The 72,089-nt window shown below is 47.4% G+C and overlaps 1 protein-coding gene across 1 annotated transcript; it reads right to left on the bottom strand.

Annotated features, from left to right (window-relative positions):
• Positions 1 to 27,351: 27,351 nt before the first annotated feature.
• LOC142931033 (uncharacterized) lies at positions 27,352 to 49,056 on the bottom strand. The gene is made up of 2 exons (XM_076074283.1): positions 47,288 to 49,056; positions 27,352 to 29,347 (listed from the first exon to the last, which is right to left on the bottom strand). The coding sequence occupies exon 1, from the start codon at positions 48,609 to 48,611 to the stop codon at positions 47,322 to 47,324; it is 1,290 nt and encodes a 429-aa protein (XP_075930398.1). The 5' UTR covers positions 48,612 to 49,056; the 3' UTR covers positions 27,352 to 29,347; positions 47,288 to 47,321.
• Between the last annotated feature and the right edge of the window lie 23,033 nt (positions 49,057 to 72,089).

Genomic DNA, 72,089 nt, shown 5'->3' with positions numbered 1-72,089 from the left:
ACGCCAGAAACATTCCGTCTTTGTCTCGGAGGAAATCAGATTGCTGTCACTAATGGCTTCGGGAACATTTAATTTTCCCTTGAGAAACGCCACCCTTAGCCAGCACAGTGGAGCAGCAGCAGCGGCAGCAGCAGCAGTTCGAGAACCACGGAGAGAAGCCGGGAGGAGTGTGTGAGGGGAAGACTGCTCAGAGGGCCTGTGGTGCTCACCTCCACAACAAGCATCAAATTACATAGCACAACATAAACAGCAGCGTCCTTGGGGAGAATACAAGTGGCAACACGATACAGGAGCGGGCAATCCACCTGCTTTCCATATATGTCCCTCTAAGTATAACAAACAAAAAGTGTGTTGTACATATCTCATCAGCCTGGGGGGGTATGATTTCAGCTACTTTGGGTTAATACAAGCAATATATCTGGGACCGGTTTCGAATATTTATTGTGTAATCAGCAGGAGCCGCGCTCGCTTAAACCAATGTCTGGTAAACTGCGAGCTGTTAATAAAACTAGAATATATATTTTACAAGGTAAGGCCCACTGAGCTACAGTGAGCGAAAAAAGTATTTGATCCCCTGATTATTTTGTACGTTTGCCCACTGACAAAGAAATTATCAGTCTATAATTTTAATGGTAGGTTTATTTGAACAGTGAGAGACAGAATAACAACATAAAATCCAGAAAGACGCATGTCAAAAATGTTATAAATTGATTTGCATTTTAATGAGGGAAATAAGTATTTGACGCCCTCTCATTCAGAAAGATTTCTGGCTCCCAGGTGTCTTTTAAGCAGGTAATGAGCTGAGATTATGAGCATACTCTCAAAGGGAGTGCTCCTAATCTCAGCTTGTTACCTGTATAAAAGACACCTGTCCACAGAAGCAATCAATCAATCAGATTCCAAACTCTCCACCATGCCCAAGACCAAAGAGCTCTCCAAGGATGTTAGGGACAAGAGTGTAGACCTACACAAGGCTGGAATAGGCTACAAGACGATTGCCAAGCAGCTTGATGAGAAGGTGACAACAGTTGGTGCGATTATTCGCAAATGGAACAAACACAAAAGAACTGTCAATCTCCCTCGGCCTGGGGCTCCATGCAAGATCTCACCTCGTGGAGTTGCAATGATCATGAGAACGGTGAAGAATCAGCCCAGAACTACACGGGAGGATCTTGTCAATAATCTCAAGGCAGTTGGGACCATAGTCACCAATAAAACAATTGGTAACACACTACGCCATGAAGGAATGAAATCCTGCAGCGCCCGCAAGGTCCCCCTGCTCAAGAAAGCACATATACATGCCCGTCTGAAGTTTGCCAATGAACAACTGAATGATTCAGAGGACAACTGGGTGAAAGTGTTGTGGTCAGATGACGTTTTTTTTAAGAAATAAATAAATACACCGTTTAAAAATAAATAAATGTATGCAAACCGACACACCTGATGACGACCGTTTGTGTTATGGTCGAAACGTTGTGAGAATTTTTATTGTTTTATATATGTTTTATTATTTTATTGTTTCCCTTCAACGTGACTTTACCGAAAGAGCTAAGAATATGAATTACTGCAGTCACGAAAGCTTTAAATAAAAAAATGGAGCTCTTTGGCATCAACTCAACTCACCGTGTTTGGAGGAGGAGGAATGCTGCCTATGACCCCAAGAACACCATCCCCACCGTCAAACATGGAGGTGGAAACATTATGCTTTGGGGGTGTTTTTCTGCTAAGGGGACAGGATAACTTCACCGCATCAAAGGGACTATGGACGGGGCCATGTACCGTCAAATCTTGGGTGAGAACCTCCTTCCCTCAGCCAGGGCATTGAAAATGGGTCGTGGATGGGTATTCCAGCATGACAATGACCCAAACACACGGCCAAGGCAACAAAGGAGTGGCTCAAGAAGAAGCACATTAAGCTCCTGGAGTGGCCTATCCAGTCTCCAGACCTTAATCCCATAGAAAATCTATGGAGGGAGCTGAAGGTTCGAGTTGCCAAACGTCAGCCTCGAAACGTTTATGACTTGGAGAAGATCTGCAAAGAGGAGTGGGACAAAATCCCTCCTGAGATGTGTGCAAACCTGTGGCCAACTACAAGAAACGTCTGACCTCTGTGATTGCCAACACGGGTTTTGCCACCAAGTACTAAGTCATGATCCGACCCCCCCCCCCCCCCCCAAGATCGCGACTCGAGCCTCGCGTTATTGCAATGTCACTAATGTCGCGTCACTTGTCCGGGCGCGCGCGTGTGTGCCTGTGTGTGTCACAACGTCGTGGGGAGCGGTGGTGTCGCAGTTATCCATACACTGCGCTACGTACACTGGCGACCCAAGACCGATTCCCGATGATGGGCAACACCCTTGAAAATTATCTGAACCGGTCCTAGGGCTCCCCTAGGTAGACTCAGCCTCAAATGAGTACCTGGTGCCGTGTGTACAAACATCGCCACTGGTAAAACAAATGCGGTCGGGCTTGGTTCTGGCCACCCACCCCATTGTGTGCTGTTCCGGCTTTCATAGATAATCGCTAACAGCACTAACAGTTTGTTATGAGGCTATACGGGGGATCTTTGTCTTTGTCACACACAGTGGATTATAACACATCAGTGTGCGTGGGGAGCAGTGGTGCAACGGTTAGCGCGCTGTCAACACCGTTGATGATTATGTGAACCAGTCCTAAGCCTTCCCTAGGACAGCTCGGCCCTAAATGAATGCCTAATAGCACTTGCCACAAGAGTGTGTTAAAAGCTATACGAGGGATTCTAGATTTAAAGCTTTCGTGACTGCAAGGATCCATACTCTTTGGTTCTATTCGGTAAAGTCACGTAGGTAAAAAAATAAAACAACAAAAATCACGACGTTTGGGCCACAACACAAGTAGCCTTCATCAGGTGAAGGGACCAGACTGTCTAGAGGACAGTGCTGGAGTGAACACAGCCAAGCTCAAAAATGAACGCTCTGAACTCGCGAATTAAAAAAACAGAGGTAATATAGTCATCCTCTCAGCCGATAAAGGCAACGCTACTGTAATTATGGATAAAGATTCATACAACAACAAAATCCAGAATCTGCTCAACGGTGGAAGTTACTCAAAAATCAAAAATGACCCTACTAATAGCCTAGCGATAAAAACCAACAAGATCATCACAAGTTCGACCTCCCTAATCGACCCAACTAAACGTCCCTCCCTAAAACCTTCTGCTGCAAGACCCCCTAGATTCTATGGTCTTCCAAAGATTAATAAAGAAGGCACGCCACTATGACCCATCGTATCCACAATCAACTCCCCTACCTATAGACTAGCCCGTTTTCTGTCAGATACCTTGCTGCCTTTCACTGGCAAGACCGCCTCAGCAGTACTTAACTCAGCCCAATTGGTCTCTATGGTCAAAGACGTTGTACTGTCCCCTGATGATATCCTTGTCAGCTTCGATGTGGTCTCATTTGTTTACCAAGGTCCCAGTACCTGATACCATTGAAATAATTGAAAATTTGTTCCAACATGGACTAGACCCCGATACACCTGCACTGGTTAGGCACTGCCTCAACAATACCTACTTTACTTGGAATGGTTCCTTCTACAAACAAAATGAGGGTACCCCCATGGGATCCTCCTTGTCACCAGTGATAGCCAATATTTTCATAGAAATTTGAATCAGACGCCATCCAGACTTCCACCCTCAGATCTTCCATGTGGAAGAGATATGTAGACGACACTTTCGTCTTTTGGCCACATGGCCTCCCGGCTTTGAACCTTTTCCTAGACCACATTAATTACAGACACCCCGCCATCAAATTCACCATGGAAGTGGAGAAAGAAGGCAAGCTGCCATTCTTGGATGTTCTGTTTGAGAGGAGACCTGATAGCTCATTGGGACATTCTGTCTACAGGAAACCCACCCACACAGATTCCTACTTGAAACCTGATTCTCACCACCCGATGCAAAATAATTATCTCATCAAAACGTTATACCACAGGGCTCATTGCTTTTCGGACCAACACCACCTGACCAGTGAATTAAAACATGTACATCTGGCCTTAAAAAGGAATGGATACTCTGACCGTACCATCCGCCCAGCTGTTTCTCCCTCAATACAGAAACAACCACTTGATACTCCGATCAAAACCATCACACTACCATATATAGCAGGCGTTACTAAAAAGATCTCCAAAATTCTAAACAAACACAAGATCCTGGTCCGGTTCAATACAGTACACAAAATCCGTGACCTGATCCCTTCCGTGAAGGATGTCATTCCTGACTTACAGTACCCCGGGAGTTTACAAATTGATCTTCACCTGTGGTGACTGCTATATCAGGGAGACGAAACGACATGTCTCTGACCGAATTCGCGAGCACAAATCACATTTGAAACACGGCAGAACAAATTCTTCTGCCGTAGCTGATCACTGTTACAACACTGTGGGTGATCACGATATAATTTTCTCCGATACCAATGTTCTTTGCAAACCCACGGGTTTTTATCAGAGATTTGTTCACGTGGCAATTCAGATTTACAAACACAGACACAATTTCAACCGAGAGGATGGTTTCAAATTAAGCAACCATTGGAAAGATGTTCTGAATCAAACCAAACATTAAACTAATTTTCAATGGTACAGTATATTTTTTCAAGTAGTGGTATCCCAAACTTTCGCAGCTGCTTAAATTCCCTTTTCACACCATCAATATGTAAACTCCCCCCTCCCCCCTTGCCGACCTGCACATGTTCACCCCCTCTACACCGTTCATCATGCTAAGTCCGCCAATTAAATGCTAATTGTTTATGCTAATTCCTTTGTCAAGCTGCTCTGTTTCCTCTCACACAGATTAAAGGTCGCAGTCTGAGCTTGGCTGTGTTCACTCCAGCGCTGTCCTCTAGACAGTCTGGTCCCTTCACTTGATGAAGGCCACTTCTGTTGTGGCCGAAACGTCGTGATTTGTTGTTTTATTTTTTTACCTACGTGACTTTACCGAATAGAACCAAAGAGTATACGAGGGATCTTTGTTGTTCTATTTGTGTGAGCGTGTGTGTCTGTGTGAAGAGCCGGTTATGCATTTGTTAGGACCCTGCACTACGACCGTTAAATTCCCACTCACAACCAACATAGGTGACGAATATGTGAATTGGACCCGGGCATCCCCTAGGTCGACTCAGCCTTAAATAAGTACCTGGCGAGATGTGTAAATAGCATTGGGGAGACAAAGGCGGCCGGGCATGGTGTTGACCACCCACCCCCTGGTGTGTGGTGCCGGCCTTCATAGGTGCTCACTAACAGCACTTCCTCCAACAATCTAGTAAGTATTTACGGGGAATCTTTGTCTTTTGAGTGTTTATTTGTTTGTATGTATGTACGTTTCTATCTGTGTACCTGTGTATGTTTGTATCCCTGTATATATCTTTGTGTTTGCGTGTGTATCTGTGTCCCTCTGTATATATGTGTAAGCGCATCTGTGAAAGGTGTGTGTGTATCTGTGTATTCGTGTTATGTTTACTTAAATTAGACAAATCCCGACTCAGAGGACTAAACAATTAGGTGGTATTGAGACTTGACAAATACTTACGACAAGACACTATACACGTGCGCCCTATTGTGCATATATGCTATGGTGGGGGTTTCAGAAATAGTGAGTAGGTGCAAGAGTGAGTGGGTGAGCAAGCGAATGGTTGAGTGAGTGGGTGGGTGAGCGATTGTGGGTGAGTGGGTGTGCGAGCGTGGGTTAGCGAGAGGTGAGCGAATGAGCGCCAGGGTGAGTGAGTGGGTGAGCGAGCGAGTGGGTGAGAGAGTTTCATGGAACCAACCAATTGTGGCATCATTCTGTGGGGCTATTCTCTGACACGGAAGTGCACCACGCTCTGTTGCGTGGTTTCTGCATGGGAGCTACAGTCCATTCTCCTATAACGCCGCGTGTTGTTTTCATAACGGCTCGCCAGATTCGTAACTACACTACAATGCGTTACACTTCCACATACGCGGGTCACATGACAGATTTGACGTCACAGCTCACTTGCCGTGCAAAAAGATATATGCATTATTGAGCTCCCGCCCCCCCCCCCCCCCCATGGTGTATAGTATAGAAAGTACTCACATGGCAAAGTTCAAGTTTGTTGCATGTCGGGAAGTACGCTAAACATTTTGAACAGACACATATTCACAACTTTGCCTTTTATATATATGGAGATATAGCGCGAACGTGTTGTTCTTCAGGAACACAGCTACCGCATTATATAGAGAACAGACTGTAGTCTCATGACCATCCGATCGGAGCAGCACATGCCCAAATAGAACGCGAGGAGAGTTATTTTTTTTGTATAAAATCCATGCATGATTTCACTTTGTAACAAAAATGTTTTTGTTCCTGGGTAATACTTTTCATTTCCTCATTGCTTATGCCTCAAAAGTACAGGAAATGGCTATTATTTCCCACAAACCTTGCTTTTGTGATCAAGAAATTTATATTTTGAAATTTACCTATTTTCCAGAACATTCCAGATAGATTCAATGCTGAGTAAACTTGGAGTAACTTCTAGAACATTCTAGAACTTTCCAGTAATACAAATAGTCGTATTAACACAGGGGCCTTAAGCCCACCAGTTCAGTTTCGTTCCAGCTGCCTAAGTATATACATATAAGCATTTTTCTGAGATGGCTTCAGAGGCTGCAAGCATTCGCAGATGCATTTTGCGATGTCTGCGGCCAATTTATCAAGACAAGAGCGAAAAAGTACTCTGTGGAAGCATCTACTAAGATGTGTGCGGCATACAAGGCAAATTTCGGCATACCTGCTGGGGATTAAGACAAACCCTGGGCACCTCATTTCACCTGCGATCAATGCAAAAAAAAACTCTGGAAGGTAAGATGTACAATTGTTGCTCGGAATTTTTTTCTAAAATTAGTTAAAAATTGTAAAAGTTTTTTTTTTCAATATAATATAATTGAAAAAAAAAGATGTCATCCATGAAAAATGTTGCGAGAATCTCTTAGTCATGGGTGAAATAAATGTATTTTTGTAGGATGGTACAGAGGGGAAAAGAGAGCCATGAAGTTCGCTATCCTAATAATTTGGCGGGAACCCACTGACCACTCAAGCAACTGGTACTTCTGCATGGTGGACCCTTCCAAACGTCGGGCTGGCAAGAATGCGCCTGGTAAAATTTCATCGCCCAGGTGCCGCACTGCCATGAGCTCCCCGTAACCACTCCTCTGGAGAGAGAGCAGCCGTCTTTAGAAGAGAGCAGCAAGTCAGAGAGCGAGGAAGACGTTGTAGATCCAAATGACAATGTTAGAGGTGGAACTGAGGAGAAAAATCCATACTACCCCAACCAAAAAGACCTTAACGACTTGATCAGAGATCTTGGTCTCACCAAGTCCAATGCCGAGCTTTTTTAAGTCTAGGCTCAAGCAGTGGAACTTGTTGGATGAAAGTGTGCAAGTCGCAGATCAGAGGAAGCGTCACCAATCTTTTTACAGCTTCTTCACCCGTCAAGATGGGCTCTGCTTCTGCCACAATGTGACCAGTCTGTTCGAGCCAATCGGAATCGTCTGTAACCAGAATTAGTGGCGCCTCTTCATTGTCAGCTCATCCAGGAGCCTCAAAGCCGTGCTGCTCACTCGGTGCACCTCAAAAAGGATTACAACAGCATCAAGACCTTGCTGGACGCTTTGAAGTATGATGAGTACGGCTGGGAGGTCATCGGACACTTCAAAATGGTGGCATTCCTGATGTGTCTCCTAGGCGGTTTTACCAAGTTTACCTGCTATATTTGCCTTTGAGACAGCAGGGATACCAAATCGCACTACCACAGGCGGGACTGGCCACAGCGGACCGAGTTCTGTGTGGGGAGGAACAACGTCAAGTGGGAGCCACTGGTGAACCGCCGGAAGGTGCTGATGCCACCACTACACATCAAATTGGGCCTTACGAAACAATGTGTCAGAGCTGTAGATAAGGAGTCGGCAGCCTTCAAGTACCTTCAATACTTCTTCCCTAAGCTGTCTGAGTCAAAGGTCAAAGCCGGTGTCTTCATCGGACCACAGATAAAGAAGATCCTGTAGTGCAATGAATTCCCCAAGAAGCTCACTAGTTAGGAGAACACAGCTTGGAACAGCTTTGTCGCAGTGGTTCGTGGCTTCCTGGGCAATCAAAAAGTCGAAAACTACGTGGAGCTGGTTGAGACTCTGGTGAAGCACTACGGCACAATGGGCTGTAGGATGTCCTTCAAAGTCGATATCCTTGATGCTCATCTTGATAAATTCAAGAAGAACATGGGAGCGTACTCGGAGGAGCAAGGCGAGCGCTTACTCCAGGATATACTGGACTTTGAACGCCGCTACCAAGGACAGTATAACGAGAACATGATGGGAGACTACATTTGGGGGCTGATTCGTGAAAGTGATCTACAGTATAATCGTATATCTCTAAAAACTACTCACTTCTAAATCTTTTGTAGTCATGTTTGTATTACTTTAGTAAAAAATACATGTTAATTTTGATTCATGTTTTTTTTCTGACTTTACGTGAACTAAAAGACACAAATTCGCCCGTTTTCTCATTGAAAATAGGTAAATGTCAAAATATCACTGTCCTGGTCACAAAAGCAAAGTTTGTGGGGAATAATAGCCATTTTCTGTACTTTCTAGGCATAAGCAATTACGAAACACTTACTACACAGGAACAAAATTTGTGTTACATAGTGTTTACAAATGTAGTTGCTTATTGATTCATAATTGATTATCGAATGAGGTTACAGAAGTTAAATGTGTCTTAAAACTCTCCTCCACCCGACGCAGCCGATTTATAAAGTTTCCCGCGTGAGCAAAACGCGTCAACGTGTACTGCTTCAGCAGCATCGACGTTGTTGTTGCTATTGTTGCTGCTGCTGTTGTTGTTGTTGTAGTTACAGCCAGCATCGTAAACGTGAATTATCTGCTTGCATCACTTAACATTACGGCCTAAAAGTGTTTTATCATGAGTGGCTCTTTTCATATCATCAGGCAAAGCGTCAGCGATCTGCTGCTGATATTAAACCAGCGCAGGGTTGCCTTGCTAACAAGCAAATGCTGCTGCGAGAAAAATATAGGTCCCAAAGGCCTCAATGTGATTGTGGTTCTTAATAGATGAAGAACATGCTTGACTATTGAAAGGTCTTAATGTGCATTTGTTGAGCTGAACATTCAACGGCCATGGGAGAAGAATCAATTTCCGACGAATCAATAGATGGGAATCACAAACGCATCTGAAGTTTTATTGATTGATGAGTGAAAAAAACTATTGATTCATTCGATTGTCTTGCTTTGTGTTCAATGCTCGACGTTAATTTTGTTATTTTTTATTACAAATTTTATGGATCAAGACTTAAAAAACTGTTACAAATGAACACGTCTTCCCATTTCAACAAACAATTTTGCGATACTGCAAAATGATTTATGATTGTGTGTGCACATGTAAAAAAACCTCGCATTTGTCAAAAAAACACCCTGGCAGTAAAATGTAATAAATATAATAGGCAACATTTCAGGCAATGGCCCTTCTTCATGGGTCAGATTTGGTTTATTTTAGAATTAAGATTTTATTTATTTCAGCAGAAAGGGCCCAATAAGTCGCTCGGCTAGAAATAATTGGGAATCCCGTGACGGTACAGATTTTGCAAGAGTATAGATCTTAGTTGCAATCGTGAGCAAATAGGCCATGATGGAAACACGAGTATCGGCACGTGCTTTACGTGTTACAGGATTAGGGAACCGGTCGAAAACGTAAAAATCGAAGCATAACTAAATTACAGTCGATCATCGATGATATTATTATCCGACCGCTTCGGGGTGAGGAGGGGCGCCAGATTTTCAAAAACGCCACTAATCATCATTATTTAAAATGGATTATTTTTGCACATTTTTGCGTGAAATTATGTTTGTTGGTGTTGTTACATTTTGATGTGTGTTATAAATATATATTATTGGGGCTTTCGGTAAAGTAACATGGATAGGTTCAAAGAAAATAACAAAAAATAACAAAAAACTACGACGTTTCGATCGCAACACAAGCGGTCGTCAGCAAAAGCAGTCCTCTTCAGAAAAAGACGACCGCTTGTGTTGAATAGAAACGTCGTAGTGAATTCACTTCCATGGTGAATTTGATGGCTGGGTGGAAAAGGATGGCAAGTTACCATTCTTGGATGTATTAATCGAAAAGAAACCAGATGGCTAAATGGGACACTGTCTACAGGAAAGCCACCCATACGGATGCTTACCTATAACCTGACTACCACCACCATCCAGCCCAGAAGAATTCCCCCATCAAAACTTTACACCATAGAGCTCGTTGTATTTCCAACCATCACCACCTAGCCAGTGAGCTGGAGTACGTACACCAAGCCCTCAAGATGAAAGGATATTTGGACTACACAATCCGTAAAGCTATCACCCCAACCGTTGTGAAAGAACCATCTGAGGACCAAATCAAAACCATCGCCTTGCCATACATAGCAGGGGTCACCAAAAAGATTTTCAAAATCATGAGCAAACACAAGATCTAGGTTCGATTCACCACCATACATAGAATTCGTGATCTGTGTCTGTGTCAGCAGTTACATTGGGAAAACTAAGCGACATGTCTCGGACCATGTTCACGAACATAAGGCAGATTTGAAACACGATAGGACCAATACCTCGGCCGTGGCTGATCATTGCTTTAACGCTGTGGGCACACACTAAATTGATTTTTCCAAGACTAAGGTACTCTGCAAACCCACTGGCTATATTTTTTCACCTGATGACGATTGCTTGTTTTGAGATCGATAAGTCGTTATAGTTTTATTATTTTTAATATTTTTTCTATCTACGTGGCTTTACCGATAGACCCAAAGAATATGAATTCCTACAGTCAAAAGCTTTAAGTCAAGTATGTAATTATGTGTAATTAACAAAAAATGTGTGTTAAGTGTAATTAATAATGTGTCTTGTAAAAAATAAATGATTAATGTTTGTACATGTGTGTGATTATGTGTGTGTTATCTCGTTTTCAAGGGGTTTCGTGATAATATCAATGATTATCGCTTTAACAATTACATGTGTAATTATGTCAGCTCTCGGGATTCAGATCTAACCGCAGGATACAGTTCGTCATTATGACAATGATGCACTAATTTAGGAAAAGAGCATTCGGAAATCTGTCTTTAATCTAAGCAACTTTAAACTGAACTTACCCTAACATCCAACAACTCTTATCATCAGAATTCCAACAACAGTGCCCATGCAAATATACATACTCATCAATCCGTACTGGATGAACATAAAAGAAAAAAAAGTGAGTCAGTGTAAAGTTAATGTTTCTGCTCTCTGAAAATTACCTCAAGCCCCACAACAATGTGTAGAACGGCAGGCTTTGTCCACAGCTATAGTGCGTCTGCTGCCCTGCTGCTCACTGCTCCTTGGCACCGCTGTCTGTGCATCATGCTCGTTCCACTCTGGAGAGTGCTCGGGGCTTCCAAGTCAGCAGGCTCGTGTTCAGCTGTTAGCTGTTGGGCTGCACGTTTGCAGGTGATCCGCACGCCAGGCTCGATCTGCAGTTGGAGTGCACTGTGGCCACGCTGCTCAACAAGTTCCTTGTCAGCAGCTGCCTGCTTCGCACGGGCACCCTTGGTGCCCCCCATCCCTCGGGAGGTCTCCTGCTGTGCAGCGTCCACGCTGCTCCTGGCTCACTCTCCAAAACTCTTATCATCAAAATATCAGTCACTTGGACAACAGTACATTTCCCGCCTATACCGTGGACATCATCACACCCGTGCTGGTGTGAGGGGCGTGCTGTTCATCACCCCCGTGTTGGTGAGAGGGGCCTGCTGTTCACTCCCATGCTGGTGAGAGAGGCCTACTGTTCATCACACCCGTGTTGGTGAGAGGGGCCTGCTGTTCACCACTCCCATGCTGGTGAGAGGGGCCTACTGTTCAACACACCAGTGCTGGTGAGAGAGTCCTGCTGTTCAGCACACCCGTGCTGGTGCGAAGATGGCGCTGATGATGGTAGCCTCAGCCGGTCGGTGCGCCCTGTTTTGTCTTGTTTTGTCTGTCAATTCAGTGTTTTGCCAAGATTTTCGGAGTTCTCTAACAAGAGACGAACTTTTAAATATCAGGGAAACAACTCCTGTGGATTTAATTCCTACTTTTCTGCTTCCAGCGGCAGAATTAGTAGGCATTCTAGTCAATGCCGCGCTAGGCTTTGCTCAAGCAACGAAACGCCGCCCAAGGGGTAAACGGTCGGGGGCTCTAGTACGGCTACGCAGACGCGGGATCCGAACAGTGCTTCCGAGCTTTTTCCTCTCCAACGTACGTTCACTGTACAACAAAATGGATGAACTTCAGCTACTGATGGTAAAAAACAAAGACTTTCTTTCAGCTTCTGCATTGTGCTTCACGGAAACATGGCTGTGTGATTTGATTCCGGACACTTCGCTACAACTAGCAGGATTCCATCTTGTAAGATCGGATCGTGACATAGCACTCTCCGGCAAGACGAAAGGCGGTGGTATTTGTTTTTACATTAACAGTGGCTGGTGTGTAGATGTCACAGTGATTCTGCAACATTGTTCTCCACTCCTTGAATCAATTTTTATAACCTGTAAACCGTTTTACTCGCCTCGCGAGTTCGCGTCGCTCATTTTGGTCGGAGTTTATTTGCCGCCTTGTCCTCAGGTTAAAGAAGCCCAACGCATGCTCGCCGATCAGATTCTGAGTGTGGAGCGAGCAAATCCAGATTCGTTGGTTATCGTACTTGGCGACTTTAACAAAGGTAATCTCAGCCACGAACTCCCCAAATACATACAATTCATTAAATGCCCAACCAGAGAAGGGAACACTCTGGATCACTGCTACACTACAGTCAGTAGAGCCTACCATGCCGTCCCCCGAGCAGCACTAGGACACTCTGACCATGCCATGGTCCACCTGATTCCTGCATACAGGCAGAAACTAAAACTCTGTAAACCTGCTGTGAGGACATCTAAACAGTGGACCAGTGAGGCTGTGGAAGATTTGCGGGCGTGCTTAGACTGTACTGACTGGGATATGTTCACGACTGCTACCAATAGTCTGGATGAACTCACAGAGGCTGTGACGTCCTACATCAGCTTCTGTGAGGACTGCTGTATCCCAACACGTACCAGGGTGAACTTTAACAACAATAAGCCCTGGTTCTCAGCAAAGCTCAGAAGGTTGAGGTTGGAGAAGGAGGAAGCGTTTAGGAGTGGAGATAGAGACAGATTCAAGGAGTCGAAGAACAGGTTTAGCAAAGCGGTGAGAGAGGCTAAACGACTGTACTCAGAGAGACTAAAACACCAGTTCTCTACAAACGACGCTGCTTCTGTCTGGAGAGGGCTCCGGCAGATCACCAACTACAAACCCAGAGCCCCCCACACCACTAACGACTCCCGCCTAGCCAACGACCTGAACGAGTTCTACTGTAGATTTGAAAGACAATTGGACTGTCCTGAACCACCCCTTCCAACCCAAGAGGCCCCATCCCCCACCAATACTACAGAGACGACTATCTCCTTTCAGGAGGAAGAAGTTAATAGACTTTTCAAGAGGCAGAATCCACGCAAAGCAGCCGGGCCGGACTCTGTCTCTCCAGCCACCCTCAGGCACTGCGCTGACCAGCTGTCTCCGGTGTTCACCAACATCTTTAACACCTCCCTGGAGACATGCCATGTACCAGCCTGTCTCAAGTCCTCCACCATCATCCCTGTGCCCAAAAAGCTAAGGCCAACAGGACTAAATGATTACAGACCGGTCGCCCTTACATCTGTGGTAATGAAGTCTTTTGAGCGCCTGGTCCTGGCACACCTCAAAGCCATCACAGACCCTCTCCTGGACCCCCTTCAGTTTGCCTACAGAGCCAACAGGTCTGTGGACGATGCAGTTAACATGGCCCTCCACTTCACCCTACAGCATCTGGACGCCCCAGCATCCTACGCCAGGATCCTGTTTGTGGACTTCAGCTCTGCCTTCAACACCATCATCCCTGCCCTGCTTCAGGACAAGCTCTTCCAGCTGAACGTGCCATACACCACCTGTAAATGGATCACAGACTTCCTGTCTGACAGGAAGCAGTGCGTTAAGCTGGGAACACAAGTCTCTGGCTCCAGGTCCATCAGCACCGGAACTCCTCAGGGCTGCGTCCTTTCCCCTCTGCTCTTCTCCCTGTATACCAACAGCTGCACCTCCAATCATCTGTCCGTCAAACTATTGAAGTTTGCGGATGACACCACCCTCATTGGGCTGATCTCTGGTGGGGATGAGTCTGACTATAGGTGGGAAGCTGACAATCTGGTGACCTGGTGTAGCCAGAACAACTTAGAGCTAAATGCTCTAAAGACAGTTGAGATGGTTGTGGACTTCAGGAAGAATACAGCACCACTCACCCCCATCACCCTGTTAGACTCCCCAGTAAAAATTGTAGAGTCCTTCCGCTTCCTGGGCACTATTCTCTCCCGGGACCTCAAGTGGGAATTGAACATCAGCTCCCTCACCAAGAAAGCTCAACAGAGGATGTACTTTCTACGGCAGCTGAAGAAATTCAACCTGCCAAAGACAATGATGGTGCAATTCTATACAGCGATCATTGAATCCATCCTCACCTCCTCCATAACCGTCTGGTACGCTGCTGCCACTGCCAAGGACAAGAGCAGACTGCAGCGTATCATCCACACTGCTGAGAAGGTAATTGCCTGCAATCTACCGACCCTCGAGGACCTGCACACGACAAGGTCTATGAGGCGAGCGAGGAAGATTATGGCCGATTTCTCCCACCCTGGACACTCTCTGTTTCAGCTACTCCCCTCCGGCAGAAGGCTTCGGTCCATCAGGACCAAAACCTCACGCCATAAAAACAGTTTCTTCCCATCTGCTGCTGGCCTGTTAAACAAGGCCAAGGGCTAACACTGTTTTTAACATTTGATCTACATAACGACACGTTGCTGATATTAACTATGTTTCCCTATTTGTATTTTTAAATTATATCTTAAAGCTATTTTATATTCGATATTTATTTAATTTTATATACTTCAGCCCCTTAGTGTTAGACTTTTAACCCTTATTATAGTAAGACTTGTTTAAAACTTATTTAAGATTTTAGATTCCTATATGTTGAATGTATGCACCATCCTGCCAAAGTAAATTCCGTGTCGGTGTGAACTTACATGGCGAATAAAACCCTTTCTGATTCTGATTCTGACAACATTTCATGCACACTCATTATTGGTGGATAACCCAAATATCCACTTAACTTCTCACACGTCTTAGCTGATCACAGTATACAGTAATATGAAAATGCATTCGCATACCTCTTAGCTTCCCACAACTCTTAGCTTAGTACAGTGCAACTTATCGAAGTCCTTGACTCTGCAAGTGACTCCAAACATAAGGAAAAATTATAATAAAAAACTCAGTTTGTCAGTCAATACTACACGACACAGAGACTTTGCCTCTGCAAGACTCAACACTGTTGTCTGTGTGGTGCCACCGCAGCGGGGCAGCTCGGCCGGCACTACCCTCTCCTTGCACCCCCCCCCCCTCCCACGAACGCACGCACACCCCACTAAACACTCACATGCACCCCCGTAGGGTCTCGAGGAGGGATCACCTGGTATGATGGGTTTTTACCTGAGAACTCCACTAGCAGGGACGTTCCACGGTTTCCCGGGACCAGGACATTGGCTGAGCCCCCCAGACCTTTTTACATGGCGGCCCCCCCAAAAAGGGGGCACAGAGCTTTACAGGCCGGCCGCGATGAAGCATACACAGCACGGGGGGATGGGAACTTCAGCCTGTACCCATCATTAGAGTAAACAGTGGGGTGGGAGGGAAAAGCCCTAGGCCGATAAGAAGTTGACTTAAGTGGGAGGGGGCGAGGGGATTATTGATGAATCACCGGTGAGGAACGTAGGCACAGAGACAATGGGAAGGGGGGGGGGGATGACACGACCACCCCCCCCCCCCAACGGCCAAAGCGCTCAAAACGGCCGTTAAGAGGATTCGATTGGATGCGCAGGATGACGTCATATGACCCAGGGGTTAAGGGGCTTTGGACATATAAGGGGGGAGGAGGAAGAATTTGAGAGAGAGTCCTTCTGGAGCGGTGGAGAGAAGCCAGCCGTCCTCAGCGTGCGTGCGACACCTGCAGGGTGGAGCTGAGAGCGATCGATCAGAAAAAGCCCCCAAGGCGAGCATCTTCCTCAGATATGGAAAAGGGAGGCCAATTCAGCCAGCTCGAGCTTAGGTGATAGACGCACTCTGCGACAGGTAGGTGAGAGGAGGAAGGGTGCTGGCTGGAGGGGGGCATACATGGGGGTCCCTATTCGCTTCGGGAATAAAATCTTAGCACAGACTAACGTCGTGATGCGTGGTGCCCCTTGTGCGTGTGAAGAGCGGTGGGATAGCGATCGGCGTACGACGGTGTGTGGGTGACTTTAATCAGTATATGCCCAACGTGCGCGCACATCCAAATAAATAATTAAATCGAGGGACGCATGACCGCACCGCGCACATAGCGCGCAGAGAGTAATTAATTGATTCCGAACGCGCGCATATTAAAGTGGGGAGGGGGGGATCAGCCCCCACCTAATAGGGAGTGGGGAGATCAGCCCCCATGTAACGTGGAGTGGGGAGGGGGGCATTAGCCCCCACAAATTGGTGTCAGAGGTGGTGCAAACCCCTACATCCCCACGGGAGAGAGGCGTAGTACCCCATGCAAAAATAAGGCATGTGTTCATGGAAGGCGTTTGCCGGCAACATCATAGGGGCTAAAGATATTAATGGGTGGAGGGATGCACAGGCATTACGCCAACCTACTATGAACCGGGATGGGCGGGCGGCTGACTTTGTGGAAGCCCTACCCGCAAGCGCGCAAACCCAGTTAGAGAAGTTGATGCGCCGACTTGACCTGCGCTTCGGCGCGCATGATGAGGAGGAGGCAAAGGCAGCCTTAGAGGCGCGCCGCCGCCAACCTGGTGAGGACTTTCGTAATTATGCCGAGGATATGTGCACGCTAACAAAGATCGCACACCCGGGGTACACGACTGAGGTGATTGAGGACCTCGCCGCCGAGAAGATCCAGCGGTACTTGGCTCGCACCTTGTGGTGGCAGCCCGATGTGAGCTGTGCACTTCTTCCCTTTAACGCCCTTGTCGAGCGCGCGCGTAAATGTGAGAGAATTTCCAGCAAACGCACGCTGCTCCGGGGGCTGGGACGAGAGCGCGCCATCGCGAGCCTGCTCCCAGAGGAGGATGAGGAGGAGCTCGCCAGGACGGTAAGGGGTCGGGCAAGGGAGCCTCCGGGATGGGTAGCAGGGCTACAGACCAGCATGGGTGATATAATCGGTCAGGTGACCCAAGTAGGTGACAGGGTGACCCACGTACGCGAGGAAGCGAACCGGAACATGACCAAACTACAGTCTACAGTTGAGACCATTCAGTCCGAAATGGGAGAGCTGCGCTCCAAGGTAGGGAGGCTAACCAGACGGGTGTCCCAGTTAGAGTCCGACCTTGGGCAGCTGCGTACTGGAAGGGGGAGAGGGAGTGGGCAGGGAGCCCCCTACGGGGCCGCCGCCCTTCCCCGAGCATGTTACCTATGCGACCGTCGAGAGCATCTCATGAGAGACTGTCCTCAGATCGCTCACGCTAGGCACACGCCAGGGTTAAACTCCAACACCCCCTAGGGAGTTCACCAACTAGGGGTGCAATCAACACGGTCCCAACACAAAAAACGATACTAATAATGGCGAGCAAGTGACCTCCACACAGATTCCGGCAACAACACCCAAGGACGTGGTCAGGACGGGCGACTGGCTACGGGAGCTGGTGGCGGGAATCACAGGGGCCATGTCGCTGGTAGTAGGGCAAATGAACGGGCGGCGCACCCGAATTCTGCTGGACACGCGGGCAATGGCCTCACTCGTGAGTACCACACACTGCAGCGTGCTCGGGGTTGACGTGGGACGCGTGCAGGCCCCGGATCACGCGCTGCACACGGCGAGTGGAGCTGGGATGGGACTTCTGGGAAGGGTCACCCTGGAAGTCCGCCTCGAACGCCAGGTGCACACCCAGGAATCCTGTGTCTCGAGTGTGTTGTGCCATGAGTGTATCGCAGGTACGAACCTCCTGGAAAAACTGGGGCTCAACGTGCAGTCCCGCCAGTGATGTGCCACAATGGAGGGCAGCGGGGAGCGGATTCCGTTCCTGGGACACGAGCCGAATCGCCCCCGCTTTGCGCCTATGACCACTACGCTGGTGTCGGCCGTCACCAACGGGACGCTCGCCGAGATGCTGGTGCCAGTGGCAACCCCCTCCACTGACCCCACACACCAATCATCGGGCGAGGTAATGCTAACCCCTCACCCGGAGTTGGTGGCGCGGTACAGAGTTGTGGGGTCAGCCACGCTGGTAAACGCAAATGGGGGCCGACTGTTTATGTGGGTATTTAACCCACACAGTACCCCAGCAATGCTACGATGACACACCACGGTAGCCACCATACACCCCCTGCACGCGCGCCACTCTAACAACTCGGTGTTTGCACTCTGGGCTGAGGACCCCGGTCGCCCCGAGGACAACCAGGACCTGGCCTGGCGAGTCGGGCCGACTCCCCGAGCCGAGGTCGTCCCCTTGCGTGATGCGTTACATGTGCCTTGGGCAGATTTACCTAAGGGGGAGGACGATCAGCTGCGCAGGTTATTGCGGGAGTACGCCGACGTGTTCAGTGAACACGATTCAGATGTGGGCCAAACAGACCTTGTTAAGCACCAAATTGACACCGGTGCAGCCCGACCCATCAAACTCCCTGCATACCGAGTGGGCGCACCTTAATGGGCCCAGATCAAAGAGGCAGTCGCGGATATGCTCCATGATAACATAATCCAGCCCTCGGCGAGCCCCTGGTTCACCCCGGTTGTACTAATGACGAAAAAGGATAGATCAACCCGGTTTTGCATCGATTATCGAAAGTTAAATAGCGGTTACCCTCGGCGATGCCTTCCCCATCCCCCGCATCGATGACACCTTTGACAGCCTCGCACGGGCGCAGTATTATTCCACCCTCGATCTAGCATCCGGATACTGGCAGGTGGAGATGGCGGAGGAATATCGGCCAAAAACCGCGTTTAACACCCCAATGGAACTGTTTGAGTTCCGAGTACTCCCGTTCGGACTCACTAACGCGCCTGCGACATTCCAGCGGTTGATGGAGTTGGTGATGTGGGGCTTGCAGTGGGAACAGTCCCTAATTTACCTGGATGACGTGATAGTGTTCAGTAGATCTCTGTCTGAGCACTGGTCCAGGCTGCGAGAGGTGTTCCCGCGATTGCGAGCAGCCCATCTCAAACTCAAGCCGCATAAGTGTTACCTTGTGCAGCGCGAGGTTGGGTACCTCGGACACCGTGTCAGTGAGGCAGGGGTGCACACCGATCCGGAAAAGGTACGTGCTGTAGTGGAATGGACACGGCCAAGGAACCTGATTTGTGAAGGGATTCAGCGAGATTGCACGCCCCCTCACCCAACTTACATCCCCTAAAAACCCCTATCAGTGGACGGGGGCCTGCCAGACAGCCTTTGCCACCCTCAAAGACCACCTCACCCACACCCCTGACCCTGGCTTTCCCCGATTTCACCACCGATTTTATTTTGGACACCGATGCCTGCAGCAGTGGGCTGGGCGCGGTGTTATCACAGGTGCAGGATGGGATGGAGCGGGTCATCGCATACGCTAGCCGGACTTTGAGCGGGGCCGAGCTGAATTACTGTGTGATCCGTCAGGAACTGTATGCCATAATTTTCGCGTGTAAGCAGTTCCAGCCGTATTTGTATGGCAGGAAATGTCGCGTGCGCACTGACCATTATGCTCTGCAGTTCCTCCTCACCTTCAAGGAACCACGGGGGCAAATGGCCCAACGGCTAGCGCAGCTGCAGGAATACAACCTGCAGATCGAGTACCGGGCCGGGCAGACGCACGCAAACGTGGACGCCTTGTAAAGGCGGCCCGCGGTGTGCGCCGAGACGAGGGCGGAGGAGGCCTGCCCGTGCTTCACGGGGGGACGTTGCCGACAGGCAATGGCCCTCCAGGAGCGCGCTGAGACTAACCCCCTTCCGGTGAGAGAAAGTGCAGTATGTGCCACAGAGACCCCTGCAGAAGGAGCCAGGGACCCAGTGGACCACCCGGTGGTCATGGGGCCCGACGAACCGCTCAATCCCGCCCGGTCGGATCCAAGAGGATGTCGGCTGTGCATTCCCAGGCCTCGATGACGAGCAGCTAAGACAGACCCAGCAGCAGGATCTGGACCTGGCGGCGGTGGAGGTGGCCCTGCGGGAGAAAAAGTTCGCCCTACCGGCACCCTGGAGTGGTTTGCATGCTCAGTAGTGTTTAGAGAATGGAGTGGTGCGGGAACTAACCGAAGCTGGGCAGCCGGGGTGCATCTGTGTTCCCACCCAGGTACGGCCCCAGCTGCTACGGCTGGTGCACGACCACCCACTCGGGGGCCATGATGGGGAACGGCACACTCGGGAGACTCTGCGTCGCCAGTATCTCTGGCCCAAATTGGCGCAAGATGTGGCCGCCTAGGTACAGGGCTGCCGGGCCTGTCAGCAGTGTGGGCAGAAACCGGCGCGGTACCAGGTACCCCTGAGACCATTCCGCGTAAGTCGGACGAACCAGCTGGTTGGGATCGACTTACAGGGACCATTCCCACGATCCCGAGGCAACCAGTACATCCTCGTGGCGGTGGAGTATTTCACGCGCTACCCCATGGCGGTGGCCATCCCAGATAAAACGGCCCTTGTGGTCGCCCGGATATTTGCGGAACATTACGTGCTTAAACATGGGATCACCGAATGAGTCATTACTGACCAGGGTAGTGAGTTCGAGGCGGAGCTATTTCAGGTGCTGTGTCGGGAGTTCAGAATCCAGAAGGACCAAACTACAGCGTATCACCCCCAGGCAAATAGGTGAAGCGTATAAACCAGACCCTAGCTGGGAAGCTCAAACGTATGGCGGCCGCCAATCAACAGGATTGGGACGAACACCTCCTCTATGCCCTGTTCGCCTATGCCACCATGGTACACACATCTACGGGATAGACCCCGTTCCTAATGATGTTTGGTCGTGAGTCTCGTCTCCCAGCAGATCTGTTGTTCGGCATTCCCCCGCCATAGCCAGAGGAAGGGAGCCAGCCCGTAGAGCACCTGATGGGAACCCTGCGAGGGGCCCGCGGCCGGGCTTACCAACAGGGGGAGGCCGCACATCAGCGGCAAGAGCAGGGCACCTGGCCCCGCATGGAATCCCCCTCTACTCGGTGGGCTCTAAGGTGTGGCTGCACACCCCATGCGTAGGGGCTGGACAGGTGGGGAAACTGACCACCTACTGGCGTGGACCCTGGACTGTGGTGCGGTAGATCTCCCCCTGGACAGTTCTGATCCAGGGCGGGGAGAGGGGACGAGAGAGACGGTGGTCAATGTCCGCCGATTAAAACCATGGAGGGCAGCCCCGGCGGGAGAGACCCCCGCCAGTCGAGTATCCCAAAACCCCGGGATCCCCGCACCCCCCATACTCGGGGGTTTCGCCCCGTACATGGGCCCCGAGGGATCCCAACCCCCGGGCGGCCCCGGCCCGGCCAGGAGGCGGCAGGGACAGCGGCCCCAGCCCGCAGATGCCGAGGGACAGAAGGAGCCTCTGGAGTGGAGAAGGAGACCGCCGCGAGAGCCCCAAGGAATGGAGCCACCATCCCCGAGACCGGCAACCAGGGCTGGGCGAGTCCTGCAGACTCCGCGGCGCTACCTCGTGGGGCGGCCCAAGCGAGGTGCTCCAGTCAACCCCAGTTCTATTTTCCCTCAAACAATACAGTGCTGTTATCTGCTGGTTAAGACTCCCTCGTTAGGTCCACTCAGCCTGAATATGAATACCTGGTCTGGCATGTAAAAGATTGCCACTGGGTCGGGTGTGGCTTTGATTGTACCCCTTGCGTTGTGATTAAATTTTACCTGCTTAATCCCAGACTGTACGGCATAATAGTAAGTTTTAATAAAAAAAATGCGAAATAGTAATATTAAACCTTTTGACCTGGGCTGCATTATCATATAACAGTATATTCTATCATCAAATTAACGTTTAATACCTTGTTTTAAAGTATTCCTATGAGGTGGTGGTCAATCCAAACTTTACAACTTTTCCAAGCCAAGGCTTGTGAATAATTAACCTCCAGATGCCAGTCTCCTTTGTCTGATGGACACTGCCGAAGCAGCAGCGGGTGCTCCGTTGGACTTTGTTGTCTCAAGGGAGGAGTTCACAGGCCTCCGTTACTGCGTTTTTTTTAGAACGCGCTAAATCCAGGAATATGAAAAAAAGGGAACTATTACGTAAAAAAATAGGCAATATCACTCTTAATATATATTTTGGGAAATGGCATATATACAAGTTGCTCTTGCCATATTTAGATGTAGCATAGAGGGTATGCAGTTTTTTTTCTCTCTATTTAAGAAGCCAATTTTAATCCTAATCTTCATTGCAATGTAGCCAATGTGGAAGCAAAACTTCAATTTAAAGACGATGATGAAGCCCGAGAACAATCCATTCTCCTATAGCATGTAAGTTGCGTTCCTGAAGAACGCCGCGTTATAGAAAAATCGCATTATAATAAATAATATAGGGTAAAGCGCAATCCCCAATAACGCGTGAGGTGCATACACAGGCTGAACAGAGACTGAAGCATGTGGGTAGCATCTATAAGCATCCAGCAGCACCCCAATGCCTTGTGCGATGCTACGCCAAAGCAGCTGTACAACCACTCATTCCTTCCCGTGCGCCATAGTTCCGTTCGCTCAATCGCATTATATCCAATTCGCATCTGCCTTATAAAAAAAGTGTTTCCTAATACATTCATCATCGCGTTGTGAGAATAACGCGCGCCATTGTCGCGGAATGGACTGCAATTTGTACTGCTCTGCTTGTTCGATTCGTTGATCATCTCTAAGGACATAATCTGGGGTTGGAAACTTGGCAGAGTTCCTCTGTGTAGAGAAAAACATCAGTGGTTTCATATGTAATTCGGTAAATATTCTGAATGCAAATAAAATAAGCTGATCCTGGATGAGGTCAAAATGCACGTTGTAATTTTAAGCTTCACCTCTTCTGGTAAACTTGCAGCTACCATAAGTGCAGTATTCGTCAGTCAAAGATGTTGATATCGGAGTATTTAAGTTGGCTTTGTAGGTCATTGGCACGGAGGGAAATACGATGTTCGCGTTTGCTGTGCCTCTGATTAGCACGGTTGGCTGTGTATGGTGCGAACAAAGTTCAACAAAGTATGAAAAATAAGAATAGGTTTTACCCTTTCTAGAAATAAAATAGGAGGTATTAAGATGTTAAAACACCAAATATATACCTTTTGCAAGGAATCAAGTCTACATCAACCACATGTCCTTGTGTTGAACACGCAAACAAACTTGATTTCTGGTCTGACACTGGTGATACTAGGCCATGAAGAAGACTGTCCCTGGTGTAGGCTAATCAGTTCCAAAGACAATGCATTTATTATATCATAACATATCAAGACTGAACATATTCGTTTGCATGTTCATCACAAGTACGTGTGGTTAATTCAGACATGCTTCCTTGCAAAAGGTATCTATTTGGTGTTTGAACGTCTAAACAGCTATATTATTGCCAGACAGGGTAAAACCTATTCTTACTCTTTGGTTCTATTCGGTAAAGTCACGTAGGTAAAAAATAAAACAACAAAAATCACGACGTTTCGGCCACAACACAGCGGCTTTCATCAGGTGAAGGGACCAGGCTGTCTCGAGGACAGCGCTGGAGTGAAACACAGCCACGCTCAGACCGTGACCTTGAAGCTGTGTACGAGGAAACAAGGTGCCTTGACAAAGGAATTAGCATAAAAATTTGCATTTGATTGGCTGGCTTAGCATGATGAACGGTGTAGAGGTGGTGTACATGTGGGTGCACATGCCGGTTGGCGCGGGGGGGGGGGAGGGGGATTTTACCTATTTATGGTGTGAAAAGGGAATTTTTAAGAGCTGCGAAAGTTTGGGGTACTACTACTTGAAAAATATAATGTAGCATTGAAAATTAGTTTAATGTTTGGTTCGATTTAGAACATCTTTCCAATGGTTGCTTAATTTGAAACCACCTCGGTTGAAATTGTGTCTGTAGATCTGAATTGCCTCGTGAACAAATCTCTGATAAAAACCCGTGGGTTTGCAAAAAACCTTGGTATCGGAGAAAATTATATCGTGATCACCCACAGCGCTGTAACAGTGATCAGCTACGGCAGAAGAATTCGTTCTGCCGTGTTTCAAATCTGATTTGTGCTCGCGAATTCGGTCAGAGACATGTCGCTTTGTCTCCCCGATATAGCAATCACCGCAGGTACAACTCAATTTGTAAACCCCGGGGTACTGTAAGTCAGGAATAACATCCTTCACGGATGGGATCAGATCACGAATTTTGTGTACTGTATTGAACCGGACCTGGATCTTGTGTTTGTTTAGAATTTTGGAAATCTTTTTAGAAACGCCTGCTATATATGGAAGTGTGATGGTTTTGACCAGAGTATCAAGTAATTGTTTCTGTATGGAGGGAGAAACAGCTTGGCAGATGGTACGGTCAGAGTATCCATTCCTTTTGAGGGCCAGGTGTACATGTTTTAATTCACTGGTCAGGTGGTGTTGGTCCGAAATGCAATGAGCCCTATGGTATAAAGTTTTGATGAGAGAATTCTTTTGGGCTGGGTGGTGGTGGGAATCAGGTTTCAAGTAGGAATCTGTGTGGGTGGGTTTCCTGTAGACAGAATGCCAAATGAGCCATCAGATCTCCTCACAAACAGAACATCTAAGAATGGTAGCTTGCCATCTTTCTCCACTTCCATGGTGAATTTGATGGCGGGATGTCTGGAATTGATGTGGTGTAGGAAAAGGTTCAGATCTGGGAGGCCATGTGGCCAAATGACGAAAGTGTCATCCACATATCTCTTTCACAGGGAAGGTCTGAGGGTGGAAGTCTGGATGGCGTCCGATTCAAATTTCTCCATGAAAATATTGGCTATCACTGGTGACAAGGGGGATCACATGGGGGTAACCTTATTTTGTTTGTAGAAGGAGCCATTCCAAGTAAAGTAGGTATTGTTGAGGCAGTGCCTAACCAGTGCAGGTGTATCGGGGTCTAGTCCATGTTGGACCAAATTTTCAATTATTTCAATGGTATCAGGTACTGGAACCTTGCCATATATAGCAGGCATTTATTAAAAGTTTTCAAAATTCTATACAAACACGAGATCCAGGTCCGGTTCAATACAATACACAAAATTCTTGATCTGATCCCATCCGTGAAGGATGTCATTCCTGACTTACAGTACCCTGGGGTTTACAAATTGAGTTGTACCTGCGGTGATTGCTATATTGTGGAGACAAAGCGACATGTCTCTGACCGAATTCGCGAGCACAAATCAGATTTGATACACGGCAGAACGAATTCTTCTGCCGTAGCTGATCACTGTTACAACGCTGTGGGTGATCACAATATAATTTTCTCCGATACCAAGGTTCTTTGCAAACCCACGGATTTTCATCAGAGATTTGTTCACGAGGCAATTCAGATCTTCAAACACAGACACAATTTCAACCGAGAAGATGGTTTCAAATTAAGCAACCATTGGAAAAATGTTCTAAATCGAACCAAACATTAAACTAATTTTCAATGGTACAGTATATTTTTCAGGTAGTGGTACCCCAAACTTTCGCAGCTCTTAAAAATTCCCTTTTCACACCATCAATAGGTAAACTCCCCCCCCCCCCCCGCGCCAACCGGCATGTGCACCCGCATGTACACCACCTCTACACCGTTCATCATGCTAAGTCGGCCAATCAAATGCTAATTTTTATGCTAATTCCTTTGTCAAGGCACCTTGTTTCCTCGCACACAGCTTAAAGGGCGCGGTCTGAGCGTGGCTGTGTTTCACTCCAGCGCTGTCCTCGAGACAGCCTGGTCCCTTCACCTGATGAAGGCCGCTTGTGTTGTGGCCGAAACGTCGTGATTTTTGTTGTTTTATTTTTTACCTACGTGACTTTACCGAATAGAACCAAAAAGTATGGATCCTTGCAGTCACGAAAGCTTTAAATCTAGAATTAAAACCTATTCTTATTGTTCCAATGTGGTATCCTGCATTGTGGTGGATAAGAGTGTGAGCTGGTGAGTGTGCTTTTATAACGTGCAGTGTGGTGAGTGAGTGTGTTGCTGTGACCTGCAGTCTGGTGAGTAACTGTGTGAACTGGTGAGTTTGCTGTTATAACCTGCAGTGTGGTGAATGTGTTGTTGTGACCTGCAGTGTGGTGGGTGACTGAGTGTGTTGCTGTGACCTGCAGTGTGGTAAGTGAGTGAGCTGGTCCGTGTTATGTTATGACCTGCAGTGTGGTGAGTAAGCTAGTTAGTGGGTGAGTAAGTGTGATGTTGTGCCCTGCAGTGTGCTTTATTGACCTCATCAAGGCCAGGGGTCCGGACGATTATTCGTACTTTCAGAGTCCCTAACCGTCTGCTCACAATCGTGAAGGACCATCATGATGGTGGGCAGATCCGGATGAAGCTGCATAGCCGAGAGTTGGAGCCATTTTCTGTTTACCTCAGGGTGCGACAGGAATATTCTTTGGCCCGTCCACTATTGAACATCTTCTTTAACCACGCAGTTTGATAAGTTTTCCATTAGTGTACCTGCGTGGTCAAAAGATAGATTTCCACTGGTCAACCGTGTTATGGATGCAGATGATCCAGTAATTTCTGCTCACCCTGAAGAGTTGGAGACTTATACTGCTGAACCTCAAGCGTGCCACGAAGAGATGGAGCCTTACTATCAGCCCTACAAAAAAATGCCCATTTATCTGGGTATTTTGTGGAATCTGTCCCATCACTCCTCATGAGCGATGGGGCAACTGTGGAGAGAGTGGAGAAGTGTGTTTATGACCTGCTTCGGTTTGACAGCAGAGGTCTCTCTCTGAATCAGTCAATCAGCATTATGTTTTCATCAGCTGCGTAACGCTATGTGGAAGCAACCTGGTTTATTGCTCTATACAAAGCTCCGTGCCTTCTCGACCAAATATGCGACCTCCCTTCTCTATGTGTGTGAAACCTGGACCCCTTTAAAGAACATATGCGCTGATGTGAAACATGTAGGCTGGCCTGTCAATGTTCCATCATGGGCTTAACCAGACTGGATTATGTGAGGAGCTCAGGTCCTTCAAAGAGGCCCTCGCCTGGGATATGTAACCCGCATGCCCAGCCACTAAATGCCCTAGCAGCTTCTGTTTGTCCGGATAGAGGGGGATAAAGGGGCGCACGGCACGGGTTGGAGAAGAGATGCTACGAAAGGGGGGGGGGGGGGGGTGACCTGCAAAGGACTGGTAACCCCTCGACCTTCAAATAAATTACCACTAAACGACGAAAAATATATCAAATGAAGCTTGTGCCAGAGGCACCGGGGGGACAGGTGTCTATGATGTCTCCTGGCCAAACCCCATTTGGCGTAGCCAGGAGATTAAATCCTTACCCTCGGGGTTCCTCCAGAAACAGCAAAAAGCCACTGCGGGTGGTCACGTGGAATGTTCGAATGCTTACTTTGGAAGAGAGGCTGCATCTCCTCTCTCAGAAGCGGGCCCGGTACCGCCTGGATCTCTGTGGTATTCAGGAGGTCTGGTGGACCGGCTTTGACTCCTGCCACCATGAGGGGTGGACAGTCATTTCCTCGGGGCAGGAGACTGCCAAACAACAGGGAGTGGCTCTTCTCCTGAACAAAATAATGAAGGTGGCATGGTAGCATGGCAGTGAGGTGTGGGAAGCTGTAAGCCCCAGGCTACTTTGGGCTCGCCTTCCCATCAAACAGAGAAGAGGAATGGCTACTTATGCCCCCACCAGTGGAGGGATGCAGGCAAGGCCGATCAGTCAGATTCCTTATATGACCTCCTGTCACAGGTGCTAGCTAAAGTGGCCCCTCAGGGTGGAGTCATCCTGGTGGGAAGCTCTAATGCCCGAGTTGATCATGATGCGGGCACCTGGTCTGGAGTGATTGGAAGGCATGGGCCAGATCAACTCAATAGCAACGGTAGGAGGCTGCTCAACTTATGTGCACCCCATGGGCTTGTAATTACTAGCATGCTGTTCTGGCATCGGCACATTCACACAACATCATGGATGCATTCCGGGTCCAAGCAATAACATCTGCTAGACTATATAGTGGTGGTGGAAGAGCGGATCTGGGCCCATGTCCTTGATACCACCCACTGACCATCGACGTCATCTGTAAGATGCACCTGCAATTCTTCCACTCCGTTGGCGAGTGTACACCCAGGACCCCATTAAAACCCATAGTGGCTTGGTCTCAGCTAGCTTATGAAAATTGCAAACGAGAATTTCATTATCAGGACTAGGACTAAAAATCGGCCCAGGCATTTGTAAACACACCGGCCCAAATTCAGGTTATGGGCATTTATTTATATTTTTAACGTATAGTGCGACAAATGGTGTATTACTCGTAGCTAGATTTGCGATTTAATGTATTACCATGATTCTGCCACCCGATCTCATTCATACCATCTGTGATGGGTCCAAAAACCACAAATGGGGGACTGGTGAGGAACCATATTTGGGTGCTGCCGAATATAGTAACTTAATGCTAACTGAGAGCATAAATAAGCAATGAAGCACACATATTAGAGGAAATGGGTGGAAAATGGTAGCCTTCTTACGGCCCACTTGTTAAGTGCCTCATCGCATGACTAATACCATCACTTCGGGCTTTTTTGAAAATGTGTATTTTAGATTTCAAATGTGTAGTGTGTCCAACTGAGTCGCAGACGTTCTTCTTCAGAGGCAACACATTTATTACACAACACGTATATACAAAAGGGGTAGCTGCCCCTTTATCAGATACAGCCTAGGGTGGTGACCACCCCACTAACTACACTACCATACAGGAGTTATGGCTACAACGGACCGAACTCGTACTCGAGTCTTAGGCCACGTGGTGGTGCCTCTTCAGATGTAGAAGGTGGAGCTTCCAGCTTGCAGAACGAAGCAGCCCCAGTCCCTCCCAGGGACCCACCTTATATCCTCGCAGGTCGGGGCCGACTCCATGATGCCGGGCCCCCAGGAGAGGTGGGCCCGCTCACCCTGGAGGTCCCGGGGGGAATGTGCAAATGTTCCATCAAACCCGGCTCCTTACGAAGAGGAGTAGGCCGGGTCGACGGGTCCACTGCGCCCGAAGCCTGCGAAGCCTTAATGGACAGCTGTTCTGGAGACGTCAGTCACACTGCACCTGGGGGCAGAACAGAATCGCTCCACTGAGAGCCAAGCTCAGCGGGCACACACTCCGGCTCATCAGACACATTCGACACTCGGCCCCTGCGATATGGAGATGAAGCGAAAGCGTGCGGCGTGATAAACGGTTTCAGTGAGAGGGATGCACGAACCAACTCCGCCGACCTAAGCGGATCTAGACACTCTGTGGCCGAACAACCCGAACAACATCGACCGGCCCTCTCCAGGGCTGGAGCAACTTAGGAAATGTACCCACCGGCACCTGTGGACAGTGCAACCAGGCCTTGTCCCCAGGTGCCCATTCATACAGAGAAGCACAAACTCCCTTAAGCTATTCGTTGGTCGATTGTCGCAACTCGGAATTAACCCTGGAAGCTTCCCGTGCCTCGGAAAGCTTTTGAAGAGTGAAGCAAAAGGAGTCTTAAACCTTGGATTTAGACATGTTGGGCATGGCTTCGATCGGGGATCGTATTCCAGTGAATGCGTGTGGGGCCATGCTGTAAGCGGCGAGGACTCTAGGGATGTGCAAGTCCCAATCGAGTTGTGACTTAATGACCTGGTGGCTTAACATGGAGGTCAGAGTCCTATGTAGCCGTTCGACCATGCCATCCGTCTGCGGGTGGTACGGTGACGTGCGCACATTCTTTTCCCTCAACAAATCATAGACTTCATGCAACAATTTAGAAGAAAAATACTTGCCCTGATCTGTCAAAAAGACGTTCAGGAGCACTCTTTTGCATAACATAGCCATTGAGAAATGCCTCAGTCATAGTCACAGCCGATTGATTGGGGAGCGGCCAGGCCAGAGGCCAGCGTGAAAAATACTCGACCCCCACAAGCAAATATTTGTTCCCTCGAGTGGTAGTGAGGAACGGACCAAGGATGTCCAGAGCAACAAGTTCATTGATGCGTGACACCTGAATCTATTGTAGTGGGGGGTGGCAAGGCTTCACTGGCGGCTTCCGCTGAGCACACTGCACACACCCTTTGAGTAGATTATCGACATCCGCAGCCATGGCAAACCAATAGAAGTCCAGTTTGAGTGTGGCCAGCGTCTTCTGCACGCCCAGGTACAAGAGACACCCATGCACAGCCCAAACAACCTCACCTCGCAGGGCCGTGGGAACGACAATGGTATCAATGGTATAACGGCACAGCCCTCCATCCCAATGCATGAGTAAGCCACGCCGTAAAACGACCAAGGCGACTCCACGTCGATCCGCGCCCGTCAGCTTCTCTAACATGTCGCCGGAACTTGAGCAGGGAAACATCCTCCGCCTAAAGGCGTCCCCATTCCTCATAATTCAACCCAATGACCACATCCCGTGCGACCGAACCGCTGCCTGCCCCGCCCGTCGCAGCCTCAGCAGACGCAGCGAGAGGAAGGAGCGAAGTCACATCGGATGGTTTACAGTGCCCGGAACCCGAAGAGCACGCACACCCTCCATTAGTTGGCAATCACGACAGGGCGTCGGAGTTTGTATGGCGAGAACCCTTGTGATATGTAACATGGAACGAGCAGTCCTGCAGGATCTCCAGCCAGCAAGATAGTTGGCCTAACGGCTGGTCTACCCGCAGTGCGTATTGAAGCGCTGCATGATCAGAGCGCACCTCAAAACGTCTACCATACAAGTAGGGACGATATTGCTGCACAAAAACCACAATGGCCAGCAATTCACGGCACGTAACACAGTAGCACTGTTAGGCCGGAGACAGCACCTTACTGCCATACGCAACAACGCTCTCCACCCTGCTGACAACCTGCGACAAGACGGCTCCAATTCCGGTATTTCTAGCAACCATATCAAGGATTAATGGCAATGAAAAATCAGGATAATGCAGGGGAGGGGCGTTCACCAATCCATCACGGATGGCACAAAATGCAGCCTCCTCCTCCCCCCCAATGAAACTTATGACCCTTAGCTGTCAATGCCTGGAGAGGTTTTGCAATGGACGTGAACCCGGCGACAAAACGGCAATAGTAGGATGCAAAGCTGATGAAACTGCGTACCTCACTCACCGAGGTGGGAGTCGGCCAAGTTCAGACTCATGCAGTTTTCTCCGGGTCGGTCGCAATACGCGATTCGTTAACTATGTGGCCAAGATACCGCACCGATTTCTGGAGAAGGTGACATTTCTGTGGCATAAATTTCAGGTTTGCTGCATGCATTTTGAGGAAGACAGCACGCAGTCAGTCCAAATAACCATCAAAAGTGTGGGTGAAGACAATCACAACGTCGAGATATATTATACACGAGTCCCACTAGAGACCAGCTAGGACCAGTTCCATCAATCGTTGGAACGTGGCTGGCATGGAATGGAGCCCCATAGGAAGCCAATTAAATTCTAACAATCCCTCCGGCGTACGAAAGGCCATCTTAGGTTTCGAAGCATCGTCAAGCGGCAACTGCCAGAACCGGATAGGAGATCGAGGATAGAAAAGAACCACACCCCCGCCAATGTGTCAAGCGAGTCATCCATGCGAGGAAAGGGGTGTGCATCCACAACAGAAACCTTATTAAGCTTACGAAAATCAACGCAAAATCATAAGCTACCATCATGTGTCTTTAGAACCGCCGTGTCCAACCCAGCATTAAGAACCTGAATAAAAGGTTCCTGGTCATTGACTACTAACGTCTGAGCCGCTACCAAAGTCAATCCACGACTGACCTCATTAGAATGTCCCAAAACAATTCCATCCTTCGTAACCCCCAAATCAAGTGGCTTCTGTAATTGTAGGGGAAATAACATTTGCGCGTCAGGAGGGATTCTTACCATTCGGCGTGCCTGCGCTTGCACTGTAGCGTTGGCCATGCACAAACGCGTGGGGGATGGCAAAAATGCCATACGACGGCCGGATGGCAATTCCAAACAGCCACGATCAATACGGATTTTTAAGGGCATCCTTCCCTGGCAATCGGTTCCAAGTAAACAGGGAACAGCCAGGGACGTAGAAACAAGAATATGTCCCAGCAATTTAACATCAGCGATGCACACCTCAGCCGTTATCTGACCAATAATACCCAACGAGCTACCATTGGCGGCGAAACACAGTGCATCAATGGGGTCCAGGGCCCGACACTTAGGGGGCAAAATATTGTAGATTAATTCCGAGATGATGGTCACCGATGTACCAGTGACGACAAGCATCCTTATTTTTAGCCCCTAGATAAACCCAAGCACGGCAGACGAACCCAAGGTCGCAGCCACCACTCGATGGGCCAGCTCTGACGACTGATCCAGTTGGAGCAGACAAACATCACAATCACGTATAGGACCCCCCCCCCCATACCGACGCGCGACCGGGAAGTGAACCAAACCTCCTAGATTGGTGAGGTGAAGTCAGGGGTCGAGTGTTGAGTGCATCACGACTTGCCTTAGGGTGTAGGGAAGTGTACGATGGCACTGGTGCTGGGAGGTGCCGTCGTGGTACACGGCAGCCCAATGAGATGTACCCCGGCGGGCCGCAATTGAAGCAAATGACACGACCGCCTCCGGAACGAGACAACGACTTTGGTGGCTGCTGCTCGTCCGCTCGTCGCACCACACCGTCACGTCGGTCACCTCCACCCTGAGTAAACGTGCATGCCGGAACGTGCTCCACTTCATTAAGTGCCACCAACACCGCACAGGATGTGGCACACGCCACCTACGTCCTGTCCCATTGTAAAAGTTGCTGAGCCTGGATGCACTTAGCAAATGTCATTGTCTTCGGCTGAAAGAATGGTGTGGAGGACTTTCGTCAAGGCCAGCAGTCTCTCGAAGACCATTGGGTCGATACCATTTTGGTCCATTTTCGGGAAGGCGGCTTTTGCCAGCCCCAAAAGCTCACAACAGAAGGCGAGGGCTGACTCGGTTTCACCATTCCGTCGTGTGGTGAACTTGTGGCGCGTTTTCGACGGAGGCTCGTAGATTGCCGCCATCTGGTCGAAAGCCTGAGTAAGGGTGAACCTCTCGAGCGGCGGGATGGTGAGAAATGCCGCAAGGGCATCATCGTCGAGGGTGGCAGACAACGCCCGCAGCACCTCTGCCTCCGTCCATCCAGCTAAGTCGGCGTTCATGAGGAACCGCCACTTGAAAGCCACCCAGTCGCCACTGGTAGCCGCAAATTCTTTGATCAAAGTAAGCCGACGCCGGAGAGCCGGGATGTCCATTGGCGCTGATGGCGCATCTTCAATTTTGGCAGGCTGCGCACTCCATACCACCAATAAAATGGCGGCCGAGGACGTGAGCTGTGCCACCGAAGTTCCCGCCCGCTGCGAAATGGTGGTGGAGTCGTCGTTCTCGAGTGGCACCCTCCCTCCTTCACCCGCGAGACCATGGGACGGAGCTCCGTGAGGATCAAAGCTGCAGCGTATAGAAGCTCCGTGAGGTGACCGTGTGCCTCCCAGAGGGTCGCCTCCGCCAACGGCGAGGCGTCGCTTGCCCGGACGGCGCTGTGCTCCGCTGGCAGCGTCTCCCCTCTATCCTCCAGAGCTGTATGCAGTACGAGTTCCTCTTCCTCGCTGTCTGACGTTCTGGTACGTGGTCTGCGATACATAGACATAGTCTATATAGACTAGCATGTTGGCCACTTACGACACCATTTGTAGTGAGTCCAACTGAGTCACAGTCGTTCTTCTTCATAGGCAACACATTAATTACACAACACGTATATACAAATGGGGTAGCTGCCCCTTTACCAGATACAGCCTAGGTTGGTGATTAACCCGCGAACTATACTACCATACAGGAGTTATGGCTATGATGGACCGGACCCATACTCGGGTCCTGGGCCACGTCTTGGTGTCTCTTCAAATGTAGAACGTGGAGCTTCCAGCTTTCAGAACGAAGCTACCCCGGTCCCTCCCAGGGACCCACCTTATATCCTCCCGAGTCGGGGCTGGCTCAGCCCTCGGCCCCGCCCACCTTTGAGAAAGTTCCAGCTCACTCTCAATCTCTCTTGAGAGCTCTCCTCAGACATGTGATCACCCCCTAGCCCCCCCCTCCACCCCCCCCCCCCCCCCCCCGGAGGCCTCCCTATGGACATTCCGGATCACGTGCCTACGGGGTCAACCAGAGTGCCATGGCCCGGGGCAACCCTGTTCCTGTGTTTACACTCTCCCGTTCGCTCTTGTGGGAGCCTGCACTGCACGCTATGCGTGGTGCCCTCGCTATCCCAGTGCTCACCCAACCCCGCTATGGCTGGTACTATACCCACCTATGGGGTGTACGCGATGACAGTGCATCGCACGCCGTGCTCTGATAGAACCGGCCTCACTCTGCAACACACACGATGCTGTCCATAATGTAAGTACATTGCACGCCATGGCCCTCTCGGGCCAGCACCATACAGTGACATCCCCATATGTGTAAATCGCGTCCCAATAACGGTCCTTTTAAGGGCCAAATTATCAGCCAAAAAGAGTGGGACCTGCATTATGAGTGTACCAACTCAACGTGGAAGGCCTCTCATGAGCAAAGTGTAAGGTGCTCGCCAATTGTTTACATCAAGAACACATTGACGTTGTGGCACTCCAGGAAACCCACGCCGAAGGTAACTGACTCGTGAACTATAAAATCAACGGATATGACAGATTTTCCGCTATTAACCATCTGAAATACAGCCTCGCCACTTACATCAAGCAAGACCTTACAGACTAAAATTTATCCATGAAAATGTTAGCTATAACTGGAGAAAGGGGGGAGCCCATTGGGGTGCCCTCAGTTTGTTTGTAGAAAGTTCCATTCCAAGTGAAGTATGTATTGGTTAAACAGTGTCTCACCAGGGGGGGTACCTCAGTGTTTAGTCCTTGATGAACCAAGTCTTCAATGATTGCAATTTGAGACTGACGCCATCCAGACTGCCACTCTGCGCCCAACCTTATGGAAGAGGTAAGTGGATGACACTTTTGTCATCTGGCCACATGGCCGGCCTGCTCTAGACCAATTCTTCGACCACATCAATTCCATACACCCAGCCATCAGATTTACCATGGAAGTCGAAATAGATGGCAAGATACCTTTTTTGGATGTCCTAATTAAAAAGAGACCTGATGGTTCAATGAGCCACTCTGTCTACAGGAAAGCTACCCATACGGATGCTTATCTGAAACCGGATTCCCACCACCATCCATCACAGAAGAATTCTCTCATCAAGACTCTGTATCATAGAGCCCAATGCATATCCGACCAGGAACACATAAGCAGTGAACTCAAGCACGTACACCAAGCTCTTAGGGCTAATGGTTACTCCGACTATACAATCCGCAAAGCTATCACTCAAACCATGAAGAAGAACCCTCTTGAGGAGCCTTTCAAAACCATCACTTTACCCTACATTGCTGGGATCACAAAAAAGATCTCCAAAATCTTGAATAAACACAAGATCCAGGTCCGTTTCAACACATTACATAAAATCCGTGATCTGGTTCCGTCTGTAAAAGATGTGATTCCGGACATACAATACCCTGGTGTCTACAAACTAAGTTGCCTCTGTGGTAGTAATTACATTGGAGAAACCAAACGCCATGTCTCGGACTGCATTCGTGAACACAAAGCAGACCTTAAACACGGTAGAACCAACACCTCGGCCGTGGCAGATCATTGTTCTAATTCAGTAGGCTCACATGCCATTGACTTTTCCAAGACAGAGGTTCTTTGTAAGCCATCTGGCTTCCATGAGAGATTCGTTCATGAGGCTATCCACATATACAAGCACAGAGACAATTTCAACCGAGAAGATGGATTCTATCTTAGCAATCATTGGAAAGATTTGATAAACCATTTCAGGTCTTAATTGATTGTTCACGCTTACAGTGGCTTTCAGACAGCATACATTATAAAAAAATTCGTCTCCCCCCTCCTCTTTTCAGAATATAGATGGACTAGTCCTAAATAAACTGCCAAATCATTGCGCGTGGCGCTAACGTTTTTTATAAATAAATAAATGCGCCGTTTAAAAATACATTTATGCGAACCTACACACCTGAAGACGACCGTTAGAGTTATGGTCGAAACGTCGTGAGAATTTTTTATTGTTTTATATATATTTTATTATTTTGTTATTTCCCTTCAACGTGACTTTACCGAAAAAACTAAGAATATTCACCAGTGACTTGCCAAAGACATCATCCCGCAAATTTGTCTATGCAAATGACATAAAAATGGCTACTCAGGGAACAAACCTGAAGTCCATTAGTGAAACAGTAACAGAAGACTTGTTCATATTAGAAGACTACTTCCAAAAGTGGAGACTACGACGGAATCCATCCAAAACGACTGTCTAAATTCACCATGTAAATAACCGTGACATAAACGCCCAGTTGGAAGTAACATTCTGGGGTAACCCTGTAAAAATGACCCATATCCCAAGTACTTGGGCATAACACTAGATAGAGGCCTCACATTCTAAAAGAACATCAGAAATGTGTATGAAAAAACAAAAAGCAGTGCAGCTCTGTTACGCAAACTGGCCGGTACATGGGGAGCCGCTACCAAAACTCTTCGCACGACCACCCTCGCGCTCATGTACTCCAGTGCTGAGTACTGCGCACCAGTCTAGGCATGAAGCACCGACACAAAGAAATTGTACGTCAAGATCGACAGCATCCTTCGAACAATAACGGGAACACTGAAATGCACTCCCACGGAGTGATTTTTGCCAACATTACGCCAGCAAATCTCCGCAAGGATGCAGTGGCAGCAAACCTATTTGAAAAATTCCGAGGCAATGTACATCTACCATTAGAACAAGACCTGCTTGACCTTCAACGAACTCGTTTGAAATGCCGGAAACCAATCTGCGATCGTGCGAGATAATTGGATGAGCTGGGTCGCTGTGGAGTTCTGTGAACATTACAAATGAAAGCCTCATCGACAACCCCACGATTGCTATGCATGGTGTTGATCTGCCAAGAAAGCTATGGTGCTCCATCAGCCGTTTCAGAGCAGCAACAGGTTGCTGCGCACACCTCCTCCACAAGTGGATAATTAAAGACAACCCACAGTATTCATATTCTTTGGGTCTTTTGGTAAAGCCACGTAGATAGAAAAAAAATATCAAAATAATAACAATATCACGACGTTTCCATTGCAACACAAGCAATCGTATTCAGGTGAAAAAGAGGTGGAAATCTGCCGAGGTAGGCTGTTTATGAAGGTTTAGAGATGGGTGGGGCAGCTAATGTTAATGTAGGAGAGGTCTCCGTAACTTGCAGCAGATCTACACCAATCAAAGAGCTGTTTATAAATGGGCGGGACAGCTAATGTTAATGTGAGGGAGATACTACGGAGCTGTGGGGGGTGGCCATTGTATTGTGTTAGATTAGCATGTCAATGTACGAAAGTTGAAGCTCGGTGAGAGCTCAGAGAGCGCAATGGCCACATGGAGGTAGAAAATGATGGCAAGCTTCCATTTACTAACACAGCTAATGGTGGCTGTGTTAGTGAATGTGGCTGTGGGAGGTGGCCATTGTAGTGTGAGAGATTAGCATATCAATGTAAGACAGCGCAGTAGCCACATGGAGATGGAAAAGAATTGCAAGCCGCCATTTACTAACACAGCTAACGGTGGCTATGTTAGTGAATGTAACTCAGAGAGTCGAAAATGACTGATAGGTAGGATAGAAACATCACAGCCATTTATTACCTAAACTGGTCAATAACGTCCTTCCAATGATTGTTCAGTTTGTACCCATTTTCTCAGTTGAAATTGTCTCTGTGTTTATATATCTGGACGGCTTCATGAACGAATCTTTGTTGATAGCCAGTGGGTTTGCAGAGTACCTTCGTCTTGGCAAAATACATTCCGTGTGTGCCCACAGCGTTAAAATAATGATCAGTCACGGCTGAAGTATTGGTCCTAACGTGTTTCAGATCTGCCTTATGTTCACGGACCTGGTCCAAGACATGTCGCTTAGTTTCCCCAATGCAACTGCTGCCGCAGACACAGCTTAGTTTGTAGACACCGGGGTATTGAATATCGAGGATCGAATCCTTCACAGAAGGGATCAAATCACGAATTTGTACTGTGTTGAATCGTACCTGGATCTTGTGTTTGCTCATGATTTTGGAAATCTTTTGGTGACACCTGCTATGTATGGCAAAGTGATGGTTTTGATTGGGTCCTCAGATGGTTATGACCCCACGGTTGGGTTGTGTTGTCCGAATATCCATTCCTCTTGAGGCTGTGTGTTTGTGCTCCAGTTCACCGGCAAGGTGGTGATGGTCGGAAATACAATGAGCTCTGTGGTATAGAGTTTTGATGAGGGAATTATTATGGGATGGATGGTGGTGGGAGTCAGGTTTTATGTAAGCATCCGTATGGGTGTCTTTCCTGTAGACAGAGTGTCCCATTGAGCCATCAGGTCTCTTTTCGATAAAACATCCGATAATGGTAACTTCTCATCCTTTTCCACCTACATGGTGAATTTGATAGCTGGGTGTATGAAATTGGTTGAAGAATTGGTCCAGAGCTGTTAGGCCATGTGGCCAGATGACGAACGTATCATCAACGTATCTCTTCCACAAGGAAAGACGTAGGACAGATGCCTGTATAGCTTCTGTCTCAAATTTCTCCATGAAACATTGGCTACAAGTCGAGATAAGGGAGAACCCTTCGGGCTACTTTCAAATTGTTTATATAATGTTCCATTCCAGGTGAAGTAAGTGTTGGTGAGGCAGTGTCTGACCAGGGTTGGTACATCAGCATTTAATCCTTGTTGGACCAAATCTTAAATGATTGCAATGGTGTCAGGCACAGGAACTTTGGTAAACAAAGATACCACATCGAACCTGATAAGCAAATCACCTGGAGATAATGAGATGTCCTTAATGGAAGATATCAAGTGAGCTGAGTTAAGTATAGCTGAGGTCGAGGTGGAGAAGATAGGGCAGAGTGGTGCGCCTTCTTTATGGATTTTTGGTAGGCCATAAAATCTGGGTGGTCTAGCAGCAGAGGGTTTTAGAGAGAGCCGCTTGGTTGGTTCAATTAAAGATGTCGAATCGGTGTTCATCTTGTTGGTTTTCATATCCAGGCGGTTAGTAGGATCTCTATTGATTTTGGTATAGCTGCCATCATTAGTATGATTGCGGCCACCCGTGCCACACATTGAACCTTATTGCGAACAACTGCATCCTATGCCCGCTCTCCGGAGGACTGAGCAGTATTAGTCATGCTACTCCTGAAGCTATCACGTGACTTACAGACTTAAACTTGGACGTGTGATTTGCACATACTTAAACATACGCTAGAGAGAGATTAGGGGTAATACATTTTTTTAATTTATTTACCATATTCGCAATTTCCCCACACTAACCGGCCCACCTGCCCATGGAAAGGGCCAGTCCGGGCCTGCGTGGAGAGGTGAATGAGCTCATGTGCCTGTGCCATGTGCTCACGTCCAGCTCCAGTTTTCACAACAGGAATTATCACTTCGGATCATTCAAGCGGCATCGTATTTCTCGATCGCCTGGGTGTAGTCTGTCACGTACCAACAGCAAGCCTAGGACATATCACGCAGCGCTTCCGTCACCTCCAGTAATCTCGATTTGCTCAATTTAAGACACGTGTTACCTCTTCAATTTTGGCCATTATATTTGCTGCTGGCCGCTTGCCATTCTGGGCCTTTGAGCCTTGTGCTAGACAACTGTGTTTAAAATGTGAAACTATGTATATTCGTCTACCTAGCTTGCCATCATTTCTTTAGTAACTTTGCCATCACTTATTGGTGAATGGCGGCTGCTGTTTGTCTCTGTGCATGATTGCATGTGCTAGTAGCGAGCGGTGGCACAGTGGTTAACACACTGCGCTAAAAAGCTGAAAGCCAGAGTTATATTTCCGCTCACGGCCAACAATGTATCTTAACCGATGACGAATCTCTGATCCAGTCACAGGCCCTCCCTAGGTCGCCTCAGTCTAAATTAGTTTGGTATAGTGTGTAAACATCAGCATTGAGGAGACAAAGGTGGCCGAGATTAGTTCTGGTCAAACAACTCCCTCGTGTGCAGTGTCGGCCTTCAAATGTTCTCGTTAACAGGACTTGCCCCACCAATCTGTTAAAGGCCATATGGGGGAATCTTTGTTTTGTACGTGCGAGTGAGTATTGTGTGGGTACATTGTGCGACCCCTTCCTTGTGTTAGATTCATGTAGCCTGTCAATCACCAAAGAGGAAGCATATAATGGTGGATATTGCGTGTGTGTGTGTGAGAGAGAGACTGAGTGTGTGGGGAGGGGTTTGAGCGGGGGAGGAAACAGCAGCACATTATCCATAATATAGTTGTTTAGAGTTAGATCGCGTAAATATATAAATGTGTCATAAAAACCCGCCACCACCCGACACAGCCAACTAGTAAGGGTTGTCACGTGAACATAACATGCCAATTCGTCACTAGTACAGCACATCAGTGTGTTGGAGAGCCAAGCCACAACATTTACAATCTGAGTACGACATTTCGCCAGTAAATACAACTAGCTTCATAAGGTGGTCGTGAAAGCCTACATGTTAAAGTGGCACATTATTTTACGAGGTTCAATTCCTGTGGATAAAAACAGTGGGATGTGATTGGTCAAAGATGGTGAAGGTGATTGTTTTATGTGGGTTAGAAGAATGTGTGGGTGTGTATATGTTAGGGGTGCGAGAGGGATGCACTCTGGCTCCCACATTATTTAACATATTTTTCGACCACGTCGTTCGGGACAGCCGTCTATGGCTGTACCGAAGGAATCTCCATCTGGTACAGATGCAGCTGGAGGCTGATTGATACCCGGGTGTGGTCAAAGAATGGCTCCCTATTAGTCAACCATGTTATGTGTGCTGATTATCTGGTGATTGCTGCTCACTCAGAGGAGGAGTTGGAGGCACTGCTGCTGCTGAACCTGGAGCGTGCCACTAAGAAATGGGGCCTTACCATGAGCCCCACCAAAACTCAGCACCTGCCTGAGTATTTTGTGCCATCAAACACTTCACCCCCTAAACTCGCCATTGATGATGGGGCAGTTGTAGAGAGGGTGGAGAGTTTCCCATCCCTGTTTGACAGCAGAGGTTTCACTCCGAATCAGCCGAGTGGCATTATCTTTCCATCGGCTGCGTAACGTTGTGTGGAAGCTACCTGGTCTGTCACTCCACACGAAGCTTCGGGTCAACTCGGCCACGGTCATGCTCTCCCTTCTCTATGATTGCGAAACGTGGAACCCCCCCCCCCCCCCTAAAGGGACATCTTAGTCGGTTAGAAACATATAGGCTGGACTGCCTACGATACATCCTGGGTTTAACCAGGTTGGATTGTGTGAGGAGCTCCTAAATCCTTGAAAGAGCTGGACAATGTCCCATCGATGAGCTCCTCCAGCAGGCAAGGCTGAGTCGGCTGGATCATTTAGCCCGTATGTCCAGCCGCATGCCTAAACAGCTTTTGTTCGGCCGGATAGAGGGGGATAAACGGGCACAGCACGGACTAGAGAGGATATGGAGTGATGTAGTACAAGAGGACTTGCCAAACACTGGTACCAGCGATGTCAAAATCGGCCTCTGTGAAGGACGTTACTGGGCAGTTGGAGGCAGTCGCCCTCCACCAACAACAGATGGCAGAGGACAACAAAGGATGGCAACGCTCACAAAAACGAGCGGAGCACTGGGCGTCTAAAGCACAGGTGGTGCATTGGCCAATCATCTCAGTCAGTCAACCTACGGAAACTGGGTCTGTCCCATGACCTCCTGCCAGCGGGTGTTCGACACTTTACGTGGCCTTAAAGTGCAAATGGCCTGGCACAGGCACCATGGTGATGTAATCGCCACTTCGTGGTGAATGCCGGTTGTCATTGTTGTGTGTACATACTGCGTGCTATCTTCTTGGTTCTTTCGGTAAAGTCACGTAATGTTCCTTCACCTGAAGAAGGCTACTTGTGTTGTGGGCGAAACGTCGTGAGAATTTTATTTTAGTATGTTTTATTTTTATTACTTTGTTTCCATTCTACGTGACTTTACCGAAAGAACCAAGAAGATTAATCCCTGCAGTCACGAAAGCTTTAAATCGAAATTTAACCGCCTCTACGGAGAGGGATTACACATAACCTTAAGATCCTTCAACAAACTCCGGAATAAGAAGGCTCAACTAATCGAGTCTCAAACCTTTCTGAAGAGATGCCGCGACTCTAAGGTAATACCAACCGCATTTACACTAACCTCTGCTGTTGTAACCTCTTTTAATGCAAAACGAATTCTAGCTAGAACTAGCTTGGCTCTTATCTCAGAAAAAATAAGACTTACATGCACCGAACTAGATCAGTTAGACAAGATACTCTACAAATTCTAAATTTAAAGCTTTCGTGACTGCAAGGATCCATACTCTTTGGTTCTATTCGGTAAAGTCACGTAACAAACAACAAAAAATAAAAATAAAAAATTCACGACGTTTCGGCCACAACACAAGTGGCCTTCATCAGGTGAATGGACCGTGCTGTCATGAGGACAGCGTTGGAGTGAAAACAGCCAAGCCCAGGTCGCGTCCTTTAAGCTGTGTGGGAGGAAGCAAAACGCTTGACAAAGGAATTAGTATGGAAATGAGCACGATATATGTAGGAGGTGTATGGGCCATGATGGACCAGGAGCCACTTGTGTTGTGGCCAAAACATCGGATTGGAAATATGTAGACAATATGACTGCCTCTTCAGCATCCACTATGTCGACCAAATGTAAGGACAATTTTATTTCCAAATTCAACCGTCTTTCCAACAAGAAATCGGACCCACACACCAAAAAGCTAGACGTTAATAAAGTCGTAATTAATCGCAGTAACAGTTAAATTTCTGACGGCCTGAAATCCGTTTTAGCTAAAGGTCTAAACTTTGCAGTCACACGGAGACACATACCAGTTAATGACATCATTGCCCATGTCGACGTTGCACTCATGGGCCTGGGTCACATCGCTGCAGACGTAGCAACCCTCAAAACGCTAAGATGCCACCTAGCAACATGAGCAAAGATTAGCGCTTTGAATTAGCTCAATTAAAAAGAGAGATGACATTGTCGTCCTCTCAGCCGACAAGGGAAATGCCACTGTCATCATGGACAAAATAGAATATAACAACAAAATTCAGGAACTTCTCAACGATGGCAGCTATACAAAAATAAGAAAGACCCCACCAACAGCCTGGTTACTAAAACCAACAAAATCATTTCTGATTCAACAGCATTAATTGATCAAACCAAACAGTTATCGTTGAAACCTTCTGCGGCCAGACCACCAAGATGATATTGCCTTCCAAAGATACACAAAGAAGATACACCTTTCGTCCCATCGTCTCCACTATCAACTCCCCCACCTACAAACTGGCTCGTTTTCTTTCTGATATCCTGTGACCTTTCACTGGAAAAACCACCTCTGCGGTACTAAACTCTACTCACCTGCTATCGACAATCAAGGGTATTTCCCTGTCCCCAGACGACCTGCTTGTCAGTTTTAATGTGGTTTCCTTATTTACCAAAGTTCCAGTACCTGACACCATCGCAATCATTGAAGACTTGGTTCATCAAGGACTGCATACTGATGTACCCCCCTTGGTGAGACATTGCTTAACCAACACATACTTCACCTGGAATGGAACTTGCTACAAACAGACTGAGGCCACCCTAATGGGCTCCCCCCTGTCTCCGGTTTTAGCCAACGTATTCATGGAAACATCTGAAACTGACGCCATCCAGACTGCCACTCTATGCCCGACCTTATGGAAGAGGTACATGGATGATACTTTTGTCATCTGGCCACATAGCCAGCCTGCTCTAGACCAATTCCTCGACCACATCATTTCTATACACCCAGCCATCAGATTTACCATGGAGGTCGAAAAAGATGGCAAGCTACCCTTTTTGGATGTCTTAATTAAAAGGAGACCTGATGGTTCAATGAGCCACTCTGTCTACAGGAAAGCTACCCATACAGATACTTACTTGAAACCGGATTCCCACCACCATCCATCCCAGAAGAACTCCCTCATCAAGACTCTATACCATAGAGCCCAATGCATTTCTGACCAGGAACACATTGCTAGTGAACTCAAGCATGTACACCATGCTCTCAGGGCTAATGGTTACTCCGACTACACAATCCGCAAAGCCATCACTCCAGTCATGAATAAGGATCCTCTTGTGGAGCCACTCAAAACCATCACCTTACTCTACACTGCAGGGTTCACTAAAACGATCTCCAAAATCCTGAATAAACACAAGATCCAGGTCCGATTCAACACAGTAAATAAAATCCGTGATCTGGTTCCATCTGTAGAAGATGCTGTTCCAGACGTACAATACCCGGGCGTTTACAAACTAAAGTGCCTCTGTGGTAGTAGCTACAATGGAGAAACCAAACGACATCTCGGACCGCATCTGCAAGCATAAAGCAGACTTGAAACACGGTAGGACGAACTCCTCTGCCGTGGCAGATCACTGTTATAATTCAGTGGGCTCACATGACATTGCCTTCTCCAAGACGGAGGTTATTTGCAAGCCAACCAGCTACCATGAGAGATTCGTTCATGAGGCCATCCACATATACAAGCACAGAGACAATTTCAACCGAGAAGATGGATTCTGGCTTAGTAACCATTGGAACGATGTTTTAAACCATTTCGTTTCTTAATTAGTTGTATTTTACGGTGACCTTCAGACCGCAGCTCTTTCGCTGGCATTGCCTCTTAATACCTCTCACACCACGGTTAATGGTATGGGTTATAACATGGAATATAACAGCGCACTGTGGCTGCTTCTCTCCCCCCTCCTCCGTTCTGAGCATGGATGGACCAGTCATCAGTCGGCGACTGATGACTGGTTAGCGAGTGGCCAGGCCATGGGCCATTGAGTGAAATATTCGACGCCAACCAGCAGGTACTTGTTACCCGTTCTGCCGGCGATAAAACCCTGCTACCGTAGTCGACGACGCGTTCGACTCCTCTAATGACCTGCGAGAGGACTCCGCCCATGCTGGTGTTACTGGCATCCGTGTCGACCAGAAAGGGTGCAGTGAAATCAGGGTAACACAGGGGCAGAGCACTCACGAGGGCGTCCCTGAGGGAGTGGAAGGCGGCCTCGTCCTCAGGACCCCAGAAAAATTTTACGCCCTTTGCCGTCAGAGCGGGTAGGGGCTTGGCTATGGTGGCAAAGTGTGTGACGAACCGCCGATAGTATGAGGCAAACCCTATGAAGCTACGGACCTCACTGACCGAAGTGGGCGTGGGTCAGGAGCTGACGCACTGAGTTTTAGCGGGATCAGTGGAGATACCTGAACAACTCACTATGTGCCCCAAATACCGCACAGATTCCCAGAGGAGGTATCACTTCTGTGGCTTAAACTTTAATTTAGCAGACCGCATTTTCAGGAATACTGCCCGTAGACGTTCAAGGTGTTCCTCGAACGTCCGTCTGAACACAATGACATCGTCCAGGTAAATTAAACAGGTATCCCATTGGAAATCGGCCAAAACCAATTCCATTAAGTGTTGGAATGTCGCGGGAGCTGAGTGGAGTCCCATGGCAACCGATGAAACTGGAATAGGCCCACGGGTGTTCTAAAAGCGGTCTTGGGTTTGACTCCTCATCCAGGGGAAGTTGCCAAAATCCCGATAGCAGGTCTAACGTGGAGAAATATTGTGCCCCCGCCAAGGCGTCCAATGATTCGTCCATTCTGGGGAGTGGATATGCGTCGGCCACAGAGATCTTATTCAGGTGACAAAAATTTACGCAAAAGCTCAGAGACCCATCATGCTTTTTCACGAGCACGATGGGGGACCCCCATGGACTGGTGGAAGGGGAAATTATGTCCGCCGACAGCATGTCATTAACAGCCGATTTGACATGCTCATTCTCAGCGGGGCTTAGCCGGAAAGGATTTTGCCGGCGTCACCCATGTCAATATGATGACGTAGCAAGTCGGTGCAACCGATATCATATTTGTGGTTGCTAAAAACGTCGGAAAATTCAAGCAACAGGGCGCGCAGTGCAGCAAGTTGCGAACCGGACAGGTCACTGGATTCAGAACAAAGTGAATCCAAACACCCCTGATCCCGGCTTAGTTCTGGATGTGGAGCGGGACCGGTATGCACATGCCCAATCACCGGCTCTCCCATTGGTGCCGACATTGCGTGAGCGAGCACAGTCCCTTGTAGGACCACAGCCGTCCGAGAACCCGCATTTAGAACCATAACGAATGGATCCCTGTCTGCTCGCACTATCGTCTGAGCCACCAACAACTCCAGCCCCTTCACTGCTCCATTCGACGGACCAAAGAGGACCCCATGCAGTGCTATTCCTATGCCGAGAGGTTTTCGTAGCCGCAGGGGAAACAACATTTGTGACCCAAGCGGTACGTGTACCGTCTGGGTGACCATTGCTTGCAAAGTTGCACCGGCTGTGCGTATACCGCTGGGGGAAACCAAAAACACAATGCGGCGGCCTGAAGGAAGTTCAATACAGCCCTGATCAATGAGGATCTTAATCAGCATTTTATCCAAAAAATCTGTTCCCAACAAACATGGGACTGCGAGAGAGGATAAAACCAAGACGGGCCCAGATAGTTTAATATCGCCAATACAAATTCTCGCCCGGATTTGACCGATGATGCCCAATGATCTTCCATTTGCCGCTTAGCACGGAACGTCAACAGGCAGTAATGGTCGACATTTAACAGGGAGTATGTTATAGATCAGGTCGGAAATAATTGTTGCCAACGCCCCAGTGTCAACCAGTACCCAAACCTCGACCCCCTCAATAGAACCCGCAACCACAGACGATCCGGCCGACGCAGTAACCACCAAATGAGCCAACTCGGACCACTGACCTGGTCCAAGCGCTCGTCCAAACGCACCACCCCTCACCGAACTGGTGCCCATGGTGCGTGATGTGTCATGTGCAGCGCGGTGAGTCATGTGTAGTGTGTGGGGGTCCGAGCATGTGTGGTGCCGCGACTTGCCAGAGATTGCTGGGATGACTTGGGAGCATGGGCATCATCTGGCCGGGGTCCTGGTGCGTGCTGCCGTGAAGCCCGGCACCCCGATGCAACATGGCCTAGGAGGCGACAGTTGTAGCAGGTGACAAGGGCTGACGATGGTCTCGGTTGCTCCAGCTTGCGCCGGATGCTGAGGCGGTCGGCCACCCAACCTCCAATCCACCGAACAAGTCGCAGCGAAGGCCTCCTCCGATGGCTGGGCGTCTTGGGGCTCACTGCACTCCGAGGTGTAGGCAGCGGCGATGAGAGGCTGGTTCCGCTTCAGGAGCTCGTGGGCATGAATGTTAGTGGCGACTCGCAACGAGCATTTATCCGCCTCATCCGCTGCCAGGACGACGATGCCCAGCTCCTGGGCCAATGCTAGGAGCTTCTCCATCACCATGGCATTGATGCCTTCATAGTCCATCTGCGGAAAAGCTACCTTAGCAAGGGCCAGAAGAGCTGTGTGGTAGGCGAGAGTCATTTCCTTCGCACCCTTCCGTCGGTCGTGGAAATGGTGGCGACTCACAGATGGCGGCCCGTAGACAGTGGCCATCAACCGAAGCACTGCCGCCAGTGTAGAGCGACTTGATCTCGGGGCTGACACTAGGGTAGCCAGAGCGTCGTCGTCCATAGTCGCCGGGAGGGCGCGCAGCGCCTCATTGTCGGACCAGCCCGACATCTCTTGGTGGGCGAGGAAGCGTCGTTGGAAAGTTACCCAGTCGCCTCCTTCAGCTGTGAACGCTGTTAAAACGGGCAGTCGCTGCTGGAACGTCTGCTCCGTCGCTTGCCGATGATGATCCCGTACAGCACTGTTGTACAGTGCAATGGCGGCCCCCTCCGTAGGTCGTACCGCTTCTGGCGCGGATATTTCTGGTTGGCTACGGCTGTGCCCATCGCTTGGGAATGACGTGGCGAGTGGTGGTTGGGTGCCGCCTCCCATGTGGTGTACCTGGCTCCCGCCACCCCCGGAGTCCACCCCAGAAATGGCGGCAATTTCAATTTGCGGCACCATGTCAATGGCAGGAACGGTCGTTTGGCGCCGATTCTCCCCCCTCTCTACCGCCCGCGCTCCTCCCGTTTGGGTATTTTTTTCTAGTATGGAGGCGGCGGTGAGCAGTAATTCGGCGAGGCGGGAGTGAGCATCCCGAAGACCACCCCCCGACTGTGGTGGCGTGCCTGGCGGCTGCAATGGCTGTTGAAGCGCCGGCATCGCCCCAGACTCCGTCTCCGACTCCAGCGGACCTGCCACTGCAGGGTCGTCAACTTTGCCTGGTTCGTGCGCATGAACTGTGCTCCTCGTGTCCATCTCGTGCAGGTAAAAAACACTTCTGACCCCAGTTGTAGTGGCCTTATTGACGTCGGAGACTGTTCACTTGAGGCAACACGTATTTATTACAGACGCTTCCATTACATTGGCGAATCTGATACTTGAAGAGGTAACGGCCTCTTCACCCATACTCTATAGAGGGAACGTTCCCTGAGCTTTAGCCCACGCTAGCTCCCTGGTTCCCTCTATCCTGGTCCTCTCTCAGGAGGCTATCTGACCTGGCCCAGCTTCGGCGCAGGTCCCGATCGACAGCCACATGAGTCCGGCCCTCAGAAGGACACCGGGCCTCGCGGCTCTGGTGTCGCACCCTGGCTCGTTTTACCCGGCCCTCAAAAGGACAGCAGGCCAAGTTCCAGGGTCTGGCTAGTCGATCTTCTGTCTTCACTGGCTCTTCATCTTGCTTTAGTCGAACTGCCTCTCAGCTCCCCGGGTCCCACCTTTTATACTGTCCCTCACTGAGGGGTGGGGCTGGGAGGGATCACAGCGTCCCCCACAGCCCCCCAAGGTGGTGGCCGTAGTGGACATGTTTGTGGCCACCGTTATTCAACCGCGTGTCACCCTCCCGTAACACCTCTACACATACTAACCCCATATTTATCACATCTCGAAGAAAATCAAATAAAAAATATGAATTTTATATTAGAAACAAACATTGTTTCCCCATTTGATCACACCTGCAATTTGTCGAAGCTACCATGCTACCACTGTTTGATTATGGGAATGCTGCTTACAGATCAACTCCTAATGAATCACTAAACAGACTAAACCCACTGCATCATTCAGCCCTTCAATGTGCGCTGGATGTAACATCCAAGACCCACACATTGTGACATCTACTTAAAATACAATCCCACATCCTTTATGCAAGAAGACATATGCATCAGCCCTTGTTCATCCATAAAATCATTATTGGCAAATCTGCAGAATACTTAGGTAATTAATTCACCCCAATGTCAAGTTCAAGAAACCTAAGGCATCCATCTAATTGCATTTTAACTATCCGAAGAACAAGAATTGAAATAAGTGACAAAGCCTTGGCCATTGCAGTAGGAACGTTTTGGAACGACCTTGTTTCCTCCATTAACATCATAAATCTGGCTTCTAAAAATATTTTGAAGCAGGAGATTAGTGCTGGATTCAGCCAAATTGGCCTACGTGATCGATAAATTTGATTATTAACAATGCACTTTTTGGTTCTTTCGGTAAAGTTACGTAGAAATAAAAAGAACAAATAAATAATAGCATACGACGTTTCGATTGCAACACAAGCAATCATCATCAGGTACGTACAAATGAAAGAGAAAACAAACCTAGCTATCTGGGCCCGGACCACAAGCTGGGTCCCGGACTGCGTGGCTGGAGACTTCTTTTACCCGACGTGGATCTTCTTCACCAGCAACACGACGAACCCCGAGCCCCTCATGAGGCCCCCGTTATATCGGTCTGGACTGAAGCTGTCTCCGCCCCTCGCCCCGCCCACCTTCTAGATCTCTCGAGCTCTTTCCCGAAGGCTCCCGAGACGTCTTTAATACCACGTGACCGCCCAGCGGCCCACGTCCACCGGTGGCCCCCTCTAATATCAACCAGTGTATCATGCCCAAACGTAACCCTGGCTGGTTGACACTCCCTCTCACTCCCTCATAGGGAGCCCGCACTGCACACTGTACGTGGTGCCTCCACGCTGACCAGCGCTCACCCAAGCCCCGCTAGGGCTGGTGTAACTGCACCCAGTAAGCGAGCTACACGTAATGCCAACACATTATCCGCCGTGGCTTCGTAAGCCCGGCAGCACACAGTGACATTCACAGTCACTACATCACCCCCCTCCCCCATCCGTAGCTTCCAGCCGTTCTGGCTGCCAACTCCCCCGCAAGTAAGCAACCGATGTACAATTATACAGAACAACAAACAAGTGTATTCCAACAATAACGGAACAGAATAAATTACCCAAACCCAATTGTACAATATATACACCGAGAGAAAAAAAACACAACAGCGAGAGAAAATAAACGAACAACCCAACAATCGGGTCATACAAGATCCCCACAAAAAACATCTCCAACCCACAACGTGTAACAACGCCTGGTGGGGTGTGTGAAGATTAGCACTATGGGTAAAAAAGATATCCGGAAGTGGTTCTGGCCATTACAATCACTTGTTCAACCAGTTTGGCCTTAATAGGTGCACGCTAATAGCACTTTCTCAAATAGTACATATGGGGTAGGATTTTTTTTTAAGTTTCCCATTATTTTAACTGCTGCGGCGGGAGATGGAATCGAACTGGCAACCTCTTGATTGCCCGTCCAGTGCGCTGTTACAGCAGCATCCTTCACATCTAAATAGAAAAATGTACAAATGTGTTTATTGCTAAACATTTATATATGTGCAGCACGTCGGTTACCTCTTTTTCATATGGTTACCATTCATGCAAAAGAACAGATTTAAACAACCCTAATTTGTACTTTGTTGAATGGGTATGTATGTTTGTAAGTGCATCCCGGATTAACTACCATCACTCATCTTGACATGCCCACCTACCCTCTATTGATCTATTACCACTGCCTTCATTACACACACAGCATCTTGTTCTTATTAAATATAAATCCCACGTTAAATAATTGCCTTTCCTTAAAGATATAGATCAGCCTATCAACACCATTATCATTAACATCATTAGCATTGTCATACTTAAATCAATTCGTCATCTTAAACAGTTTATATAAATAATTATAGCAGGGTAGTGTATGTATGAATGTGTATTCTTTTGTAAGTGTGCTTCTATTTAGGTGTTGTTTGCATTTTTGAATGTGGGTGTACAGTATTATTTTGTATTTATGTCACGTGTCTGTGCGTGTCTTTGTACGTGAGTATGTCCGCGTATCTTCTGTATCCGTGTGTATGTGTTTTTTTCATAGTATGTCTATGTGTGTCTTTCGTATCTGTGCTTGTCTTCATACTTGTACAGGTGTGTATGTGTGTTTGTCTTTGTATTGGTATCCTTGTGAAACATTTGCCTCTTTAAATTCACACATGTGCCATTTTGAAACATTGCAGCTGGCCTGCCAACGATTAAGTCTGAGTTTAACAACGCTAAAGTGCGTGAAGAGCTCACAAATATTTAAAAGATCTTGACTCATTTCCACCATTGAGCTCCTCCAGTGAGCAAGGTTGCATTGGCTGGGCCATTAAGGTGGCGGTACAGACAATCATAGCAATTATCTCCCTCTATCAGTCCTCTCCCCTCTCATCAGGTTCAAAGCATAATTTAACGTCACAAATGTCATCTCAGAATATGCCCTAATTCCATTCTAAGTAATCCAGCTTTCAAGAAAAAATATAGCACAGCCTCTTTTCAACTTAATACTCTTGGCTTTCTATTTACCACTCATGGATCTGGTAGGCATTGCGCTATCATATTCCTTGACTCGTCATTCTGGCATCCTATTCCTCAACTCGTCATTGTGGCATCCTATCGCTCAACTCCTCATTGTGCCATCCTATTCCTTAACTCGTTATTGTGCCATCCTATCCCCCGACTCGTCAAGACCATTTGAGGCTCTGGATCACGCTGTAATGTTGCAATGGTTAAAATTCTTACATTTTGCGGGTTCTGCAATTAACTTGATTTTCATTTACTTATCTGAGCGATATAAAATTGTCTCCATCAATGACACATCATCTGACAGGACCCCCGTTACAGAGGGCTCTGTATTTGGCCCTATACAGTTTTTTTTTATCCACGTCAACACAGCCCTGATGCCCTCTGAAAATTTATTTGGAGAGTTTCAACAGAATATAAGAACAGGAATTCGATCATTTTCAACTTAATGCCCTAAAACTGCTCCTCAAAGCTAAAAAGACCAAAGTTATGTTATTTTTCGGATACCCCAAACCCGTCTTAACATCTATGCTCAGGAGGCTATCTGCACCACAGTACGGTGTGCTGCCACGGATCTGGCAGGAGAGAGCGAAGCATGGCCTCTACCTCACCTTATATATCTCAATATCCACCTGGTTATCTGTATTCCAGTCTAATACGCATTCTCAAGATGAAGCTCATCTTCGCCCCTCTCCCTCGGGCTTGAAATGTGTATTCCGTTTGCGTATTGAGTCACTCAATTAAAACATTCAGTAATAATAGCCCTAGCAGGGCTGCCTTTGTTCACTTATTTTTTTTACAACCTCATGGTTCACAACTCATAATCATACGTGAATGTGGCTCGGGTTTTGCCTCGAGGTGACTTTGGCGTTGGTCTCACCTTGTGTTTGTGGTGCTGGGCCCCCGAGGTCTCCCAACGCACATCACATCTCTGGCCAATTCTGTCAAGAAAACCCTTGGCTGAGGTCAATTGCTAGGCTGCCTGGGAAGACAACCTCGACAGATATATCTGATGATGCTGGGGGCATTTTTTTTTAATCAGGCCTAGACCCAGATGTGTTTAGCGTGCATGGTGTGAAAGGGGCCGTTTCTTCCGGGCAGCTCCGTGGCCATGACACCCTACTGTCTATGTTTTGTGTACTTGTCCAGGTATTTGAGTGTGTCTCCGATTGTGTTTATTTGTGTCTGTATGGTATTTGTATGTGCCCTGTGTATACTAGTGTGTGTCTATGTGTAATGTAGCTTTTGGAGACACCTTCTTGTTCAGTTATATGTATATTTATTATGAATAATGTCAACTGACTCACTGATAACTTAACGAGTACCGCGAGTGACTATATACAGTACACTTGGGTAACTTAGGTAACTCTATTCTGAGACAACATAACTCGAGCGTTCCAAAACTACAAGGTGCCCACTCCAGGATGATGAAGACGACAGGCTCCAAGGTGACGACGGTGATGTAAGTTCCCCCACAACAGCAGCCCAGAGCCCCGGTTCACGCCAGCTATTATCCCCCTCACGACCCGGCCAAGCCCCTAATCCCGAACTCTCTCTCACCGCACCTGGCCCTGTCTGTCTCTGTCCCTATTACAATTTATAAATGTTAGGTCCCGTGCGACCCTGTTAATGCTTCAATCTAGATCTGTCAATGCTTGTCACATCAACCATTATTAGCAACCACTTAGGTCCCACATTACCCGAACGTGACCCTGTCTGTTCCCGTTACGTTAATTAGTAACCATGGCCACGGGGAGCCGCACTGTCCCTATATCGCCCCGTACTGTCCTTGCATCACCCCCGCCCCTCTCTTAAAAACATAGCCGTCCTGCATACACAATTTCAAAATAACCTCTTTTAGGCTAAACTGTATGGTTAATGCAATGCAACGCATAAACAATGTTTTAGGATTGAAGAGCAAGAACATAAAGACATCCTACTCATCAGAAGAACAATGAGAACAACACCAAAAACTGTACAATGCAGGTGATGCAACCCCCGTGATCATTACAACAAACAACGAACATTTCAAAGATGTGATCGCTATATACCACACAACCAGAAACACAATTCCACAGGCGATCCGTCACCGAAATGTCAAAACCCTCAACCCAGTTCTTGATGTCGGTCCTTCTCCCTGGGCGGATTTCTGGCCTTTTCCAGCCAAGAGGGCTCGCACTCAAGCCCGCGGGGGGGGGAGGGGGGGAGGGGGGGAGGGGGGAGGTCATCGTTCGTGGCGGGCCTTCGGGGCATCCCTGACGTCAGGTGTTCGTAAACTGCGGGTGGTACAACACATTTTCCTTGGCGTCCAATTACTTAGACCAACCGCGCCGGCTCGTCCGACACGTCACATACCTCGCTTAACAGGGATCACACTCAGCCCATTGCACCCTGGACACTTTAAGTTTCACCTCACACAACTTATCCACCATGCATCGTCAGTTTTCACACCATGTATCACCTCTGACAGACCCATCTCTGCGGTGGAGCCGAATGTATCACTCCCTGCTAACATCGCACGGGCGAACACTGTTCCCGTCTGAACCACCACTATTTCCACACCCACATTAGGGACTTGCAGGAACGGTTCCTGATTTCCCCTTAACAGTGTTAGTGCCCCAAGCGGTGTCCACGGCCCTCCTGCTCCAGACGGGCCAAGGAAGACATCCGCCTCCGGCCCGCCAGGTCAAACTGTCCGCAGCAACGCAACGGGACCAATACCCCTGAGCAGTGTAAGCCCACGGGCCACCGCTCCAGACGGGCCAAGGAGGACCTCAACCTCTGGGCCATCAGGTCAAATCGTCAGGCGGGAACTCTAGATATTCCTTTAACATAACCTGAACAGAATTACTCTGCTCGCCAATACAGGGAATCCACCTAACATTCGTGGCCCCGATGGCATCTGACTACAATCCTGGTCGGCAACAATTTGCAGGGGCATCCTGCTCGAAAATCCGTGACTCAAGAGACAGGACACAGCCAGCATCTTAAACCCAACATTGGCTCCATATCTTTGACTTTATATTCCACAAGACAGGGCACAGCCAGTGTCTTAAACCCAACACTGGCTCCATATCTAAATCTCCCCTCAATCTGAAGCGGGCTTCCATCTGCCCCACAATTCCCAGCATCCCCCGTTCGCCACTACACATACAATCCCCATAGGCTAACCACAACGATCTCTTCTTTTAAAGGACAAAGTAAAAAAATACAATTCTAGATTTGAAGCTTTCGTGATTTGAAGCTTTCGTGATTCATACTCTTTGTTTTTTTCGGTAAAGTCATGTAGGTAAAATAAAATAAATGAAAACAACTATATTAAATCACGATGTTTCAGGGGCAACACAAGCTTCCGTCTTCAGGTGGAAACCATCACAGCAAAATTGCTGTATCAAGTGAAGCGAGCTCTAAGATACCCGAGATTATATACAGGGTAAGGGATGGGGAGGAGCCAGAAAGGGCCGTGGGGGGGCTAAGTTAAGCCGCCTTTTATTACGCTGCAGGGGGTTAGGCGGACGGAGAGGCGATGGCGAGCGGTGATTGAAAACGAGCGCAACCAACTGGATGAAATGGAAATGGCTGTACAATTATAAGGCAGCTAAAGTTTGATTTGGTTGATGACATCTTTCCAATGATTTCTCAATTTAAAACCATCCTCTCGTTTGAAGTTGTGTCTATGTTTGTATATCTGAATGGCTTCATGGACAAATCTTTGGCAGTATCCAGGAGGTTTGCAGAGTACTTTGGTATCGGAGAAAACAATATTATGAGAACCCGCTGTGTTGAAACAATGATCAGCTACGGCCGAAGAATTCGTTCTGCCGTGTTTCATATCTGATTTGCGCTCACGAATTCGATCAAAAATATGTCGTTTCGTCTCCCCGATATAGCAGTCACCGCAGGTACAATTCAATCTGTAAACACCGGGGTACTGTAAGTCAGGAATGACATACTTTATGGATGGGATCAGATTACGGATTTTGTGTACTGTGCACAATCAAAGAGTGTTAAAAAACAACTTAATGTACAAAAGTAACCAATGTACCCGTGTCCCCTAACACACAAACGTCCACACCTTGCACAAAACCTGACTATTCCCAATGAAGAAGCCGCCACTGTTACTACTCGGCGCGCCAGCTTTTGCCACTGTGTGCCCGAGTTTGGCCTCCACGACACCCGATGGCCCAATGTGACGGTGGTTTTAACGGTAGGGTGTCTGAAATAGGGATGTTACTCTGATTGATAACAATCTTGTTCACATCTAACTCTTTACTGTGTGGTTCTGTTTTTTTCTTTGATAGGAGGTTGAATTTAGTGATCAAGTTAACTTTACATTTGGTTGACAATGAATTAGCAGAAGAGGCTGTCTATTGTCAACACGATCCCAATCAGAAGAGGACATTTTTTGTGTTAACATTAAATGTCATTGTAAGAGAACCTTGTCTAAATTATCTAGTTCAAATCGGAGCAATCTTATTCTCTCTGAGATTAGTGATATTCTAGCTTTAAAAAAAATCCGTTTAGCATTCGGTGAAGAGACAGCAGCAAATGTGAGTGTGAAAGCGATGGGCATTACCTTATTGTCGCGGCATCTGTCAGTCCTAAACTTTGCCATCCTCTTCTCCCAACCCCCCCCCCACCCTGCATCCGTCAGTGAGCAAGATCCTAAACTTTGCCATCCCCATCTCCAAATAGCCCCCCCACCCGGCATCCGTCCTCCCTGGCTCCCCCCCCCCACTTCTCTTACCCTATACAATAGTCTCTTACTACATATAGCTCTCTTTACAGTAATTTTGCTGTGCTAGTTGCCTCCGAAACGTCGTGATTTGATTAACTTTATTTTTATTTTTACCTATGTGAATTTACCGAAAGAACCAAAGAGTATGAGTATCAAACAATAGTGTGTGCGCCTCTGTAATAACACACGACACTAGTGACGAATTAGCATGTTCTGTTTAAGTGACAACCCTTACTAGTTGGCTGTGTCGGGTGGTGGCAGGTTTTAATGACATCTTTTGAGGAAGCAACGCAAGGGTGAGCTGGTGCTGAGGGAAACGTTTATCAGGAGTAAATTTGACCAAACCCAGTGCTGAAAGGTTAAGATACAATTGTCAAGGTTAAGTGAGCCCTGAGCAGAAGATAGAGAGGCGTGTAATTTAGTGCTATTGGTGTAGGTGTAATAGTTTGTGGTGTGGCTATTGTCGGGAGGGCCAATTAGGGAGATGAAGACTGAAACAAGTAAAGGACGAATCCCCGAGGAACACGTGCAGTGGCTATGACAATTGGAGTTAAGGATTTCCAACATTGACGTAGGACCTTCTGTCAGCCACGATAGATCTGTGCTGGTGTTAAAAGTGGAGGAAATAATGAGGGCAAGTAGAGCAACAATGGAACCAGAGTCGATAGAGGCTGTGATGTTGTCGGTGATCTTGACGAGTGCAGTCTTGGGGAGTAGGCAGACTGAAGAGGGCTGCAATTACAGGATGAAGTGAAGTGATCTTTTATTCTGACAAAGGTGAAGTGATTTAAAGCTTTCGTGACTACAGGGATTCATATTATTGGTTCTTTTGGTAAAGTCACGTAGAAGAGAAACAATAAAATAATAAAAATATAAAACAATACAATCCCCACGATGTTTCGACTGCAACACAAACAATCATCATCAGGTGTGAAAACCACAGCAAGAACATTTGAAAAAGTGGCGTTTTTTAACGTTAGCACTAAGGAGAGCGATTTGGCAGTTATTCAGATGGACGAGTCCATTTAAGTTCGGAAAAGAGGAGGGGGGAGACGAAAATAATGGATGGGGTCTGAAAGCTACCGTTAGCGTGAACAATCAATTAAGACCCGAAATGGTTACTCAAATCCTTCCAATGATTGCTAAGCCAAAATATATCTTCTCAGTTGAAATTGTCTCTGTGTTTGTATATGTGGATAGCCTCATGAACGAATGTCGCATGGTAGCCAGATGGATTGCAAAAAACCTCTGTCTTGGACAAGTCAATGTCATGTGAGCCTACTGAATTATAAGTGATCTGCCACGGCAGAGGTGTTCGTCCAACCGTGTTTTAGGTCTGCTTTGTGTTCATGAATGCGGTCCGAGACATGTCGTTTGGTTTCTCCAATGTAACTACTACCACAGAGGCAACTTAATTTCTAGACGCCAGGGTACTGTATGTCCGGAATCACATATTTTACAGACGGAACCAGATCACGGATTTTATGTAATGTGTTGAATCGGACCTGGATCTTGTGTTTATTCAAGATTTTGGAGATCTTTTTTATGATCCCCGCAATGTAGGGTGATGCTTTTGAAAGGCTCCTCAAGAGGGTCCTTCTTCATGGTTGGAGTGATAGCTTTGCGGATTGTGTAGTCGGAGTAACCATTAGCCTTATGAGCTTGGTGTACGTGCTTGAGTTCACTGGCTATGTGTTCCTGGTCGGATATGCATTGGGCTCTATGGTGCAGAGTCTTGATGAGGGAATTATTTTGGGATGGATTGTGGTGGGAATCCGGTTTCAGGTCAGCATCCGTATGGGTTGCTTTCCTGTAGACAGAGTGGCTCATTGAACCATCAGGCCTCTTTTTTATTAGGACATCCAAAAAAGGTAGCTTGCCATCTTTTTCGACTTTAAATCAAAATTTAACAGCCTCTACGGGGAGGGTTTCCACATAACTCTGAGATCCATCAACAAACTCTGGGATAAGAAGGATCAGCTGATCGAGTCTCTCGCCTTTCTGAAGAGATGCCGCGACTCTGGGGTAATACCAATCGCATTTACACTGAACTCCGCTGCTGTAACTTCTTCTAATGCGAAACAAATTCTTTCCAGAACTAGCTTAGCTCGTATCTCAGGGAAAATCAGACTTATATGCACCGAACTAGATCAGTTAGACAAGACACTCTACAAATCACACTTATCATTGACGGCAACAATGTCCACATCGGATTGGGAACATGTAGACAATTTGACTGCCTCTTCAGCTGCCACTATGTCGACCAAATGTAAGGAGAACCTGATTTCCAAATTTAACCTCTCCAACATACGACCGGACCCACACACCAAAAAGCTAGACGTTAACAAAGTCGTAATTAATCGCAGTAACAGTTCTATTTCCGATGGTCTGAAATCCATTTTAGCTAAAGGGCTAAACTTTGCAATTACACCTAAACACATACCAGTTAATGATATCATTGCCCAAGTAGACGTGGCTCTCAAGGGCCTGGATCACATCGCTTCAGACGTAGCAAGATCTGAAATCGCTGCAACCCTCAAAAACGCTAAGACGCCAGCTAGCAACCTCAGCAAAGATGAGCGTTTTGAATTATATAAATTAAAAAAGATGGATGACATTGTTATCCTCTCAGCTGACAAGGGCAATGCCACTGTCATCATGGATAAAATAGAATATAACAACAAAATTCAAAAATTACTCAACGATGGCAGCTATACAAAATTAAGAAGAGATTCCACCAACAGCCTCGTCATACAAACCAACAAAATCATTTATGATTCAACCGCATTAATTGATCAAAGCAAACCGTTCTCGTTTAAACCTTCTTCTGCCAGGCCACCAAGATCATATGGCTTACCAAAAATACGTAAAGTAGATACACCCCTTCGTCCAATCGTGTCTACTATCAACTCCCCCACCTACAAACTAGCTCGTTTTCTGTCTGAAATCCTGCGGCCTTTCACTGGAAAAACCACCTCTGCGGTACAAAATTCTACTCACCTGGTATCGGCAATCACGGGTATTTCCCTGTCCCCAGACAACCTGCTTGTCAGTTTTGATGTCGTTTCCATATTCACCAACGTTCCTGTACCTCACACGATCGCAATCATTGAAGACTTGGTTCATCAAGGAATAAACACTGACGTACCCCCCTGGTGAGACACTGCTTAACCAATACATACTTCACTTGAAATGGAACTTTCTACAAACAAACTGAGGGCACCCCAATGGGCTTCCCCCTATCTCCGGTTGTAGCCAACATTTCATGGAGAAAATTGAGACTGACGCCATCCAGACTGCCACTCTGCAACCAACCTTATGGAAGAGGTAAGTGGATGACACTTTTTTTCATCTGGCCACATGGCCGGCCTGCTCTAGACAAATTCCTCGACCACATCATTTCCATACACCCAGCCATCAGATTTACCATGGAAGTCGAAAAAGATGGCAAGCTGCCTTTTTTGATGTCCTAATAAAAAAAAATACCTGATGGTTCAATGAGCCACTCTGTCTACAGGAAAGCTACCCATACGGATTCTTACCTGAAACCGGATTCCCACCACCATCCATCCTAAAAGAATTCCCTCATTAAGACTCTGCACCATAAAGCCCAATGCATATTCGACCAGGAACACATAGCCAGTGAACTCAACCACGTACACCAAGCTCATAAGGCTAATGGTTACTCCGACTACACAATCCGCAAAGCTATCACTCCAATCATGAAGAAGGACCCTCTTGAAGAGCCTTTCAAAACCATCACTTTACCCTACATTGCGGGGATCACAAAAAAAGATCTCCAAAATCTTGAATAAACACAAGATCCAGGTCCGATTCAACACATTACATAAAATCCGTGATCTGGTTCCATCTGTAAAAGATGTGATTCCGGACATACAGTACCATGGCATCTACAAACTAAGTTGCCTTTGTGGTAGTAGTTACATTGGAGAAACCAAACGACATGTCTCGGACCGCATTCGTGAACACAAAGCAGACCCAAAACACGGTAGGACCAACACCTCGGCCGTGGCAGATCACTGTTATAATTCAGTAGGCTCACATGACATTGACTTCTCCAAGACAGAGGTTCTTTGCAAGCCATCTGGCTACCATGAGAGAATCGTTCATGAGACTATCCACATATACAAACACAGATACAATTTCAACCGAGAAGATGGATTCTGGCTTAGCAATCATTGGAAGGATTTGTTAAACCATTTCGTGTCTTAATTGATTGTTCACGCTTATGGTGGCTTTCAGACCGCATCCATTATTTTCGTCTCACCCCTCCTCTTTTCCGAACATAGATGGACTCGTCCATCTGATTAATTGCCAAATCACTCTCCGTGGTGCTAACGTAAAAAACGCCACTTTTTTCAAATTTTCTTGCTGGGGTTTTCACACCTGATGATGATTGCTTGTGTTGCAGTCGAAACGTCGTGAGAATTTTATTGTTTCATATATTTTTCATTATTATTTTATTGTTTCCCTTCTACGTGACTTTACCGAAAGAACCAAGAATATAAAGGTGAAGTGTGCCAGGAGTTTGAAGATGGTTAATAAGTTGGTAATAGCACGGTAATTTGCAAGGTTTTTTGGGTTAGAGCCAGGTTTATTTAATACTAGTGGGAAATATCCGGCGTTGCCTGGGTCTTAAGAATATTTCAAAACTACTCCTGAAAATCTAACATCAGTGCGTACTGACTGTGGTGGTACCTGCTATGATTACAGCAGTGCATACTGTGGTGGTACCTGATACGATTACAGCAGTGCATACTGTGGTGGTATCTGCTTTCACTGCAGCAATGCATACTGTGGTGGTACCTGCTATGATTACAGCAGTGCATACCGACTGTGGTGGTACCTCTGATTACAGCAGTGCATATTGAATGTGGTGGTACCTGCTATGATTACAGCAGTGCATACTGACTGTGGTGGTACCTGCTATCACTACAGTAGTACATTCTGACTCTATATCATATTTATGGACTCTATAGCACAAAGTACTCACCTGACAGAGTGGCGTGGTGAGGCGTAGTCCCATGCAGAGCCTCCGGCCTCGCCTAGATTGTCCAGCCGGCCGAGGTGGCACCTTGGCAGGCTGGGGCTGGGCTGCTACCCCTGACCCCCCCTCAGCCACAACCTCCCCGGCCGCTCTGCAGTAATATCTACGGCCTATAGTGGTAGCATCTAGCGACTGTATAGTAGTAATAACTGCACGCATCGGGGTGGGGGGACATCACACAGTGAATATTTTTTCCTGAGCGTTTAGTGTATTTTTACGGCATTTTTAACGCGAAAGAAAATGTCCCCCTCCCTCCCACCGAAGGCGTGCGACTTTAGATGGGCTGTTCCCCCCACCAAACGCGCGTGAGTTGGTATGGTCGTGCACGTGTCGTAAATACATAAAATGGAAGTGCACAAAAATCGCACTAAATCGCTAATTAAACTAATTTAAAGTTGACGGATGTGAAAAAGGAATAGCAACTTTGGCTTACGGCGTGATACCTGGCTATTTTTTTTTTACGCAAACCCCACCGTTGAAGAGCCAAGCGTGCGACCACACACAAACCCACACGAAAACCCACATGGAATTTTTGACTTATATATAGATTATAGTCACTTGGCTCAATTTAAGTGATGGAGGGAAATAAACTAACTGGAAAGAAGTATTCGCAACATAGGAAACCATTATTGTGGATTCAATAGCACAATCCTTGAAGGCACTGGCTAGTAGGAGATCCAGGAGATATTATTTTATCGTGGAATTTTTTTATTATATTCAGAACTACTTGGGGTGTGACAGGTATAAAGGAGGAAAGTATAGCATGAGAAGCGAAAGAAGGAATGGCTGGGGGTTGATTGTTACCGACCGTAAGTGATGTCCTGATGGTGGAGGCGATGCTGGTTAATGTGTATCTTAGATATTGATCAAACTTAAGTGCAAGTGAGGAGTCAGCGAGGTGACTGCACTGTGTCGCTTAATGGCTGTGATGGAGAAGGGCATTGGGTGTGGACCAGAGTTGACGTGGGTAGTTAGTTGCAGAGTTTATGCGTTTGCTTGATGAGCTTGTAGGTGGCTTTACAAGAATGACAACATGCAATGGTATTCTTTGGGTCTTTTGGTACAATCACAAAGATAGTTACAAATTAATAAAAATAATAAACAAAATAAACAAACACTACGACGTTTCGATCACAACACAAGCGATCGTCATCAGGAGGAAAGGGTTTAAAAAAGACCCAAAGAATAGGAATTCCTGCAGTCATGAAAGCTTTAAGTCAAGATTTAACATGCAATGGGTGAGATTCAAGACTGGCTCACAAGTAGTTGGGTTTCAGTCAACATCTGCTAGGTTTTGATGCAGCGGCTGCTGATGACAGCCACCGGGTGTCATCAGAGGGGAACCAGCTGGATAAAGCATTTAATCTGAGGTCGCAGTCAAGTTTATTGGTCCAGACTGTGGCCTCAGATTATGGTGAAGTAAAGGAGGAGATGGAGGTTAGATGGTTTATGCAGATAAAGTTGCGAAAGTGATGGGTGATTATGCAGGGTGGGTGGTTAACAGATGGTGTCCGGACAACTACGATGTGATCATCTTGAATAACATATTTGGGTGACAGGGAAGTAGTGAGAAGGGGTGACAGGCAGTGCAGGAAGTAGTGAGAAGGGGTGACAGACGGTGGGGGAAGTAGTGAGAGGTGGTGACAGGCGGTGTAGGAAGTAGTGAGAAGGGGTGACAGGAAAGTAGTGAGAAGGCAAAACGAGTTTCAGGCCGCCTCCTCCTGCTTAAAATAAGTTTTTTTTTTTACAATTGTTCTTCAACTTACCGCCACGCTGAAACCATCACAATAAGTGGTGAGTACGCGTTGCAATTTTTTTTTACAAGAAATAGCGTTTCATTGTTTTTGTTAACACCTCATGATGCTGGATGTAATTTGCAACAAAACTTCAGAGAAATTTGTAAAAAAAAAAATGCTTGATTTTCTAAATTCCTCCTCCAGGTATGCTGAAAAACCAAATCAATCGGCACATTTGTCCATGACCTGATAACTTGATTTTATTGGTTCTATCGGATCGTGCAGGGTGCTAGTTTAAAAAAAAAATTATACCTACGCGATATAACAGAAAAAAAAAACTCTGAATCAAATTACACAAATACCCTGACTGCCATATTCAAAACATTATGCAATATTAATACATTTACATTTAAGAAAAACATGCCTAAAAAAACAGTATTGTCTGAATAAAAAATATACAAGGCACACAGCCTTATTGAGTTTGATTCAGGCACACATTATAGTATCTCAATTGCAGCCTCAAAATAATGACTTTGCATAGCACACACACCTGCTTTACACAAACCGTATAATATTCCGTAATATATATGTATATGAGGAATGTAAATGGATTGTGTTTTTTTTTGTCCGTTAAATAACAAGTTATATTATTTTCGTCTTAAAAATTTTTCTCGGTATAGCCTCGAGCAACGACAGAAGGTTTTAAAATCAGCATTCCCGAGGTGTCTGCATTGCTCACGGGGCACGTGCCGGTTGTATCACGGACACTGAGCTCATAGCTTCGGTGTTAATCCGAGTTTCAACTGCCGCTGGCGGTGTCAATAACGCAACTGGCATGGCAATTCAAAGATCGCCAAGTTCGTTTCCATCTCCCGGCGTGGCAGCTAAACAGTGGTGGTGTAAGTGTCTGTAATCCACCCCACCGCCTCTTGTCGTCCACCCAGCGGTTTGAGTAGACACACTGGAGGAATTATCAGAATCGAAATATTTATACTGGAGGAATCCCATGAACAACAAGCAATACAAAACACGATAGTAGTGTACCTGATGATGATTGCTTGTGTTGCAATCGAAACGTCGTATGCTATTTTTATTTATTTTCTTTCTACGTGATTTAACGAAAGAACCAAAGAGTAATTCCTGCAGTCACGAAAGCTCCAAATCAAGTTTGAAGTATAGGAAAGTTAAGCAAATCACATTAAAAAGATATACTGATAAAACTAACATTTTTTTTTATCTTACCAGGTAAGGCCCACTCAGCTATGAGCTTTTTTTTCAGAAGCCACCTGGCCACAAATGATAGCTCACCGAAGTGGCTTATCAGGTGGAAATTTAGCAAAATAATCAAAATAATCAACCGAGTGAACCCAAAAAGCTGGATTTGAACTCTCAACATTCCAATTCGGAGTCGGTCGCCCTTTCACTAAGCCACCTGTCCTTTGCGCTGTATATAATGATTAAATCAATAATTGATACTAAATATTTGACTGAAAGCTTTCGTGACTGCAGGAATTCATATTATTTATTATTTTTCTATTTACGTGACTTTACCGAAAGACCCAAAGAGTACTAAATAATTGCTTCATACAATTTCATTCATGTTCATCATTGCTACTGAAACGGTGCACGTTTCTTCAACCCCCCTTCACCACCTGTCGACCCAGCGGTATAAATGAGTGCGCCGCATTGAAATGATAGACAGTTTATTCGCGAGTGGTTGGGTAAAGTGTGGGTTTTATTTAGCGAATGCTTTTACACGTGACTGCCATACAGTTAAGATCGCCAGATATGCAAGGAAATATATAAATAAGCGTGTCAATCGTCTTGGTTCTTTCGTTAAAGTCACGTACAATGGAAACAAAGTAATAAAAATAAAACAATAAAATACAATAAAATTATCACGACGTTTCGGCGTGAGAATTTTATTTTTATTATTTTATTTTGATTACTTTGTTTCCATTCTACGTGACTTTACCGAAAGAACCAAGAAGATGAATACCTGCAATCACGAAAGCTTTAAATCGAAATTTAAGCTTGTCAATGTTATATATTGTATTAGTGGACCGTCAGCTCACGAAGCCACACAGCAACCTGACAGCCTCCTCCTCCTCCAGCACGTGCAGGGCAACAACAAGCAGTCCGCCCGGCGCGCCCTGACGGACTTCACAGCCAGAGACGAAGGCGAGCAACGGTCTCCTGGCTCCCCGCATTCACACAGCGGGGCTGTCGTGTAGTTGTAGTGCGATGCCCCATCGATATTCGGAAGCGGCACGCACCCAGCCCTGGTCACACCGGCAGTGTGGCTGCTCCCACCTCTCCTGTCTGGCCAGCGCGATGGAGAAGAACAAGGGCCTTTACGAGAGCGGAGCTCTTGTGGAGGCCCTTCCATCAGCAGTGGCGTGAATGAGCAGTTGCAGGGCTGTGCCCTTTACTCTTCAGCTCCCGAGTTTAAACAAAACCAAACTAAACTTTTTTTTTTATCTCACCAAGTTGGGCCCACTGAGCTACACAGCTATTTTTCAAAAGTGGCCTGGCTATGACAAATGATAGGTCAACCAAGTGGCTTATCACGTGTACATTTCTCTAAATATCGGGACCGAACCAACAAAAACTACTGTATACTAGGCCAGGTAGTTAAAATAACAGGTCACTAGCCCTTCATCTCGTCCAATAATCTCTCCACCTGTCACCCTAAGTCAGAAACCTCCCAAATAATTAATTCCTATTATCTGATCATCACAACTGTGTAAGGGGATGTTTAATGTACACAGCATGCTAAGCGTATATTGGTAACCTTCCTCGCTCGAACGAACCCAAAATGAGCTAACATTAGCAAACGGAAATGTTTATTTTTGTACATTATTTTCTATGTTTTAAAATCAAGACTTAACTTTACATGTAAAACTGCATTCTTAACAAAGGCATAATGCACACTTAAGCACGTGTGGGCATACATGAAATATTCATTTAAATGAATGTTTCATATTTAAATACCTGCCAACGTATATGACCCGCTTTATAAACGCACACGTGTTTCCATATATATTGCATATTAAATGCACATACAAAATCGCGTTTAGAAAATGTATGTTTTATTAACCGAGAGAATGTATTCGTGTCTGTCAGTGTGGTGTGTCTCTGTGCATGTCATTGCATTTTAGGGCACGGTGACGCAGCGGTTTGTGTGCTCCGCTATTACCCGGTGACCCAAATTCGATTCCCGCTCACGGCCACCAACCAACACCATCCACCCCCTCCGTGTACCATGCAGGCCTTCATAGGTGCCCGCTGAGCAGCACTTGGCCCAAAAGTCTGAGGCTAAACGGGGGATCTTGGGCTGTTTATTGTTTGTCTTTGTATGCATTTGTGAACACTAATGTGTCTGTATAATTGTGTGGGGAGCGATAGTGTAGCGGTTAGCGCGCTGCACTATGAACCTGGCGACTCAGGTTCGATTCCCGCTCACGGCCAACACCGGTGACGATTATCTGAACCGGTATTGGACCGCCTCTAGGTCAACTCAGCCTCAAATTTGTACATGGTGCGGTGTGTAAACATCGCTACTAGGGAGACAAAGAAGGCCGGGCATGGTGTTGGCTGTGCCGGCCTTCATGGGTGCTTGCTAACAGCATTTTGCCCCAACCGTCTGCTAAGGCTATACGGGGGATCTTTGTCTTGTGTGTTCGTGTGCATGTGTGTATACCTTTACATATCTGTCCGTCCCAATGAAAAACACAAGTATGTTTTTTTTTTAACACATCCCATCATCCATACGGCTTTTTCGGGAATCCATAATTTCAAGAGCATCGGCTCAACATAAGGACCCCGGTTTTGGCATTCAGTTTCTCATTAGCAAAATACGACTTTGCTTGAACTAATGCGGTTGGCTATGTACAGTGTGAAAGTTCTATGCAAAACTCTACTATAAACAAACACAAAACAATCACTCGAGTCGCTGTGGAGAATACAAGCCACAAATGAAAAACTCAGACAATGTCTACTTCTGCACATATTTGTCTCTCTTTGCCTCCTCTTTTCTTTGCCTCCTTGAGGAGGCAAAGAAATAACTTAAAAGTGCACTGCATTAAACATCCATGTCAGCTCCACCAGAGCAGCTTCCTCTCCTCCCTTTGCACAACAAGGATGTCCGTACTAGTTCATACAGCCTGTCTTCGCCTGGCGAAAGTTTGTAATAAATATGACAATAAACCTGATATGATTTTTTTAACAATGTTTATCCATCATGAGACCTCCTTTGCCAATATAAAATTATTATACTAGGTTTTCACCTTTTTCTGGCAATAAAACAGGTGTTAAGATGTTAAAACACCAAACTGAAACCTTTTGCAAGGAATCATGTCTTCATTAACCACAGATACTTGTGGTGAAAATACAAACAAAAAACCTGCTCTGACAGTATATGCATTGTCTTTGAAACAGATTGTTCCACAACTAAGACAGCTTTCATTAGATCCTAGTCTCAAACAGTGTTAGACTATACTCATTCGTTCTTTCGATAAAGTCGCGTATGTAGAAATAAAATAAAATTGAGTATTAGACGACATCATGGAGTCCTAGATTTGAAGCTTTCGTGACTGCAAGGATTCATACTCTTTGGTTTTATTCGGTAAAGTCACATAGGTAAAATAAAATAAAACAATTAAATAACGACGTTTCGGAGGCAACACAAGCTTCCGTCTTCAGGTGGAATAGTCACAGCAGAATATCTGTGTCAGGAGCACAGTTCAGAGACGACCGGGATTATATACAGGTTAGGGGGGGGGAGGAGTCAGTTAGGGGCGTGGGTGGGTGGGAGGGCTGGGTTAAGCAGCCTTTTGATAAACTGCAGGGGGTTCGGGGGGAGGGGGTGGTGCACTGCACGAGAGCGGGTAAACCCCACTTTGCACTGCACGAGAACGGGTAAAACCCACCTTTTGTTATGCTGCATGGGGGTTCGGGGAGAGGAGAAAACATGCTGCATGAGGACAGCTCCATTTTTGAAAGCAACGACAAACGGCTGTACAGTTATAAGGAAGCTAAAGTTTGATATACAACTACTCAGATGAGAAAAACAAATGTCAGCAATGTACAAGGGCCGACCCAACCTCCAGGCAATAATCACACTACCCCCGTTGGCGTGTCACCACCGGCGAGCACAAAAGAGCCAGGATCAGCCAATGACCCATCCAGCTCGCGTGTGACCACCAACAGACGGCGCAGGGACAATTAGCATGCTGGAGGAGAGTCATTTAAAACGGACGATCTTTAAACGGGTTTTTGTCACCGGACCCCCAAGCGGGGTGGGTGTGGACTCCCTGGAGGTCCCGGGGACAACTTGAAGATAGCCTAACGGGGATGGCCCTGCCCAAGAAGAAGAAGGGGAATCAACAGAAGGAGAAGGTGTGGGTGATGGCCCCTCCCCTCTCCTCAATCCACCTCCGGTGGGTGCAACCGGCTACTCCAAGGGTGCTAAATGCTGGGACCCTGTGGGCGAAAAACCAGAACTCCCCTGAGGCATAACCTTCGTGGACATACGTCCCAACGCGCTGGACACACCAGACACCCAGCCCTTGGTTAGTTGAGATGAAGGGTTCCCGGCCAGCAAAAAAAAAGGGTTTCAGTCACGACGGATGCACAAACTAACGCCAGCGACCGAACTGAATCCACACACATTGTGGCCTCTTCACCTCTATCACTTCGACTGGGCCCTGCCATGGTTTATATAATTTGGGGGACGTACTCACCAGTACCTGGGGGCAGTGTAGCCAAGCCTTATCCCCTGGTTCCCATGGAGTTGTGGATTCCCGGAGCCCCCTTAGCCTTTCATTTGCTGCCTGCCGCACGGCCAAATTCCCTCGAGAAGCCTCTCGTGCCTCCGATAAGAGCTTAAGGGTAAGGCTCATAGGGCCAGGCATATCAACCTTTGTCTTCTTTGTCTCCACATTCAATTGGACATCAATCAGGGGGTCCTGTTTCCTCCCATACATAAGAAAAAACGGTGAGAAACCGGCAGAAATGTGAGGGGCCCTTCTGTAGGCCACAAGAACCCCCGGAATGTGCAAGTCCCAGCCTGACTGGGCTTCGTTGACTTGCTGACACAACATATACGTCAGGGTCCTATATAATCGTTCCACCATCCCATCAGTCTGGGGGTGATAGGGCAAAGTACAAACCTCCTTGGTGCCCAAGAGATCACACTCTTCCTTCAACAGTTTTGATGATAGATTTTTGCCTTGGTCAGTAAGGAGCCGTGAAGGAATGCTTGAGTAATGGCCACAGCCGACTGGTCTGGCAGCAGCCAGGCCATCAGCCAGCACGAAATATACTCTATCCCCACCAATAAATATTTATTACCCCGTGGGATGGTGGGAAACGGCCCGAGGACGTCGAGCGCAACAAGTTTATTTATCTGGGACACAGAAATAGATTGCAAGGGTGGACGACCCATTATCTGTGGGGGTTTTCAGGAAGCGCATTCCACACACACTTTTAACACATTGTAAACATCCCCCGATATTCCCGGCCAGAATAAATCGAGTCTGACGGTTGACAATGTTTTCTGCCCTCCCAGGTGCATCAATCGTTCATTTGTGGCCCGAATAATTTTACAACAATGCCACAGTGTTGCATCTCTCCATCCCATCTCATCAACAACCCCTCCTTGAGAATGATAGGGGACAACCCTCAACGGTTCTTCCCACCCTCAACACTCCCGACGCGGCACCTCAGTTTAAATAAGGAGGCGTCCTCCACCTGGAGTCGCCCCCTTTAAGTGTGCGTGAGGCCGATCGTATTATCACATGCGTTGGCAGTATCAGGGGGTGCAACGTCCACTGATACCACAACAGTCTGAGGCTCTACATCGCCCTGCACCCGTGAGACATGCACACTGGTTCTTTGGTGACAGTAGTCCTGGAGGACCTCTAGCCACCGGGAGAGCTGCCCAGACGGCTGTTTAACCCGCAACGCATACTGGAGCGCTGCGTGATCCGTGCATACCTCATACCCCCTGCCATAAAGGTACGGACGGTATTGCTGTATAAAATACACAACGGCCAACAACTCTCAACGCGTCACGCAGCAGCGCTGCTCTGCTGGGGACAATACTCGAATCCCATATGCCACAACATTCTCCACTCCATTAACAACCTGAGACAACACGGCGCCAATTTTGGTGTTACTGGCGGCTATGTCCAGGATGAGGGCATGGAAAAATCAGGGTATCGGAGGGGAGGTGCCTTGACCAGACCATCACGCAGCGTGACAAACGCCACCTCCTCCTCTTTCCCCAATCGAATTTGTGGCCTTTAGCCATGCGAATGTGAAGTGGTTTCGCGATTGTCACAAACCCGGGCACGAAACGGCAGTAATAAGAGGTGAACCCTATGAAACTTTGCACCTCACCGACCGACTTGGGGGTTGGCCATGTGCGCACACATGCCGTTTTGTCAGGATCTGTTGCTATCTCTGCTTCGCTAACAATGTGCCCCAGGTATCGAACTGACTTTTATAATAGATTACATTTTTGCGGCTTAAATTTAAGATTAGCTGTCCGTATTTTTACATAAACTGCCCGCAACCGTTGCAAATGTTCTTTGAACGTATGGCCAAACACAATCACGTCGTTCAGGTAAATTAAACATGAGTCCCATTGGAATCCTAGCAACACCAACTCCATGAGTCTCTGGAACGTGGCCGGACTGGAATGGAGCCCCATCGGAAGGCGGTTAAATTCAAACAACCCTTGCGGAGTACGAAACGCAGTCTTTGGTTTAGAACTTTCATGCAAAGGCAACTGGCAGAACTGAGATAGTAAATCAAGGGTGGAGAAGAACTGCGCCCCCAATAGGGCATCCAGGGAATCATCGATCTATGGGAGCGGGTACACATCAGCCACGGATACCTTATTTCCATCGGACTCAACCTATATGGGTTTTGGCGAATGGGGGCGGCGCTCCCCGTATCAATGTGGTGATGCAAGAGGGACGTGCGGCCAATGTCATATTTTCCCTTACTAAAATTATCTGAAAATTCCCAAAGAACCCCGCGCTACTTGGACCTCTGTGCATTAGATAAATCGGAGCTCTCGGAGCAAACTGCGTCCATCCATGACTCATCACAATTCTCTCCCCGCTCCACAGCTGCCACGACTCTGACAGGCGCCGCACCTTTTTCCTCACAGCTCGCGGCTGACGCTTGAGCTAGGACAGTACCCGCCTGTATTACAGTGGTGCTCAGACCAGCATTTAAAACTTGAATAAAAGGTTCCTGATCGCTACTAACCATAGTTTGAGCACCCACTAAGGTAAGGTTGGAAGGTGTTAAGAGGATTCCCCCTACGGTAGCTTCCCGATTAAGCTGCTTTCGCAGACGCAAGGGCACAAGCATTTGAGCCCCGGGGGGTATTTTTACAGTCTATACCACCAGCGCTTGGACTGTGGTGTTTACTGTACACAACCGAGTCAGGGAGGACAAAAACGCCATTCGGTGGCCCGATGGCAATTCTATGCACCCCTGATGCACAAAGATCCTGAGG

Source organism: Petromyzon marinus, chromosome 47 (assembly GCF_048934315.1).
Source record: "Petromyzon marinus isolate PM22_M1 ecotype Great Lakes invasive population chromosome 47, UKy_Petmar_22M1.pri1.0, whole genome shotgun sequence".
Lineage (NCBI taxonomy): Eukaryota > Metazoa > Chordata > Hyperoartia > Petromyzontiformes > Petromyzontidae > Petromyzon > Petromyzon marinus.
The sequence above is the reverse complement of the archived record's forward strand: the minus strand, read 5'-3'. Positions and strand labels throughout refer to the sequence as shown.

Coding starts and splice junctions, on each gene's coding strand:
- LOC142931033 (XM_076074283.1), bottom strand. CDS start 48,611: ATGGACACGAGGAGCACAGTTCATGCGCACGAACCAGGCAAAGTTGAC.